General features: G+C 34.5%; 3 protein-coding genes across 3 annotated transcripts; 1 reads left to right on the top strand and 2 right to left on the bottom strand.

The window, feature by feature from the left end:
* The first annotated feature begins 22,838 nt into the window (after positions 1–22,838).
* Positions 22,839–28,946, top strand: LOC117689123 (uncharacterized). The gene is made up of 5 exons (XM_066071811.1): positions 22,839–22,932; positions 23,330–23,546; positions 23,697–23,869; positions 23,981–24,076; positions 27,266–28,946. The coding sequence occupies exons 2-5, from the start codon at positions 23,330–23,332 to the stop codon at positions 28,472–28,474; spliced, it is 1,695 nt and encodes a 564-aa protein (XP_065927883.1). The 5' UTR covers positions 22,839–22,932; the 3' UTR covers positions 28,475–28,946.
* A 15,859-nt stretch (positions 28,947–44,805) lies between these two features.
* On the bottom strand, positions 44,806–52,538 carry LOC117688093 (uncharacterized). Its single transcript, XM_066071186.1, has 2 exons — positions 52,374–52,538; positions 44,806–51,914 (listed from the first exon to the last, which is right to left on the bottom strand). The coding sequence occupies exon 2, from the start codon at positions 50,244–50,246 to the stop codon at positions 45,585–45,587; it is 4,662 nt and encodes a 1,553-aa protein (XP_065927258.1). The 5' UTR covers positions 50,247–51,914; positions 52,374–52,538; the 3' UTR covers positions 44,806–45,584.
* A 5,908-nt stretch (positions 52,539–58,446) lies between these two features.
* LOC109619803 (uncharacterized) lies at positions 58,447–60,968 on the bottom strand. Its single transcript, XM_066086899.1, has 3 exons — positions 60,483–60,968; positions 59,739–59,826; positions 58,447–59,459 (listed from the first exon to the last, which is right to left on the bottom strand). Exons 1-3 carry the CDS (start codon positions 60,966–60,968, stop codon positions 58,447–58,449), a joined length of 1,587 nt encoding a protein of 528 aa, XP_065942971.1.
* Between the last annotated feature and the right edge of the window lie 11,121 nt (positions 60,969–72,089).

Raw genomic sequence — 72,089 nt, 5'->3', positions numbered from 1 at the left:
AAATGTGGGTCACACACCGCTTCGGCGATTTAGTTCCTACAGTAAACATTCCAGCTGTATGAATATGTATTTGTTTTAATCCAAACTGTTGATTCTTTGGTAATGGTGATAATCCAACACCAATTACTTTACTAACATTGTACCGTAATAGACACTAAGTAACGGCTTGTTGCGATGCCCCTTTTCCGACGTTTAAATATGGCTATTTTTTTTTATACCCCCCGCAAACAAAGTTTGAGGGGGTATTATAGGAATCACCTTGTCCGTCCTTCCGTCTGTCTGTTCAATTCGTGTCCGGTCCATATCTTTCTTATGGAGAAACATTGGAAGTTCTTACTTCACACAAAGATTGCTTATGACCTAAGGGTGTGTCATGACCTTAACCCAAGGTCATTCAGGCAAGGTCAAGGACAGAAAAAGTGAAAAATTCGTGTCCAGTCAATATCTTTTTTACGGAGTAACATCGGATGTTCTTACTTCACACAAAGTTTGCTTATGACCTCAGAGTGTGTCATAACCTTGATCCAAAGTCATTTGGACAAGTTCAAGGACACTGGTGGAAAAAGTGCAAAATTCGTGTACAGTCCATATCTTTTTAATGGAGAAACATTGGAAGTTCTTACTTCACACAAAGTTTGCTTATTACCTAAGGATGTGTTATGACCTTGATCTAAGGTCATTTAGGCAAGGCCAAGGTCACTGGCAGAAAAGTGCAAAATTCATGTCCATTCCAAAATTTTCTAATGACAAATATTGGAAGTTCTTAATTCAAATCAAGATTGCTTAAAACCTGAGGCTGTGTCATGACCTTGACCCAAGGTCAATTGAGGAAGTTCAAGGTCACTGTTTAAAAAAAATTGGGTTCAGTATACCAATAATTCACAATGTTTATATTAAATGTCTGATTGACATGTAGTATTTTGTTTGATTCGAGTCATGTTTGTTAACATAAGGATACACGCGGGCATGTTAAGGCTTCCCGATTGATTTTACAGCGATGTGTAGAAAGTCACTTGTCTGTACTTCATACGATATGACGTCATAATTAACTTTGACGTCACTATCTGCATTCCTGTCGATAGTTCTCGGGGAATGTATTTCAACGTTAAAAGTGAATTACATCAAACCACTATAAAACCGCATGTTTCCTTTACATAAATGCTGCCGTTAATGCTGGACGTACAGAATTCATTCATATTAAAAACCAGTATTAAATAATCGGCAGTTGTTAAGCTTCGTTATACATTGTAAGTAAAAGACTATTGATAAACTAGTGGTTTAGAGACTCTCCCTGCTACGTGTAAACAACTGAATGAAGAAATTTTAATGCATGTTAAACCAGCTTGGCACAGGTTAAAGATCAACACAATTTTAGAATATTTTACGTAAAATTGGTAGAGAATATAAGTACCAATGTGAATCGTGCTAGAGAAACCTACGGATTTACCCCAATTTTTTGTAAATCGCTTTTGATTAGTAAAAATGTGCATTATTTTGATGATTTTCTGGAATGTTTCAACAATATCTTTCATAAACGAAATATCTATTTCTTTTCCGAGCATGAACTTCAAAGTATATGACTTATCAAAGGATTTTTCTTAAAATTATGTATGATTTAATGTCATTAATCACCTGCGCTGATGCGATCTAAAAAGATCATTTGCAATATTAGGATTCGCCCGTCACGTGATTACAAAGAACATATGACGTCACAAAATGCATCAAATATAATGTTTAACATCGGTCTCAATAAATGTAAAATAGATTTTAAGAAATACTCCCGGTCAAAGTATTTTTGCGATGATTCAAAAAATATCGTTTTCCAGTCGTATTTTAGCATCGGGACGCCTTAATATTGCTGCGCAAAAGTCCTCATGCATTAACATTTAACTTGAACTAAAATGGAATTTAAAGAATAGAAATTGGTTTGTGTGCTCATATTAGCATTAACAGTTTTAAAAAATAGAGCTGTTGTTATTTATAGAGAATGGACGGTGAAATAGATTCATCCAATATTTTCTATTATTATAATAATAGAAAAAAATACGTTATGATTTTTTCATAGCGGGGGGTATCAATTGTGAGCTTGCTCACAGTACCTCTAGTTTTAAAACAGAATTGCATACGTGCATATTGTACATCCCTTATACCTGAAAACTCTTGCTCACAGTGTAATTACATCCTATATAATATTTTCATCGATTGAATGTAAATGCCGACACATTAAACATGCATCTGTTAATCTTTTTTGGAAAAATCTTAATATTGCTTGCTCCCATTGTCTGAACTGGTTTTGAGAAGGCAACTTTCAAACCTTACACACATGTATGCCTGACATCATGATGTCAGTTATTAAAAAAATATATATATTAAACGTTTTTTTTTTTTTGGCCAATTTACACTTCCATGTCAAAGTGGAAATTTCGGAAACCTTATTGCACATAATATAGAACACACAAAAACAAATTCTAAGAGATGATTTTACAGTGTTAAAAATTACATAGGTAATCACAGATTACAAAGCTCACCGAGACAAGACATCACCTTTATGAGACCACCTTTATCATATTATATGAAAACCATACTTTATGATCTTGGATAATCATGGATTCTGTTTTGACACATTATCATATATCATCTGTAAAAAAAATTGTATGATAATCATATGTTTATATGTTAATCAATACAATGATATAAAATGAGATATTCCATCCTATCATATTTACATAATATATCAAATAATACAATAAAATACCGTATTAGACAGTGATGAGATATGATATTGTAACGTATGATATGACATTGTATTGTGATATACATTATTGTATTTGACCACATAATACAATATTATAATATATAAAACAATATAGTCTTATATTACAATATCATATTACATAATACATCATAACATTAAAACATATAATATAATATTGTATAATACAATATATTACAATATTGTATCATATGACACAATATAATTTGATACAACATTTTATCATATCAAATATACAATATTATGTGATAAAGTAAAATATTATATAATACAATATTATATTATACATGTTGTATCATATAATACAATAATATATATTACATTACCATATAATACAATTTCATGTGATATGATAATATATCCTATTTATATACCGATATCATATTATACAATATCGTATGATACGATATTACATAATATTACAATATCATACAATACAATTTCATGTGATATAATTCTATACAACAGAAACCAATATCATATTATACAATATCGTATGATACAATATTATAGAATATATTATATTGTATCATAGGATACAATATTATATTTTGCAATATTTTATGAAATAGTATCATGTGATAAAATAACAAATTAATAATACAATATAATATTATTACTTATTAGGTTAGTTACTGACTCACTACGGAAATATATTGGGTTGATCAATCTCATAGATGGCGAGGCGAAGCCGAGCCTTCTAGGAAATTGATCAACCCAATATATTTCCGTAGTGAGTCAGTAACTAACCTAATAAGTGTTTTGTTTTCTCGAGGACTATCAAGCGACATATTTATTCGCAAATAGCGATGATCTACGCAAAGCCATGTACAAGATGCCTACCATCTCGTCGAATTTAACTCATTTAAACTCTTCAAAATTTTCAATCTCGCCTTCCAAATACTCTTTCAAAATCTTTGCTTCACCCATGTTTACTTACAATGATTTGTTGCTATTCATTATTTAAATGTTTTCTCCCTTTCCTCTGCAGAGATTTGAGCAAATATCGACGCTGCCATTTTGTTCTGCTCCAGACAAAACAATGTGACGTCAATATTCTAAGGGCAACTACTCTAAGTTTAAAGAATTACAAAGGGCAACTACTCCAAATACTTTAAGAACTTACGGCATGCAGTTTATGTATAAAATACTATAAATGTATAATGAGTAAAAATGAGTAAGCGAAGCGTCGACCAATGACAGCCATATTGCCCAATATTATTTCTCACAGAACAAATATAGAGATATATGAGGCAATCACGTGCTTTGGTTAAACCAATAAAAATGTGACATTTCAGTCCAAGGGAAAACAATATAAAATATTGTATCATAATATACAATACTATACATAACAATATCATGATACAATATCATAAAATATCAAAGAAATTGATACAATATCATATCACATCATATTACTTTTCATAATATAACATATAATATTATATTGTATCATTTTAAACAATAAAGTTTCATATCATACAACACTATATCATAGGAATCATGTTATATCTTTTATCAATAAACACATCTACAGTACCCGCAACGTTATTTTTTACAATCCTATCCTATTGTATCGTGTATCAATCCTATCGTATCGTGCGTGTATACTGTTCTATCGTGCGTTAGTTCTATCCTATCGTGCGTGCATACTGTTCTATCGTGCGTTAATCCTATCCTATCGTGCGTTAATCCTATCAGGTTTATCGTTTAATTTCAACAATTCTTCCGTTTATCCTATCGTGTTAATCGTTTCGTGCCTTTTCATAAGCAAGTAAATTTATTACTAAGTTGAAACTCGTTCGGTTCCCCATATACGAATATTGATCGAACAAGAATTGTAAAATCCTATCCAACAATCCGTCAGGATACTAATTTTTAAAATCGAAATTAACCAATACAAGTAATAGCTTTCCAAAAAGCTTGCCTGACTAAACAAAATTATTCAATGGAAGCATGCATGTATCAATTAGGCTATCTTATCAGAAATGAATTTTAATTTTCGCTGCTGATCATAATTTATAAATCATTTATGGAACATGCAAATTTAAGTCGAAATGTTAGTCTTTTCTTCGATCTAGAACATGTACATATATATCATTTGAAGTTCATTTATTTTATTAATTCAATTTTTTAGGAATGCACACATATCATATAAGCACATGTAAGTTTGAAAGCTGGAGAGTAAATAGTCATTTTTTCAAATTGTATTTGTTATATTAATTGCAAAATCAACTGAAATGCAATTTTTAAACCTTCCAACCTAATGAAATATGTGAGGGTATACAAACACGTATTGTTTTTGAATGTGTGTGGGCAGCTTCATTAAAATCATCTTGACAAGCAATCAAAAAAGGGTGAATTCTCAATTTCCTGAAAAAAAACCCTAACTGTAACTTCAATTCTATTAGAATTCCTTATTTGCAGAACTTTTCATTATTGCATGCTCCTACAAAATTGGAGGGGGGGGGGGGAATCCATGATATTTCCATTTATCCTATAAAGTTAAGAAAGTGCCAGCTGTAAAAAAAGAGGGGAGGGGGAAGCAGCCTCCCTAACCCCAACCCCCGATGCTACGTGCCTGTGATGTAAACACATGGTGTGCTCTGGGGTAATTGCATGATCCCAACAGACTCGTAAACTAATCGACGCACAAAAACTATGAATGGGACATTTTGGCGCGAAATCCTGCTTTACAGTTCACGCAACGAATGAACTCATCCATTGGCAGAGATCCATTGGGGGTGGGGGTGGGGGGGGGGGTGGGGGGTGGGGGGAGGGTTAGATGGATTTTTAGACATTTGTTTTGTAACAGCTACATATATGTATAATATACTTTGGATCGGATGTTTTGGAAGAAATCGAATCGAATTAAAAAACACACTTGATTAGTAATTTTTAAATGTGGCAATGTACATTTAGTAAGACACGCGAGTTATGTTCCCTTTTCAAGATTAACGAAATCGCCCAACTAAACGAAAATGGGGTCAAACCCCGCTTTGGCGATTTAGTTCCTCCAGTAAACATTCCAGCTGTATAAATATATATTTGGTTTAATCCAAACGGATGACTCTCTTGTATAAATAATGGTAATCCAACACCAATTATTTCTTACATTGTACTGTAATAGACAATATCTTACAACTTGTTGCGATGACCCCCTCCCCCTTTTTCACCGTTCAAATATGGTGGAATGCTGATCTATTGTTGAAGCAGGATTACACACGTGCTCTGCATGGTGACCGTCCCTTTAACTTGAAAACTCTTGCTCGCTGTTGTTATTACATGCCATATAACATTTTCATCAATTATGAACGTAAATGCTGACATTTTAAACATGCATCGGTTAATCTTATTTGTGAAATATCCTGATATTGCTTGTCCCATTGTCTGCACTGTTTCGGAGATTGCAACTTTTAAACCTTAGATATGCCTGACGTCATGACGTCAGGCAATTATATGTATATCATATCTGTTAACATTGCAAATGAAAAGTTCTTAGGAACAAGGTAACATATTTTCCTGTGTATCGAATATATTAAATCGTACGCAGAGAGTATACCTGCGTAAACATTAACTTTACTGCAATATAATTTTGGTGCATCATATTTTACAGAAACAAAACTATTTATGATATAATTTATATTCAATTAAAACCTGAGTTGTATTTTGAACCCGTAATTTTCCGTGTGATATTTGATTTCGGGCTGAAATGTTCTCGGCAATCAGCTAGGGTGTGTGGTAATGTAAACAATGTTAACAAATCGTACGCGGAATGTGTATCTGTGTAGTTTAACTTGTGTGTAATAATTCGTTTTTAATGCATCATTTTCTTATACAGAAAGAAAGGTACTTATGATAGATTTTATATTTACTTTATACAAGAGTTGGATTTATATAATTAAATCCGCTATTTTCCGAGTAACTTTATTTGTACGTGTTCTCTTTCAAATTCTGCCATTATCGGTTTGTTCGTAAATATCGTTTAAAGCGATCATACGTTTATCATGAACATCGTTTATCCTTTCCTATCGTGTATCAATCCTATCATATCGTGCGTGTATACTGTTCTATCGTGCGTTAATCCTATCCTTTCATGCGTGTATACTGTTCTATCGTGCGTTAATGCTATCCTATCGTTTATCTTGTGAAAAATACGTTGCGGGTACTGTATCTATCGAGCAGGTTTGAGTGAGGTAGGAGATTTCTTTAACATCTTTGATAATTGAGATCAGGCTCTGAAACTGAAGCAACCTCTGCATTTCATTTATTATATAGTTAAATCAACTATGCAAGCTGTCATCTATAAAACATGTGACCTGTTCTAAAAAACTAAACCTCATCCAGCATCCGAAACCTATGGCTCAGATTCAGCATTCAAGCATGTCAGGTGCATCAGTATCATAAGACCCATCATCCATGCAAGTTTGGTGAAGTACGGACCAGTAATAACAAAGATATCATCATCAGAGGGCACTAGCCATTAAAACCTTATCCTCCTCCAGCATCCACAACATATGGCTCAGATTCAGCATCCATGCCTGTCAGGTGCATCTGTATCATAAGACACACCATCCATTCAAGTTTGGTGAAGTTAGGACCTGTAATAACTAAGATATATTTTTTAAGCATCCTTGATAATGGAGACCAAGCTCTGGATCTGAAGCTACCTCTGCTATTCATTAATATTACAGTTTAATCAACTATGCAAGTTTGAAATAGTACTATTATCTTGTAAACATGTGACCTGTTCTAAAAAACTAAACCTTATCAAGCATCCGAAGCCTATGGCTCAGACTCAGCATTCAAGCCTGTCAGGTGCATCAGTATCATAAGACGTACCATCCATCGAAGTCTGGTGAAGTTAGGTCCAGGAGTAGCTAAGATATTATCATTAGAGGACACCTGCTCAAAAAACTTTAACCAGCTCTAAAAACCTTAACCTCCTCCAGCATCCGAAACCTATGGCTAAGATTCATCATGCAAGCTTGTCATGTGCATCAGTATCATAAGACACACCATCCATACAAGTTTGGTTAAGTTAGGACCAGCAGTAACTTAGATTTTGCTATCAAAGGGCACCTGCAACAAAAACTTTAACCTGCTCCAAAAACCTTAACCTCCTCCAGCATCTGAAACCTATAGCTCAGATTCAGCACTCAAGCCTGTCTGGTGCATCAGTATCATAAGACACGCCATCCATGAAGGTTTGGTGAAGTATGGACCAGCAGTAACTTAGATATTGCTATCAAAGGGCACCTGCAACAAAAACTTTAACCTGGTCCAAAAACCTTAACCTCCTCCAGCATCTGAAATTTAGGACTCAGATTCAGCATCCAAGTCTATCAAGTCCATAAGTAGGTCCAGATGCATCATCTATGCAAGTTTGGTTAAGATAGGACAAGTAATTTCTTAGATACAGGACCTGCAACAAAAACTTTAACCAGGTCCGGACGCCGAGGGTATAGCATAAGCTCCCCTTGACTTCGTCTCGGTGAGCTAAAAATGTAGGAGCAGTTCAAAGATCCAGGTTTTGATGTTGAAAAAATTGTTATTATTCAACACCTAGGATTACTTGTTATGAACCTTTTTAAGAGACAATGTTACACCAAAAACCAAACGACTAGAGTTCAGTGCGCTGATTTATAAGATTTAAGAGCAGTTTGAGAAAGTAAAACGTGACGAACGGACAGTCCAGGAATACATCAACATCCCTGACCTTTCTTTAGGAAGTGGGGGTATAATTAGAAAGCTGATACTTTTGTCACCATGGCCGAGCCTCTGATCAGTAACAACAACAATACAATGTACAATAAAATATTTATATACAAAAATTACAAATATACAATAAAGAGTCGGCAAGATACGACGCGAGACGGTCCTTAGGCTCTAATCCTCCTGTCTCCGCCCATCACCTTGCTACCCTGAATCATCGTCCATTGTATCCACCGTGTCCACCAGTTCACCACCTCACCTGCTCCAGGTAATCAACTACCGGAAACTTTTCCGGTTGTCCACCATAGGCCGTCAGTCACCATCACCTCTCAGGCCAATACACAGAACCTCGTCCATGCATAGAATGTGACTAACCCCGGGACCTTTAATTATAATGCTTACATATGTACAATGTATTAATGACCCTAACCGGTCTCCGTATAATACATTTAAACAGAGTGAACTCTCGCCACTTAGATATATGTTTACACACCGTAGCGAACGGCACAGGTAGTTATACTACACTATATACTACATATCTAAACAAAACATGGCACTAGTAGCCTATAATGCACAAATATTGCGATATATACGTGGCAAACGCGTGGCACTGTTAAACATACGACGTTAAGGTAACATTCACGTGGCAACTCTTGTCCGCTATTTATAGTAATATAAAGTGGCACTTATAAGCTTTAAGAGGTATGAAAAAGAAATGAATAAAAGCAAACTTACCCCGTCTGGAGATTTAGTTACCAGGTAATTACAAAATTATATACACACGTGGTCAGATCCGTGTGGGGAAATCGTGCGCTCTGTCCAGAACTGCAAAATTCAAACCTTATAAAGCCCTAACAATGCGGGTAGAATGACCCAGGTTGAGTCTATTATGCTGACCAATGCCAAACTGAAAAATATGAGGCTCCATACGAGATAAAAAGAAAAAGTCTATCAAATCACTGGGTTCAGTACGGGATAAATCCTCTACACATAAAAACAACTTACACTACTGTTTTACAGCAATTACTAGGATTTGATTGTGACAACTTTATACCTTGACATGTAGATGTATTGTTAAACTTGTAAAACTATTGAGTTTGATGCATTAGTGATTTCTTCTTTTAATTAAGGTCTTCCGTTTCCAACGGAAGACCTTATTGTTTTTCTTAGGTTTCTTTTTCCCTATTATTAAAGTCTTCCGTTTCCAACGGAAGACCTTATTGTTTTTCTTAGGTTTCTTTTTCCCTATTATTATTATTATTTTTTTTTTCTTACCGATTTTGTGCACGCGATTTCTCGGAAACGGCTCAACCGATTTACGTCAAATTTTCAGTTCTGATAGGTATTGATCTGAACCTTGTTGGAAATTTTTTTTGTTGATGACGTCACTTCCTGTCTTGAGATATCGTTGATTTATCAGTTTTTATAGGGGTATTTTGTACCGAGAACTCCTCTTTTACCATTGAAGATATGATGTTGAACTTTTCAGGGCTGATAGACGAAAGACTGAAATAGTGTCTAATGGTCATTAATCATCTTTATCTCAAAGAGCGCCGAAGCTCGCCCGAGCTTGAAAATTAAGATAAAAAAGGCGTCATGATTTTTCTTGGTTTTCTTTGAATATCTCTTTTCTTCAAAGCATTTTGTTAAAACATGTAGAACAAAAAAACTTAATTATATCAAGAGCTTTCATTTGAGATCATGAAAAAGGGGCTGGCCCTTCAAATAAGGGGCTGAGGGGGCTCTAAAGTATTTTAATAATAACTTTTTACCGTGAAATATTTTGTGATGCGTTATAGAAGCAATTATGTTTATTCTTAGGTTATTTACCTATACATGGCAATCATTTACTTCTATGTTACGTAATTAGGGATTTTAAGGGGCCAGAAGTCCAAAACTTTGATGCTCAATATCTCAAAATGAAGAAACATTTGGATAAGCAATATTTAACAAAAGATGCTCAAAATATAAAGCTTAACAACCTGAAACCATAATTTCCTTGTTATGCGGTCCCTAAAAGGAATTACAGGGTCGGCCCCTAAAACGACCCTCTCAAGATATCTCGAGAACGGTACATAATTTGTAAACACTTTTTGAACAAAATGTGTTTGAATTGACAAAAGCTTTCATTTGAAATCAAGAAAAAGGGGCTGGCCCTTCAAATTAGGGGCTGAGGGAGCTCTGAAGTCTTTCAATGATAACCTTTTACCGTGAAATATTTTGTGATGCGTTATAGAAGCAATTATGTTCATTCTAAGGTTATTTACCTATACATGGCAATCGTTTACTCCTATGTTACGTAATTAGTAATTTTTAAGGGGCCACAAGTCCAAAACTTTAATGCATAATATCTCAAAATGAAGAAACATTTGGATAAGCAATATTTAACAAAAGATGCTCAAAATATAGAGCTTAACAATAATCAACTAAAATTTCTTTGTTATGCGGTCCCTAAAAGGAGATACAGGGTTGGCCCCTAACACGACCCTCTCAAGATATCTCGAGAACGGTACAAAATTTGTAATTACTTGTTGAACAAAAAGTGTTAGAATTGACAATAGCTTTCATTTGAAATCATTAAAAAGGTGCTGGCCCTTCTAATAAGGGGCTGAGGGGGCTCTTAAGTCTATTAATGATAACTTTTTACTGTTAAATATTTGGTGATACGTTATAGAAGCAATTATGTTCATTCTAATGTTATGTACCTGTACATAGCAATCATTTACACTTATGTTACGTAATTAGGAATTTTAAGGGACAAGAGGTCTAAAGCTTTGATGTTTAATATCTCGAAATAGAGGAAAACTTCGGAAAGCAATATTTAACAAAAGATGCTCAAAATATTGAGCTTAACAATGTACAAACATATATATTGTTTTTATCTGGACCCTAAAAGGAGTTTTAGGACCAGATATCAAAACGATTTTTCCCAGATATCTCAAAAACGGTAACCAATTTCTAAATACTTATTAGTGGTACACAAAAATACCTTTTGACTAAAATGAATGAAAAGGAGCTGATCCCTCAAATAAGGGACACCAAAGGAATAGATAGTCTTTCACCCATTACTCATAGATCCCGCCTCCTTTTCCGACTACGTTTCGTTGATGAAGGTCAAGAGTAAGGTCATTGCATATTCTAAAAATCGGACGGAAGACCTCCTCGTTGCTCGCAACGAGATCGTGTCTAGTATATATATATTATTTAAAGATGCATAATTTCAAGTGGCTTTGTTCAGTCACAAAGACGGTTTATTGATTAAAATTAATGGAAACCACATTGTCACTGTCGCTTGTTTTCTTATTATTAATGAAATTTTCTTTTTAAAAACATTTCATGCTTATCATTACTACATCTCAAGAAAGTTAAAAATTAAGATTAAGCAAGTCCTTTTTTTAAGTGCGCAATTCAAGTTGTTCACTGTATGAAACACTACTTTAGAAATTTTCGAGGCACAAAACACAACTGAATTTTCATACAACTTTATCCTAAGTCACAATGCAACTGTCTGAAATCTTCCGATGTTCGTGGTATTTATTCAGTTTCTTTGTGTCATGTTATGGCAGCCTTAATCCGGGCTTTTCTCAACTTCAGCATGGACACAGGCTTGACAGGAAACTAATCCAATCCTTCACGGAAGTAAGTTTCCTTGACTGTGTGACGGAATGTATAGTGACACCTCGGTGTAAATCTGTTAATTATTTTAAAGGGGCTAATTTCTGTGAAATCAGTTACGAAAATAAAACGACAGCAGAAACTAAGTACGTGGACAATGCTGGATGGGTGTACAGTGAAAAGGAGCACTGGCCAAAGGTAAACATTTTATGTCCAAATATGTCTGTGCAGCATATTAAGATTATTCGATTTAAGTAATTACAACTGAGTTCAAACGATATGTATTTATTAGTATAGATTTTTCCATTCAAATGTCTCCTCTAGCTTGTAAACACGTCTAAAAAAGTCTTTGGGGATTCTTCAATGACACATACATAAAAGTACCATGCCATATTTTAAATACCCGTGAAAAACGACCTATAATTTGGATAAATTTTTTTTCATTGATTCCTAGTGCACTTTTTTACAGATATGTACATTTTTTTAGATTAAAATTGTGTTGTAAAGATATCTTGGGTGCAAACTGGAGTTTGCTTACACATGCACTGTGTGGTCTTCGCCACTTTTTCAAACTCGTTCACATCTTTTAAACTTAAGTTTTTATTTATCTGACAAGACCCAATATATTAAATTGACCTTTAATATATAATTGATTTAAAAAAATTTGTTTGAATTAATTCTTGATATTTACAAAAATATATTCCGACACACACGCTCGTATATATTTTCCATCCCAATTCAATTACATGTAACCAAATGAGAAAAACTGATTTTCTGCTTCTTTAAAGGGTTTTTTTCAGACGCTGATAAAGATTCAATGAGTGATTAGAAACATGTATGCCATGATTAAAAAAATTGTTACTAAAGTAAGGAAGACTGAAAACGCTTTCAATCAGCAGTTCTAAAGTGTCCGGGTGATTCAAAACAGATGTTTTTAAGTTGTATATGTTGTGAATATTTCGTTAAAGTCGGAGCTTTAATTAAACATTAATAGTACGTGTAGCGATGATAAACAAGAATACATTTTTTAAAATAAATACATGTATTTTGAAATGTCAAAAAAAAAAGATTGATACATAAATGCACAACTTTTTGTTCATTTTCGCCTCGTTTTAAACAAAGGATATTAATAATACTAAAGGAAATTTAGTAAGTAATAAATGGTGCTTTCAAAAAAAAATGAAACTTTATACTCATAAGTATTTACGATTCATGTGGGGGTTGTGTGTGTGGGTTTTTTTTCAAATAATAACAATCGCATTTACCAAATACATATATGATTGTATGAAAGAAAATCAAGATGAATCCAGCAGCAGCTAATATCAGTTAATAAACGTGTAGAATCTAGCAGCCAAAAAAGAAAAATAATATTGTACTGCTAGAAATAAAAAAGGAATAGTTCTTAAAACGCGTGATAACATAACAAAATGCAAGAAAAAGAATAAAAATTGTAATGAATGTCTCTATTATTAGAAATGTTCTCTTTGAACAATGAGATCTCATTCACATTATAATAACGACTGATGAATCTGGAGCTGGGTTAGTTTTATTAAATCTAAACAATTATGCTATTGTTTTATCAGGCATTTATTATATCAAATATACAGACATGTTTCACATTAAGATGATAAAACACTCTTTGACTAAGTAAGCTCTATATCAGATTTAAGTATGTTTTTACCCCTGCGAAGTTTGGGGAGGGGGTATATAGGATTAATCTTTTCCGTCCGTCTGTTTGTGCAAATTTCGTTTATGATCCATATCTTTTTTTTTATGGAGAAACATTGGCAGTTCTTACTTCACACAAAAATTGCTTATGACCTTGGGGTGTGTCATGAACTTGACCCAAATCCATTCGGGCAAGGTCAAGATCACTAGCAGAAAAAGTGTAAATTTGCATTCGGTCCATATCTTTCTTGTGGAGAGGCATTTAAAGTTCTAACTTCACACAAACATTGCTTATGACCCGGGGATGTGTCATGACCTTGACCCAAGGTCATTTGGACAAGGTCAAGGCCACTGGTAGGTAAAGTTCAAAATGGATGTCTGGTTTATATCATACTTATGAAGAAACGTTTTAGAAATTTTTAATTTACTCAAAGATTGCCTACGACCTTAAGTTACGTCATGACCTTGACAGACCCAAGGTCATTTGGGCAAGTTCAAAGTAATTGTATAAACAATGCTTAATTCTTAAATGTATCATATCTTGCCTTGTATGAATGGATAGAATAGAAGGTAATATTTGACAGAAAGCTTGCTTGTGTAAGGCAAAATCAAATAAGAAAACAGCCCGCCCCGATGCATTTTATATATTTTCGAGAAATTTTTTTCGATAAAATCATCAAGCTCGGTTGTAAACATTTAATGGCCGCTTGACATGTTGATTATAGTTTGATTCCAGTTATGTTTCTTATCATTAAGTTAAGTTAAAATAAAATAAAATGAAATTTAAAGAACAGAAGATTGGTTTGTGTACTTCTATTAGCATAGGGAACTGAAAAAAAATCAGATCAGATGTTATTGATAGAAACTTAATGTTTAAATAAATAGCATCGATCATTTTCTAAAACAACAACTTTTAGTTATGATTTTTTTTTCTTAGCAAGTGGTACCATTTGTGAGCCTTCACAGTACCTCTACATTATTTTGTAGGATCTGGCTGGAGCTTGTTTAAACTCAAACTGTAAAGTCAACGAAAAATGTACACACAAGAGATATTCTGAAAATGCATTCTTTAAATGTGTTTTGTCAGGTAAAAGTATATTTTTTTCTGTTTAAGACACAAATGAAAACCTACACGAGTTACATCATATGACAATTTCCTGTGTTTTACTATAGTTTAGTCCTAATTTCTAAAAAGAGCTCTAGAAATACGTTTTAACGGCAAATAATTACTATTTTGTCCAGCATGTTTATTTATCAATTAAAATATGCTGCGTCGTGTGTAACATACATTAATTTATACTAATATACCAATGCCAATCCATGATCAATATGTATTTGAATTATCATTGTAACGTTTTGTTTCGTCTGGGTTATTTTAGCAACCTGGATTCTGATTTACAAATTTTCAACGTTATCACTTATTGTTTACAATATGGCTTTGTTATCAAGATTGTGGAATTCCCGATATCAAAGGAATAGATTTGAGTACAGCAAAACGTGAGGACGCCATTGGTCTACACAGGAGAATACACACCTCTTGTTCTGACGGATACTCCCAGTCTGGTTCAGGACGACTGATCTGCCAGTCAAATGGAGAGTGGAAATACGACATTGTCTGTGAAGAAGGTTAATTATTAATGTTTTATTCTTGTTTTAATTGCATTGTACTTTTTCTTAATATCACAAATGCTGACTCACCTGACGGCGCCAGCAATGTCAACATTGACGCAAAGTGCAATGAATTTTAAATCAAACATCATGTTTGCAATTAGTGACTTAAATCAAAGTACTCAAAGTACAGATATCCGGGCTTATTTGATGTGTAATGAAAACGTTTTCATGATATGACATTACTTCAAACTAAATAGACAGATAGAGTCATTATTAACGAATAAACGGAGTTAATAAGCATGTTTAAAGTAAATCCACCCTCCTGTGACGTCATACATTTTACATAAACCATGAATTCATTAAAATTCTTGCAAGTACATTTGTAATTTCTAAGTTATTATAGGTGCACATCAAAAACTCAAATCATTGTTTACTTGGAGATATTTAATAAGCGTTTTTCATCCTTATATGCGACATAATTTAATAATGACAAAGGGAAATAACTCTTTTCTATTTTTTTCTAAGTGATATATCTAAATGCTATAATTTTTCTAATGTAAACAATTTTTTCTTTTTTTTAAATTAATTTTAGTTTTCTGGCATAGTAAGCAATAAAATTTAAATAGATAAACAAGTATCCATCCACTTTTATTTAATTTTTAAACAAGAAAAAGTGTGATTTTCAGATGATTATTTCAGCCTTTGGTTTTTAATTCCTTACATCTTAAATAGTATGGATACATCTATATTTTATTCATTTTTTGATGAAATTCAAGTCCAATAAGTTAAAAAAAGTTAAGTTTTTTAACTTTGAACCCATAATTTTATAGGTACAGGAGTTACCTTAAATATATTTATTTTGACTTTGTAAATGTAATATTGAGTAAATCGTGGGAGGGTAAGACATTTAACACCCTAATTAAGAATACCTGTGTTATTCTATGTACATAATACATAATAAAACATTTACTTGAAAATTATGTGTTGATATGTAGCACACATAAAATCAATTCCTAATTGCATTTTTTATAAAATCGTTATGCCAAAAGTGTGTAATATTTTCAATGGAAATATGACTTTCTTACGCTTTTGTACAATAATGGTATTTTAAAATACTAATATTAGAATTCAAGTAACCTATGTTACCTGTTAACAAGTCTTTTTTAAAAAATAAAACAGGTCACCAAGTTTTATATCAGAAAAAGACATAAACACATATATTATTGTTTTACATATTGCAAACCGTGATATCAATTATAGCGAGTGTTTTAACAATAACGCCGAAAAAATAAAATTAATGGTTTTTTGGTGTGTGGTAACTGATAATTAAGATAATGGTCAATTACACGTTTAAAAAAATGGATTTTTATCTCTTGGCAGAGTACAAACTATAGAGGGTTTCGATTCAATCAGTGCACATGTCCATATTTTGCAGCATACCTATAATGTACACACACACAGAGAGAGAGAGAGAGAGAGAGAGAGAGAGAGAGAGAGAGTGAAAACAATTATATTTCTTAATATTCTCCACACAGTATTAAACTGTACACATCAAAAGAATTCGGTCTTAAGTTTTTTTAGTTTTTAAGTAATACATGTAGCTTTATAAGACATTACCTTTTCTATTTTTTTTACGGTCAGTGTATTGTATTTTCTCAATGTTATCTCTAAGTATCTACATTGTTGTTATGTTGACAGCTACTTCCAACCTTGCATTGAATAAACCTGCAACACAATCATCAACGTTTACAGGGCCAGAAAATATTCTGAACTTCTCTGCCAATTTGGCAGTTGATGGTAACAACGGTACAGACTTTGCCGTAGACAAGTGTTCATGCACAGAGGGTGGAGACACAAATCCGTGGTGGTCGGTGGATCTGCAGGCTATTTATACCATTAAATCTGTCAGAATATTCAATAGAGGAATGGACAAGTGGGGACTAGGTAAGGGTACACAGTAACATTGTATAACAAACTATCGATATAGTCTACAAATTAGCGACATTGTAAAACGACGCAAAATAGTGGAGTACAGCTTTGATTTCATTCTTGAAAAATAAAACGTGGAAAACCTCTATATCGCCATTTTTTTTATTTTTAGCAAGAGGAAAAAAAAATAAAAAAAAATTAAAACTAGAGCAAAGCTCGTTGCAAAGCAACGAGTGGGTTTTCCTTTAATGTAGAAAGTAACGCTTGAAGTACCTCTAAGAAGCAGAGTTCTTAATCTAGTAACTTAAGTACAAAAAGATAAAAAAAAATCGAATGATTCTTGGTACGACTTAACAAAACCCGAATGGTATTAAGTATGAATTAACAAAAAACCTTAACCATTTCAAGAACGACTTCACAAAAAAAATGTGTTTAAGTACGACTTAGCAATTTGATATAAACTACATTTAAGCTACAAGTTAACTTTACCTAGAACTAATATCTATTTTCTTAATCACGAATGCAAAATTTAAATTTCTGTAAAAGTCAATTTTTAATGCTTATATCCCGCATTCAATCGTCCGAATATGAAATGCATTTCAGTTTTAAATTGAGGTTGATAAGCTCTTTCAGCATTTATGATTAATGACAAAATATTGCTCCGGAAAAAGTTAAGCTTTTGAGCCTTCCTAGCCCCTAACTTGAGGGACCAGTCATATTTTTGATATCAAATAAAAGGTCTTGTAAATATAAACATATTTTGTTCAACAAGTGTTCAAGAATTGTTGACTGTTCAAGTTATATCTGAAACACTGTGTTTTAGGGGCCGAACCTTTAAACTCCTTAACAGGGCCACCAACCAAACATTTTGTTTAAAACATAATTCTGAGCAACTTTTCCTCTTCATTGCTTTTCAAAGGGTTGACCTTTCGTATTGTGTGCTTGTTGCATCATCAATTGTCATAAACTTATTGATGTATATATAGTTTTTCTTTATTATACCTCTGTGAATAATTTCTATGTAAAATTACAATGAACCAGACAACATTGAAATGGTGAACATTTCAAAGGGCCCCGCTGATGTTATTTAAGAGAATTTTGCTTTGACCTTGACCTATAAATTGAAATTTTTCCAGCTGGCAAAGAACTTCTAGATCAATTTCATTCCCCCTAACATACAGGCATTTTTGTGCAATCTGACCAAGATTAAGCATATATTGGAAATAATCTACAGTCTAAAACTAATTTTAAAAAGATCTGTTATGACCTTCACATTGACTTGGTTCAAGGTCATTGTACGCAATTAACCAATAAGCTCTGTTTAGGTAAAATATTAGCCAAATAGGGGCTTAGAGGAGAGTATATGTATGCTCTTAAAATATATGGATTTTTGTGTGATCTGATATGACCTTGACACTTGATCTACAAATATTATTCGAGGTCATTGCAAATCCTTTGATCAGAGGCAACATGTGGGTGAAGTATGAGCCTGATTGGAGCAACGGGAGAGAAGATATACTCTGGACAAGGAATTTTTTTATATAATTCTGCTATGACCTTAACAGTTTACCTTGAAAATAGGTTCAAGGTCACTACACACCCTTTACTCAAAAGCTCTGCTTATGTGAAGTCTTAGCCAAATAGGGGTTAGTGGAAAGTATATAAGCTCTGAAAAAAGGATTTTTGCATGATTCGATATGATCTTCACCATTTACCTAGAAATTTCATTCAAGGTCACTGCACATCATTTAACCATAGAAACACTCTGTGAGTATTAGCCAGATTGGACCAAGGGGAGAGAAGATATACCCCAGACAGGATTTTATATATATAATTCTGCTATGACCTTAACCTTATATACCTAAGAACATGGTTCAAGGTCACTGCACATCCTTTACACAAAGGAACCCTGTGGATGAGGTATGAGCCAGATTGGGCCAAGTGGAGAGAAGCTATGCTCCGGTCAAGCAATCTCGGATGGACAGACGGACATCAACTGATAACTAAAAGGCGCCCACATAAACATGCTTTTTTATCTAATTTGAAATATTATCCATGCTATATGCCCATGGTGAATAGTCATCAAAACAATTCATCAGCAGAATTTGATTTCCCTCCATTTTAAACTAGGAACACCTCTGACCTAATCAGATCGCTGCCATAAATACAAAATTTGATAACTCTAATCTATTTATCATCAAAAAATTCTGCATCGCTGACAAATAAAGTTTTCTTTGGTATAATAAAATACAAATTAACTGACTATTCGGACAATAGCAAGTTTATTGTCCCACTCCACAGCAACTATTTCCCTTGGCTTTGCCTCATGAAATAGTTGCTGTCTTGGGGGACAATAAACTTGCTATTGTCCTCATACCCAGTAAATAGGTATATAATATCCCATCCACCTACATTTCATGTTATATAACCTGTGTTTGTAACCTTCAATTTCACTGTGTAAAGTCAACACAACAGTCATAGCCGCAAGTTTCACAATTTATTTATTTACTTCTTCTCATGTACTTAAAATTAGGGGCCTTGATATTGCTTACCAATTCCAACAAGAGGGCCTTAATATTGCTTACCAATTCCACTTAGAGACATCCCTCTAACTAATGATAATCATTAAAATTCATTTCATGAATCTACGCAACATTGATAAACCTTCAAGTACCGGTACAGTCACTCTCAATTTTACAAAAATATTGATGGTACTTTATCCGAAACCGTTCCTTGTACCTTTAACTTAATACACTAACATTTTATGAAAAGACGGTTTGTCTAAGAATAAGAAAGCTAATGCAAGTCTGAGAAAAAGAATACCACATATTGCCAATTCCATTGAGGTTTAATAATAATATGGCCATTTAAGTGAACCCATCATTTCCAATTTCCTTTAGTAAACACAGATTTATAGGGTTCTCCATAGTAAAACATCTTTACCTGACCTTTTAGAGGTCAATTGTTGTTCAACCACCTTTAAAAAGAAACCTTATTCAATACAACATACATCTACATGATATAATCATGATAAAAAGCTTCACATCACTTGAAATGCCCTTACATGTATACCCCCCCCCCCATCTTTTGATTTTCACAAAAAGTAATGGTTTGAAATGTTTTACCTAATTTTATGAAACTTGTGGCAATTTCCTTGAGTCATTTCTCACACATATTTGAAAACAATCATCAATGATTCTAAAATTTGATCTTTATTTGTTTATTGTATGATTTGTACCATTTTAATTAACAAATAGACAGCTGTCCTGCTTGTGATTTCTTGTTTTAATGAAAAAAGTAAGCTAACAATATTTAGTGAATATCTAATCTATTCTGATTTCTAGTCTCCTTCTAACCATGCTAAAACAGTAAGTTACAACCTACAAGTTAGACATCTGCCTTAAATTAAAATTAAATTCAAACACACCCAGGTAGCTGGAGACAGATCGAGTTGATTTCCATGAAAAATGTTCAAATTTGACATGTTTTCTACTTTTTTTTATGCATATATACCTTAGAAAGGTAGAAATAGGTTGTTTCTTGTTCATTTCAAAAGTAATTATCATAGCAGATGTTATATCAAAGTTAAATGTACATTTACATATCCTACATGTAATCTTAATGCAGACAGTTGGATTGGGGGGGGGGGGGATTTTTCAATTATGTAAACACATCTTAATGAAATAAAAAATAAAGGAAACATAATTGCATACTTTTATTGAAAAACAAATTTTCACAACAATTATGAATTTCTTTAAACAGCCTTAATTTTGTTTTTCATAATTTATTATCAAACACAAACCACAACATGGCATGATGCTTTCTTAAAGTTCCATTATTGTTCTTGCATTATCCGATTTAATTTGAATTACCAGTAAATAGTCTGTAGAACACAAGGAATATGCATGTGGGTAGAGATGACAGGTTAATCTCAAGAGCTGACCCACTATAATCAATAGGTACCGGTAAAAGCCATGTGGTAACAAGAGTCCGTTTTGAGCTGAAATAAAAAAAACAAAACAAGATATCTGTGAGCCAATGCTCACTAGTGATACCCCCGCTCTGATGTGAATATGCAAAATAAGCAAAGTCGACATTTAACAGAAAGCTGGCATCCAATTGGTACAGAAATATATCCCACAATATGGCATGCCTAAACAAATAGTTTGTTAAAATTTCAAGCATCTGCGATAAATAGCTGCTGAGAAATCTTTGAGGAAAATTTGTTTGAAAATTTTAGCTAAAATAAACAAAGTACTCATTTAATAGGAAGATGACGTCCGATTGGTACAAAAATATATCCAACGATATGGCATGCCTTAAAAAACACTGTGTAAAAATTTCAAGCATCTCCGATAAAAAGCTGCTGAGAAATCTTTGACGAAAATTTGTTTGAAAATTTTGGCAAAAAATAAACAAAGTCATTATTTAACAGGAAGTTGACGTTTGATTGATACAAATATATATCCCACAATATGGCATGCCAAAACAAATAGTGTTTTAAAATCTAAAGCATCTGCAATAAATAGCTGCCGAGAAATCTTTGACGAAAATCCGTTTGAAAATTTTGGCTAAAAATAAACAAAGTCGTCATTTAACAGGAAGTTGACGTCCGGTTGGTACAAAAATATATCCTACGATATGGCATGCCTATACAAATATTGTGTGAAAATTTCAAGCATCTGCGATAAATAGTTTTTGAGAATTCTTTGACGGAAATTTGTTTGAAAATTTTGGTTAAAAAATAAGCAAAGTCGTCATTTAACAGGAAGTTGACGTCCGATTGATACAAAAATATATCCCAAAATATATGGCATGCCTAAACAAATAGTGTGTTAAAATTTCAAGCATCTGCGATAAATAGTTTTTGAGAATTCTTTGACGGAAATTTGTTTGAAAATTTTGGCAAAAAATAAACAAAGTCGTCATTTAACAGGAAGTTGACGTCTGATTGGTACAAAAATACATCCCACAATATAGCATGCCTATACAAATATTGTGTAAAAATTTCAAGCATCTCCGATAAACAGTTGCTGAGAATTTTTTGACGGAAATTTGTTTGAAAATTTTTGCTTAAAATAAACAAAGTCGTCATTTAACAGGAAGTTGACATCCGATTGGTACAAAAATATATCCCACGATATGGCATGCCTATACAAATACTGTGTAAAAATTTCAAGCATCTGCGATAAACAGTTGCTGAGAAATCTTTGACGAAAATTTGTTTGAAAATTTTGGTTAAAAAATAAGCAAAGTTGTCATTTAACAGAAAGTTGACATCCGATTGGTACAAAAATATATCCCACGATATTGCATGCCTTAACAAACACTGTGTTAAAATTTCAAGCATCTGCGATAAATAGTTGCTGAGATAAATGCGACAGAAATTTTTGTTACGGACGGACAGACAGACGGACAGACAGACAGACACACAAGGGTAAAACAGTATACCCCCTCTCCTTCGGAGCGGGGGTATAATTAGCTGTGTTTACATACATGTACTAGTAATAGCTGTGTTTACATTAACATATGCATATCACAAGTGAAATCACGTGCTACCGAAGTGACGTCATTCCTTTTCGCTGTTTGATGGTGATAGCAGACAGCAGATCGAGAGGAAGGTAATATTATATTTTACATTATATGCCGTTGGAGGCTTGAGTGAAATTTATGGTCTCAAGATTGTTGGATATCTTTAGAGAATATTTGAGTTAATGTGACTGTTGGATGTCGCAGATTTGAACTGGATTGTATTTGGAATATGGCAGGGGCCATTAAATGATATATGAGACATGCCGTGGAGCGGCGTTTTGTGTGAAATTGGAATATCTAAGCTGGGTTTTCATTTAAATGCATTTTATATATGATTAAAGAAGAATGTGGATATTGACTACAATGTAGGAAGCGTGAAATTTTATTTTATGTCTGTATATTATCTACTTCGTTTATCCGTATTTATCCGGACGGGAAAGTTCGGGTCGAGCATGAATGCTTACGTCATGATTGTTTATATTTTAGATGGTTCAGCCGGTAGTTTTAAAGAAGAGACACAGTCTGAAGGGGCTTACGTTGCTACCTGTAATCAGGAAGGTAAAGGATGGGCAGTTAGAAAATGTTAAGGAGTTGGCGAGAATCAGTGTCGGGAAGCGCACAGAGGCGCTGCAGTTGAGGGATATCGCCAAGGCAGTGATGGAGATAACGGGAGAACCAATGGATGAGTTGTTGGAGTTAGCAGGTAAACTGTGTACTTGAATAGATTAGCATGGGCGATATTTAGTCTTGATCACTTACTCTGGTTTAATTATCGTGATGTAATAGTGGTGTTATCACTATTATGTGTCTAGTTGATATTGTCTGATTGTTACGTGCAAAGTCTGTCTTGTAGGGAAAGATATTCGAGATTGTGACGCAGCAAAGTTACTGTTGCACTATTGTGTACTAGCAGCGAATGAAAGGGGACAGCCCAAAGGGCAGGTGTTGCAGGATGATGAAGCGGGTCCGAGTACATCTGGTGCACCTGCAGAGAGACAGAATCAGACTGAAGACAATACTGTGGAGGTACTGTGTCTATTATATTGTATGTGTGTGTGTGTGTGTGTGTGTGTGGGAAAAAAAAATAAAAAAAAAAATGAGCGAATCCTAAAATTGAGCAAATCCTATTTATTTTAGAATGAGGCCACCCCAGTGAAAAAGAGAAAGACGATTGATGACATGGAAAGGAGACTGCTGATGCTAGAGAAGTTGGAGAAGGAGGATGTTTCGAAGGTGAAGGAGAGGGTTAAAGCTTTAGCTGCTCAGCAGGACCCTAGTGAACCTCTGATATTAATAACTCTTGATGAATTAGCTCGCTTAAGTAGAAAGTTGGGGGATAAAGATATGGAAGTATATGAAGAATTGTATAGGCAGTGTGGTCGTCTGCAAGGGAAAGTGAATATCGCGAATTTATGTCTTACAGTTCTAGGGGGGCAGGGAGCTGATCTGGTGTCAAAAGCAGTTAATAAATGTATTAAAGAAGGACAAAACTTGGGGTCCAAATGTGAGGGTGTGAAGATGAGGGGTGAGATGGAACAAGATCAAGGTTCTAAAGGTTCAAATTCTCCATTAGCTGGATTGTACCCTATGTATTCAACGCCTCTTCTAGGTGCCCCTGGTTTTCAGCCTTATCCATTTCATCCATTTTCAAACTTTGGTACTTATTCAAGGCCGCGGGGTTACAGACCAATGGGAGGTATGGGAAGAAGGAATGCTAGTAGGTTAGCTTGTCATTTTTGTGATTCGACACAACATCTAGTTAAAGATTGTGAGTTGATGAAGGCTGCTAGGAGAAAGTGAATTGAAAATACATATGTATGGAAATTTGTGCATTTAATTGTAAGAATACAATTTTGTAACAAGATTTTGTTCATTTAAGGTTCATTTATGAACTTAATTTTGCTTTGATTGATTTATGCAGCTGGAAGAATTGTAAATGGCTGTAGTGGAAAATACACATATATTTTTGATGAAGATGGTCATTTTAGTTAAAGTGACACATTAAATGTTTTGATGGAACTGGATTGTTTGTTATATATCATACATGCATAAGAATTCCTGATCTTGCAACCCGAGGACACTGATGCCTTAGTGGAACAAGTCCACGTGGGTTGTTAAGTGAAGGAGTTCCACTATGATTGTCACCATATGACTTTTAAATGAATTATGATTTTAATTTGTAGGAGGATAATGGAGCGTCAGTGTTGATTAATGATAATCAGGTTACTGCTGAGTTTGACAAGATGGTAGAATTTAATCCCATGAGAATAGTTCCTCGTCAGAGGGGAGAATGGGTGACAATCAGTGGTGGGACTCCTTCACTTGCAACCCACCGAGTTAGTGCAGAATCTGTAATTGAAGGTTCTGATTTTGATATGAACCAGTTGCTGGTATATAGTCCAGATTCATTTATTGCAGGACAGTTGAATAGAAATGTTTTGGCCTGGGAATATGTGTTAGAGAGGAGTGGAGTGAATGAAGATATGATATTGAGGGTGAGAAAGTGGCTTACAGAGGGAGTGGATGTGACAGAGTTTTTTACTCATTTTAAAGGGAATTTTCGTGGAAAGTCATTTGATTCTGAGTTGCCCCCAAGTGCTGTATTCCCTAACTCTGCTTTATGTAAAAAGTATCATGCTTTTATTTGTGATGTTTTGTATGAAAAGATAAGGTCAGGTGCTATAAGAGTGCTTGGTAAAGTCGTTGAGTGTGAGATGCCCCATATTGTGATGCCATTGACAATTGAACCAAGTAAACCAAGACTATGTCATGATGACAGATTTTTGAACCTCTGGGTGAAGGATCTTCCCTTTCAGCTGGAGACTTTGAGAGATGTTCATAGGCTTGTAGGGTGTAATGCATTTCTGATAACGACAGATGAAAAATCTGGATACGATCATGTTAGGTTGTCCAATGATTCTCAGGGATACTTTGGGCTTATTTTTGGTGGTTATGTTATGGTGTATACGGTAATTCCTTTTGGGTTCAAGGCATCGCCTTTTATATACCAGACAATTGGGATGGTTGTTACGTCGTACCTTCGGAGTCGGTCTATAAGTACTGTACAATATATTGATGATAGGTTGGCTATCGCGAATGTCTCTGGTGCTGTGGACCCATATGTAGAAGGTTGTAAGGTCGCATACATATTAGTAGAAGTGTTGACAAGGTTGGGTTATACTTTGGCTTTAAGGAAATGCACGTTTGTTCCATTGACATGTGTCAAGTTTCTGGGTTTTTTGGTTGATTCCAAACAACAAGCTTATATTTTGCCAGAGTGCAAGAAGTTGAAATTTGCTGATTTGAGAGAAAGTATTCTTGGTTCAAAAGAACTTACTGTGAAAACTCTTCAGCGATTTGCTGGTAAATGTATATCAATGGGCCTTGCAGTTCCTGGTTGTAGGCTGTTTTGTAGGGAGGTTAACTTGGCAATTTCTAGAGCTGTAAAAAGTAGTAAGCATGTGTGTTTGACTGATGAGCTGAGGGAGGAATTAGAACATTGGCGTTTTCTAGATTCTTGGGAAGGTTGTTGTCAGTGGAGAAGTGAGTGTCATCAGCAGGTTATGTTGTCTTCAGATGCATCCTTGTACAAGTACGGGGCAGTGGTAGAGCAGGGTAGGAATAGGTATGAGATTAGTGATTTTTGGGAAGAGAATGATCAAAGACCTATTCATTTAAAGGAGGCAGATGTTGTTTATAAGGTGTTATTGGCTCTTGGAGAGAACATAGCTAATTCTAGAGTACATGTGCTAACAGATAACATGGCTGTACTTAGTGTCTGGCAGAACCAGGGGGGAAAGGACAGGGCGTTGAACTGTATTACAAAATGTATTTTTTCTTTGACTTTGAAGTTGAATTTTGAGTTAAATTTACAGTTTGTTCCTTCGAAGTTAAATGAAGCTGATGCACCTTCGAGACAGATTAGTTATGCTGACTCAATGTTGGATGGGAAGACTTGGGGTATAGTGGAAAAAGTATTTGGTGGTCCCCACACTGTTGATTTAATGGCAAGTGATTCTAATTCAATGAAGGCCAAGGGGGGTGGGGTATTGCGTCATTTTACACCATGTCCAATGCCATTCACTGCAGGGGTTGATGTGTTCGCACAAAATATTCGAAAGGAGTTGAACCCCTATGTATTTCCTCCATTTGGTATGGTTTTTCCAGTTTTATCATTTTTGAAGGAACAAGAAATTTCTGTATGTACATGCATTCTTCCATATAGACAACCAGTGCCTGTATGGCAGCCCCTCGTTGAGGAGTGTAAGATATCTAGTGTGGTGTTAGGCTGGCAGGGGGAAAAGGGGGTTATTCGGGTCCCTACAAAGAAGGGATATGTTCTTGATAATAAGGGGCTGAAATGGGCATTGATTGCTTACAGGTTGACATTTTCAGAGAATAAACCTGTTTAATCTTTTTCAGGTAGGGAGTGTCAATGTTCAAGTCTTGGATGAGAGGTTAAAGGAGTTAGATGCAAGGAGGTCTTCTTCACTGGATTCAAAGAGGCAGGATTGTTTGAAAAGGGAAATTACTGAATTTCTTGTGAGGATGTCTGGTCGAGAATTGACAAGTTGTACACCTGATGACATTAGGCGATTTTTGGTATGGAAGGATCAGTGCGGTAAAAGTCAAGTTCATAAGATAGACTGTCGTTTTTTAGGAAACAAAGGATTATTTGACTGTAATTGTCCAGTACGTCTTGCTTCTGGTACTGTCTCATTAATGATAAATAGATTAGTGAACATTTTTCATGAGATGGGATGTGAAAGATCGTGGAACATGGCTCTTGGATTAGGGAATCCGGCTGCATCAAGTCAAGTGAAAGATTATTTGAAAATTATACAAGAGGAGCAAGCGAGAGCCCATTTGGTACCAAAACAGGCTAAACCCATCTTTTTGACCAAGGTTAAGGCTATTGTTGGCTATATAGGGGGGCGATTAAGCATGATTTCTGTGTCAGTTAGGGAGAGGTATATCTTATTGAGAGACCAGGCTTGGTTCAAATTGCAGTTTTTTGCTGGAGATAGGGCAGGAGATCTTGCAAATTTGGTGGCTCAAGAAGTTAAGTGGCTTAGAGATTATTCAGGTTTTGTGTTTAATCACACTTCTGGAAAGACTCTTCGAGGAGGTAAAAGGAGGAGTAATATGTTTGTTGTAAAGAGGTGTGATGATAAGGTTATTTGTCCTGTAGTAGGGTTACAAGATTTTGTTTCAGGATGTAAAGACTTGGGAGTTGATCTGTCTTGTGGCTATCTCTTTCGAGTTGTTACAGAGGGTGCACGGGTTTTAGATCAGCCTGTTTCCTATTCAGTTGTATATGATAGGTTGCGTGTGTATTTGCGGAAACTTGGTGCTGATGAAGGTGAGACTCCACACAGTTTCCGGGCAGGTTGTGCTGTTACGTTGGCTATGTCAGGCTCAGTGAGTGAGGTGGGTCAGATAATGAGACATGTTGGTTGGTTTGGGGAAGGGAGTGCCGAGTATTATAGTAGACTTCCAGCCTTGTTGGAATCAGATTTTGTAGCTGGAAGATTGGCAACAAGTGTGAAAGATGCGGGAATGATGGAAGAGAAGTATCGAGAGTGCATGCAGTATGATAGTCTTGATTCGGCCTTTGTAGAGAGTGAGTGATGAGATAGAGAGCTAAGTGTACATTATGTACATTTACATGTCTGAATATGATTTATGATTTTAATGATTAAAGTTTTGATAACATATAAAGGGTTTGATGTGTTTTATATGCTAATTTAATGTGTTCAATGTTTATATATTTTATGGTGAGTGTTGGGAAGAGGCACTAGATATTGAGATAAAATTGAGATTTGGATACCTAGATAGAGACTTTTACACCCAATACTTTATAAAGGAACTGAGGTTGAAATGTGATTCCACATGTGATATGGGAATATCACAAGTGAAATCACGTGCTACCGAAGTGACGTCATTCCTTTTCGCTGTTTGATGGGTGGATGTGTATACAGTAGGAGACGGAAGAACAATGCGGTAGGGTTAGGTTGTGAGATTTCCCACCCACCCACCCTTGGGGTTACATTCTCAACTTTGGTTCCTAGATACGAGACTTTTACACCCAATACTTTATAAAGGAACTGAGGTTGAAATGTGATTCCACATGTGATATGGGAATAGTATTTCTGGAAAAAATACACTGACCATGCAGTGTTATAGGTTTATTCCCACTTAACCAACATTCTGAAATTCTCAATTCCCATTTGGCCAACATTTTGATTTTTCACACCTGAGTGATCAGGAGGCTATAGTCTGTTTTCACATGTTAATGTATTTGTTATCAATTGACTGAGAATAAGTTGTTGAAACCAAATATATAAAAAGAAACATTTAATTTTGCCTATAACATGATAATCAGAATAAATATTAAATAAAAATTACCACATTTTTTTTTAAAATATAGATCAGCAATTTTCTGCAAAATCATTGCACTAACATTTTATATGGTGAAACCCAATAAGGGTACTTGCATGATTAAAAGGTTTATGTAAATAATTTTAAACTGTTTAAATTGGTGGTATATAATATATATACATAAATAAGATTGATCAGCCATTTTTAAAGAATAGACTAGAAACATGTATTACTATGTTGTAATATAATTTTAAATTTAATAAGACCACTGACATTACAATTTCATGCAAATAACACAATTTTGTACCTCATGTTCATGTGTATTTTAATGGTTTAAGAAAATAAAATTGAAATTGAGAAGCATTATTATGGCCATCAATTTACAGAACCGAAAGCCTGAAAATCATGAGTTTTTAATTGTTTTACGGACTGCTAGTTGAAAGACATAAATAACCTAAATGCATAATCTTCAGGTGCACATCAACTTTATAGAAAATGACAACGGAGGATTTTATCTTCATAACTAATTATGTATCATACAATGAATCTTATTGTGAAATATACACCATTTAAAATATAAGCAGTTTACTCTAGTGTTTTTGTGTTTTGTTAATTTCATATTCTGTAGATTGGAATTAATCAAAATAATCATAGAAACCAAAGAAAATTGAAAGAAAAAAAAAATGGAAATATGACCCATATGATGTATAGTTAAAATTTCAAACGTGATTCTTAAAATTACATTATTCTTTCAATGCCAAGTTTAAGTTAAGTCAGCTTATATAATTATCTCAATTTATGATGAAAATAGACAAACTATGATATTTGTACCCTAATCAAGGGCATGAATTATAGGGGAATATGTAACAGTTCATTTTAAAAAATTACATTTTCATCTAAATTTATCAAATAAAATTAAGTACTGGGACAGAAGCTCAATTTATATGTATTTTTCTGTAAGCTAACAAATATATATTATTTCTTCTACTTTCATCTGAAAACAGACTATAACTTACCTGTAATTAAATTCTTTTGTTCTCCACCTGCACCCCGTTCCCACTTAGCCAACACAAATCTACCTGTATTTTACCTGTATTTTTCAAAATGTTGGCTAAGTGGGAAGACACCGTGTAATAAGTATGACATATCCCAATACATGACATAACATTTAGGCAATATTAAAAATTTTTCTTAGGTATAGACACTTATCAAATTGAGAGGGAGATTGAGAGAGAAAGAGAGTTTATTACTTGTAGTGCAACAGTCAATATCTCAATTCGTAAGTTACAAAGGAATATTACCCATCCGAACAGCGTCAAAGTACATGTATTAGCTTCTGGTATACCATGTTTTATCAATTCTACTGGTTTTTTTTTTTTTTGGCAAATAAATTGAGCAAGGGTTTTGTTTCTTTTCTTATAAATTACATGTTTTAAAATATACTATGTGTAATAAGCATAAAACATGTATGAGTAAACTTAATAAAGAATTTTTAATAGATTATATTTCACAGAATGTGGTACATTACATGTATGTCAATCTTTATAAAACTAGCGTATATTTCGTGTGCCATATATTGCAAGTTTTTTGTAAATATCATTTAGTTTGCATGGTAGCTCAGCTATATATGGTATAACTCAAATTTTCTTCATAAAGCTACAGCTGTATGTACCACATATATGTTGTGTCACAAGTATGTAAATTAAAAAAAAATACCCGAATTCCAACAGTTGAAAGTAACTCTATGAATTTTTCATTCTCTGATAAGTTCATTGTGTTTTGTCTGTGCATATATTATTAGTCTGCTGCAACAGCAGACAATCAGTGGTAAGCTTAATCCACTAATAAGAAAGTTTGTGGTTTAGGAGCGGGTAAAATTGTTTATGCATAATGTAGCTGACACTGACTTGAATGCGACGCTGTCAAGAAAACCACACCAAATAATATCAAGAAACATAAATATTCACTTAAATGTATTGTGTTGTAAAGTTAATGTTTTTAACACTTATTGCATCTTGCAAAACATGTGATGACTCTTAATCATCTGTTGTACATGTATATCTGATATATATGTACAAGATGGGAGAAATAATGACGGAACATACTGAGATTCGAACCTGGGCCCCCTGAATCTCTAGTCAGGTGCTCTAGCTACCAACTGAGCTATCTGGCACTGGTTTTCAAACCAGTCTGACTGTCACATATGTAAATAATTATTTAAACAATGGTGTTCAATAAAATATAACACTTGCAACCTTCAGGTTTTGTCTGTAATTAATCAATATTGGCGTGCGATCAGTTCTCGCCGAGTACCATTTCTCACCAGTGCATTGTTACGTCATTTTATCAACACATAAAATTATATATGAAAATATGATGTAACAATGCACCAGCAAGAAATGGTCCTCGGCGAGAACTGCTCGCACGTCAGTACTGCCAGTAGTCAGATTAAAAAAAGAGAATATAAAAATTACATTTAAAACATTAACAAGGACAATTTAAGTACACATCATAATTGCTAAACAAGAAAAAATTATGTGAACTGGTACGCATAGTTCTAACTTGTAACCTACATGTACAAGTACATGTACCGGGTACCCGTTGGTCTGCTAAACCTCTCTAATGATACAATGATTATTAAAGTCATGTTTTAACTCTGAAGTATACAATTTATTTACTTGATGTTATGTCTACAGGGTATTCATGTCTACATTTAAAGTCTTCCGCACAAGAACATATCATCTGTTTCTAATTAGACCCTGCTTTGAATTTTGAGTTGAAAATTCACAATTTGTTTTTTTTTTAAATAGATAAATTTGGTCATCCTTTCCAGTCTCCCATGAACCTCGAGCGAGAAATATTTGTAACTTCAAACGTGATGCACATAACATAAGAAAATCTATGTACTAACTATATTTGTATACTGTATGTATGACTTTCGCCACATGTGGATTTTGTCAATGAATTGAATTGTAATTCAAACAAAATTCTGGTAAAAAGTAAGGGAAAAAAACCAAGTAAAAGGTAAACATTTGGGATTCAACTTTGTTAAAAGGATTTATATTGTCTGAACTAACAATATAACATCATCAGTGACAGTGTGCACGTACTTACATGTACACATCTATAGACTAAATGTTAACTAGTTTACATGCTGACATTTTAACCACTAAAGACAAGAAAGTTCAAACTTTAAAATGAGTAAAAAGACTTACCTTCTTCAGTAACATCCACAGAAATCACACTTTTAAATGTCCATCTTTGTTCTGTTATTACTCGTAACTCTTATCAGCTTATCAACAGCTGATCAATGTAAACGTAAACATCTGCCGACAGTAGGCCTACTGTGACTGTCAGAATTTCCTTGTAAACGATTCAAACGGTTCAAACAAGTATGAAGAATATATCCCTCCTTAATATACAATTACGAAGTAGTGTTCCCGGTACATGTTCATGTGCTTCACTGTGGATTGAAAGTGCACGTGAACGTACAACATGTACGGCGAAAAAATACACAACTTCTCTTCTGCGTTTCGGCATCAATGGCTCTGTCTTTCCCATAATGCCGTTCATCGCTGTTTATATTTGGGGTTACAGGCAGGGGCGCCGACAGAGATTTGTTCTGCGCGGACACATAGCACGTTTAAATAAGTAGTTGTGTATGTTCATTGCATTTATAAATGATTTAAATAAACAGAATAAAACCGTGAAATTTAATCAGAACAATAACAAATGCTACGCCCGGAAGCGGCATTGTTCGCTTGTGTGTCTATGTAGACAATTAACTCGTTCATGTACGATTCTCGCATATTTGTTTTATGAAATTACAAATAAATATAGCACAGAGCTTGTTTAATTTCATACCAAATGATAAAATGATAATTTATTAAAAGTAATCTAGTTATTTTTTTTTTCATAAAATGATAATTTTTTTTAGCTATCAGAAAAAAACGTTTATGGACTGCTGACCCCTAATTATAGGAATCAGCCCTTTTTTCTTAATTTTAAATGAAAGCTCTTGTTATTCTTAACAACTTTTGTTCTATGTGTTTTAACAAAATATTTTTAGTTTAAAAGTTATAATACAAAAAGCAACAAAATTTCAGCCCCGAAAAAATCTTAAACTTTGGCGACAAATAGCTCAAAAACTAACAAAGAAATTACCAAAATGTTCATGCCAGCAAAACTATAAAATGTTACCGACAATTTGGCCAAATTTCATGCATCTATCATCTGTAGTTCCCGAGATCAACTTTGGACAAAAGACCCCCCAATTTTCAATTAAAGGGCAATAACTCATAACCAGAAGTGAATTTTAAAAATTTGAAAAAAAAGTCTAGAGATCTTAATATCATCTACATACCCTGAAAGTTTCATAGCAATCTGACAAAAAATGTTCGAGAAATCTCGTGCACAAAATTTGCGGGGAAAAAAATGATAATAAGAAACAGTAGAATAACAGAAGAGTTTTCCGTTGAAAACGGAAAACCCTAAATATATAAGGAAAAAAATGAAATTTATGCAGTTTTCTGAATTATTACTTTACAATTTCACATTAACATATGTTGTTGTTTTTTACTTAGATGTGTCAGACCGGCTGCGGAATGTTACCGTCACTGTAGGGCTGACAGAGTCAGATGTCAACACTCCCTGTGGTTTCTTTGCTGGTCCCGGTACTTTGTCACAGCTGGTCGTCATCGACTGTCCGACATTACCACAGGGGAGATTCGTAAAGATCTCCATGATAACTGAGTATCTCACTCTTTGTGAAGTTGAAGTGTTTGGATACTCTGTCTAATTATAATTGCCGATGTCTTTTATCTAAATGATTCTCTTTCCAACCAATCCATTACTGTGTATTCCTAAATAAACGCAAGCTCTTTTCGCAGATTTTAAATCTCGTTTGCTTTATATGGGAGTTGAGTACTAAAGGATTAGAATAAAAATTCAGTGTCGCGATTTTTTATTCCCGCGATCTGATCCAAAAAGACGGGATCGCGGAATTAAGCACTCGCGTAAAATAAGGAATTTACAGAATGTGTATGTTGATGTGAGGTTTTTAATAGCTTAATGTTCAGTTTTGTGACAAAACTCTATTTATAATTGCTTATAGGGTTTTTATTTTTAAACTGCATGCAGTTGATATAAAAATGTAAAGCGTTTTATAAACTATTATATTTGATAAAACATTTAGTAATTAACTTTTAACAGTATATGTTTAGTTTTATTCCGTTCTGTTCTCTTTGGGTCAATAAAAAGTCATATCAGCTTTTATGTTGTTTTCTTTTTAATTGCATTGTCGGATTTTTTGGCTATAACAATATCAAATTTTTTTCCCACAGAGACCAATTATTTTAGAAAATTATAGACTTTTGCCTATTTACACCTGTAAAATCGGTCTCCTTTCAACTTTAAAAACATTGAAAGTAAATAGAAATAATTTCATATTGCCCCCCCCCCCCAATTTTTGGGTTTATTTTGCCCACAAGTTATGCATCGATTGTAAACAAAACAAACTAAGAAATAATAGTGAGCAATATGTTAATTATCATTTGAAAAAAAACAAAATGCCTGTATTAAAACCATTCTCAAAGTCGTACAATTATCCCCGCTTCGACGTCAGGTGTGAGTTTGTAATTAGGCGAAATAACGCGATATCTTTTTCAAACAGCCAAAACAAACGTTCTATCAGTTGAAACACAGATTATTGATGACGTTTCTATAATAAGTGCCAAAAATTACAACAAGTCCAATATTTATCTAAAGATGTCCGAAAATTAAACAAAATCTTTGGTTGTAAAAAGTAATATAAGTTAGTGATTTTAATCAACTTTCTCTCGTTTCGAATGAACTGTATGGCGATCCAGGCAAACATTGTATCATGTTGTCATGGTTTAATGAGTACTTTCCCCATAAAACTAATTTAAATGTAATTCAAACATTTAAAGAGAAAAAACTTTTGGCCATACAAGTCAGAAATATATTATTTGTAAATGTATTAATTAGGAGAACAAAGTTTATTTTCTGGCTGATCCTTTTCAATATTTGAGTTCTGTTTTCTTGTTTTTTCCCTTTGCCAAAAGAAACAATGTCACTTCACTTCACTTCATGCAAGAAATCATCAAGGCCCAATCCAGCAACTCTATTAAGCATTAATTTTCTTTTTAAATCGGATAACGATGATAATGTTACCAATATTGTATGAAAATATCGTTAACTGCCCTTTACGTACAAAAGCAGAAACAAAATGTTTTAGGAATGACTCGAGAAATATGTTTTTTACGCAAAACAAGCTCCTGCAGAACAATTAGAGCACGATGCGCATTATATTCTTTATTTAAGGGTATTCTGGACATGTAAGTATGGAAGCGTATCTACAAATACAACAATCATTTCCATTCTTGAAGCTGCACATTAAATATCCAAAACATGGTATAAAACAAAAGTTTCAACTATCAAATCATTTTTGCAGGCCGGTTTTCAATACGAAGAATATGTTGTTCAATAAATTGATAGTGAACGCTGCAGCTACGACGATAACATTCAATTAGCACAGATGTGTTCAAAATCTGTATAGACAGGACAGGCAAATTAGATCGGGCGTGGTGTGATGTGAGCATACAGGACACAAACCACAATTATTTTCCCTCTTATTCCTTTATACAACAACAAATCATATCAAAAATTCCACCAGCTCAAATAAGTTCAAATATAGCATACCTATAGAATGACACTAGTCCAACAACATTTTTAAACTACAGGAAAATCAATCTAGAGGGGACTGAGATATGGCTCCTAAAATAACCACTACCATGAAAAATCCACTTTCACTTTGGAATATGTGTGAATATTGGCCTCTTTACACACTTTCTACTGCGCCATTAAAGATAATTTTTCTGAATTTTTTCCTGCCTGTATTTTTTTTCAAACCTTCTTTCCATCCATGCCATAAAAAGAACCAAATTTGCCCATTTACCACCCCTGGGAATTTTTGAAATAATACATACATTTTTAGAATGGAACTACTTGCGTGGTCAATGAGCACGGGGTAAAAATATTGGTATGTGACCTAAAAATTACACAATTTTCTTTTATTTTTATGAAACTTGGTAGGTAGATACTTATACCCATAATACACCTCCCTCTGAAATTTGGCGGGAATTGTGTATTCTGCATCAGAGTTATAGGCCTTTGAAATCTGGTCCAGGAAGGCTGAAATAACGTGCAAAATCTAGCATGTTACACACAATATTCGATTTATTTTTTGTTGTATTGGGAAATTATATATATATATATATATATATATATATATATATATCATTTTACTTTAAAATTTTCATTCCTGCCCGCTCCTCTAAATATCCAGCCATATTCTTAGTTTTTATTTTTGTATTTCAAGTTTGAAGAATATGTTTAGAATTAAAAAGATTTCTGGACCCAGAATAAACAAAACCTTATTGTATCATATTCATTTGCAAAATGTATATCTCCGGGCTTGCGCGGGATAACCTCTAGTATTTACAAAAATAACGTAAGCACGCAGATGTATTGATTCAACTATAAAACCAATTGTGTCTCTAGATCACTTATCACTATGTATTATGTAAATCATTGAAAAGCATTTACTTTTAAGTGCCTTTGTTCAACCACAGAAAATGTATAATGACTAGACTTTAATAGAAACGACACATTTTTCTGTGTATTTATCAAATATTCTTTTTACCTTTTAATGCTTCCTAGCGAAGGGAAGTGAAGCTCAACAAATTAAAAGCATCAGGTTTTGAGCTTCAATTGACAAGGACTGATAATACTAAAATATTAATTGTCTTTAACTTTTTATACTGATGTTATTCGGCTTGCATCAACTCTTGATGTGATCGAAGAATTTGACATATGACAACTGTGGTGCTTTTAAAGCTTTTTTCAACATGTTTAAATTGTGTGTCATGTAAGTATAGTACCAAAAAGTTCGAAAAGAATTAACAGAAATCATGCAGAATTATTTTGACTGACACAAACATTTTGACTTTTTTTTAGTACTGCCAATGAAGTTTTGAAATAAAAACAATAAAAAAATAGATCGAATGTCCTCCGTTTTGCTTTGGGTTTATTTTTGTTTCAGCTTAAACTGTAAAAAATGCAAAATTATATCCATATCATTTTTATTTTGTTAATATTTTGTGCAGAACAGGAAACTACTTCTTTAATATTTGCTGCAAAAATCGGTGTGAGTTTAATCGCATGATATTTCAGTATTAGCTATTTATAATGAAAAGTAGCTAAATTTTCCAGTAATTATAGTCAAATTAGTTGTTATATAAATACCAAAGGCAGCATTTTATAATGAAATTAAATTTTTGAAATTCACTTACAGAAACACAATTTGGCATTGTAGACATTGAATGAAAGTACATCTATAATGAACAGTTATTTCAAGTTATCTTTTTATTGTCATAAACAGTCACTTTTCTATCTTTTAATATTCTGTTGGATCTTTGTCACCGTAATAAGATTTTGCGAATTCTGCGACGTCCCTCCGGCTTTTGAATTTGGCATTTTTGGCAAAATATTGCATATAGGGTACCCTCATTGTACGGATAACTCCCCCTACAGTTTGCAAGATAGGAAGTTGTTCTTTTGCAGATCAATTGTAAATATATTAGAGGTGTGCATATTGTTAGAATTTGGATTTCTGATAATTTATGAAAAAAATACCAGCTTTTAAACTATTTTTTCAAAAAATTGCATATACTGTGGTTCCATTAATATTCGAGGGTATCAATTTTTGTGGAAAATGTGAAAATCACAGTTTCAAGGATACGTAAATTCGTGGCCAATGATCCTATCAATACAAAATGTAAATAGAAACTGCACCTCAATGAACACTTAATTTCGTTAATCAGCTTAATAATGAAATCCATAAACATTGGTATTCAACGAATATTGATGAAACCACATTAGGATACCCTCATTGTACGGATAACTCCTCTTACAGTTTTCAAGATAGGAAAATGGTCTTATGCAGATCAATTGAACTTATATCGGAAGTGTGCATATTGGAAGGATTTTTATTTCTGATAATTCATGAAAAAAATACCAGCTTTTGAACTTAGTCATTTTTTTGGCAATATATTGCATAAAGGGTACTCCATTTCACTGGATACGGTAGACAGTGTTTATCAATTCAGGGTTGACATGGATTTTGGATACAGTTCATATAAAAAAAACCCGGTTTGCTGTCACATTGACAGCTTCTCACTAAAAATGTTAAGAAATTCGGGCCCTTATCTCCTTATTTGGGCTGCTGAACCACAATTTGAATGTTGCATGTTGTTAAGTACACCAATGTAAGACCTTAACAATAGGGGAAAAACTGAAGAATTACAATAAGGTATTCCGTTGGAAACGGAAGACCTTAACAATAAGAAAAGTTAATAAGAAACAATAGAATGGAAGGGTTTTCCGCTGAAGACGGAAGACCCTAAAAATTAAAGACAGTATTTGTCTAAATCTCAATGGAAGAGTATTTTCAACTTGTACTACAGTTCAACAACCCTTTATGTTGAATATTTTAGTTAGAAAATCCAAAAAAGAAAAAGAAAATGAATCGGCTCCGGTGAGATTAGAACACACAGCCCTTGCAGGTGTCATAGCAGTATTTGAGCGAAGGTTCACGTCAAAACATGGCTGACGCGAAATAATTCCCGAATTTCTTTTTGAATTTGGGGCATTTCCGCTCGGGACAGGAGCTAAATTTTTGTATGAGATGAAAAACAACGTGTGAGATGTCTGACTACACAGGTTTGGTAACAGTGCGAGGTCATTTGAAATATTGATGCGTGTTTGTGTCTGGAGGGGGGTGAAAAAACCCGAGCTTGATTTTCGTCGTAAATAAATCGAAAGTAGAATTTTGAGGTGTGGATCTTGGATTCGGTTAACGACATTTAGGGGAAGTAAAGTCCTAAAACAATGACTGATGCATTTTGCACATGTATTTCAGTGTTGTGATTTTCTTTCGTGTCGTTTACTATTGTGTTTGACTGTTTTATTTCAACAGGATTGATAAAAATCTTTATAAATGTAGAAATAACGAAATCAGTAACACGTAAATTTTTTCGGTAACAATTTGATGACAGTAATTTCCACAGTTCTAACATCCATATGTAGTTCACACGCTATCGTATATACAGACTAAACGGAAAACAAGAAATGTACATGCAACAGAAATATTACGCGGCTGCTTACATCCTTAGAATTATGTAAATTTTAAGTCCCCGTACTGGCTATACCCGCCGCTTGGTCTCAGGAATTTCTTTTTAACTGTTCAATCCGCTGCATATTTGGCAGACAGTAAGAATGGGGTCCGAGGTACATTTGCACAAAATTTCATTAGGATTGAGTGAAGGGCTCGGGAGTTAGAAATTTTTTTTCTACAGTACAATACAAATTACCCCTGCAGAAATTGCATCACATAGTTTTGTAAATCATCATTGTCTTCATATTAACGCTCAGAGAGTGATTCTATGATTAGACACAGTTACCGTCGACTGAATAAGAACTGTGAATTGTTGATTTTCAGGTGGAAGTTTAATACGCCTATTTCATATAGTGTGCTGCCAGGTCCAGATATAAACTCATTTTAGAATTATTTTTTTGAAAGACTCAACAAACATTTGAAGAACTGACATTACAGTAATTAATAAATGTTCTCAGAAATAATGTACATTGATACATAATCCATATATTGAGTAATGCAGCTTAGTTTTTGTATAGGTGAATTGACTAACATTATTCAGATGTTTATTCAACAATTTACTGCATGTCAACTTTTTTCTCTAGGGTATCATATATTTTGTTGAGACTCGGAAGAAAAACATACCTGGATGATCAGTGTTTAATTTTGTCAATTTATATTTTGGGTCTTAATAGTATATTAACCAAACTTTCATTTAAATTTAGAATGATTAGTTTATGCACTGTCATTTGATGATGTGATCCTGTAAGGATAATTTAAAATTTGAGTTACACTATTATGAAATATTTAATCATCATCCAAATAGTAGAAAATTTCTGTTAATATGTTAGTATTGTTTTATAGGTTAACATTTATTATGCAAGTCGAAAGAAATCTTCCACAATTGTATTGGAGGAGCACAAAAGTACCTGCAAGGCCTTTGTGGATCACAGTCCTAATACAGACCAGATAATTGTTGAAAATATTGCAAAGCGAGATAAAGTAGTTTTGATAAATGCTGCAAACAAGCTGGTTAAAGAAGAATGCAGGAAAATTTGCAAAAGAGGATCCGGGTCTATTCTGCGAAAAAGGAACATCATGACTTTTTAAGGTTTTCTTGGGAAAATTACTACTATAAATTCAAAGTTCCTGCCCTCTCCTATTACATGTATCAACAGTGTCTGCTATTGTCTGTGAAATACCACCTGCCATTCCAAGCAAGCATTTCATGCATATCATGATAACAGCAGCCATAGGACTCCATAGCAGAAGCCAGGAGTTATCAGTTGTACAGTACTTAATTGAAATGGTTTTAACCCATGGAGGCTGTACGCAAAAAGTATTTCACATACAGCATTATGTGCACCTATTAGGTTCCCCAAGCTGAAGCTTAAATCAGTTCCTTTTGTTGTCTTTCCTGAAAACTTTTTACATTTTCATTGCTTTTTGATAACCTATATAATATTTATTTCTGTTAAATGCCTAATACCTTTATATATAAGATGGTCAAATTTGAGGAAAAAAAAGAAATATATTTTTTTTCTAATTCTTGTGTGTATGGTACATGTGGTAAATTACACCGTATGATACTTTTTAATAATAAAAAAAAGGATATACAGTGCCTATCCACATTGAGTCTTGCTGTACACCTGCAAACCCTGCACAGGAAGCTGGCTACCTGGAAGTCAACTCTTAGTGAAAATCTACTTAAAATCAACGAAGCATGGGCAAATGGAGGTAAAACAAAGTATTAACTTGTAGGAGATACCTGGGATAAAAACATTCTTCCTTCATATAGGTAAATGTCACAGATTCTTCTGTTAAAAGTGCATTACAATGTAATGAAGGAAAGATGTGAAATATTCTTTGTGAATTCAAATGTGCAAATGTAATGATAATTAATAGTACTAGTACTGGTTATCATTAAAAATTAACAATTTAAAATTTATTATAGGACCCAGAAAAAGGAACACTTTCTTTGCACCTTTCCAATGTGTATGCAGTAGTGGATAGAGTTATTCCCACATCTAAGTCTCCTGATGTCGGCGTGCACACTCAAGTTGACCTATCTCTGCTAACTTTTATCCCCTCGACTGATGAACAAGACAATCTTCTTAAAGAGCTTACATTTCAGTTTGCATCCTCTGTAATTGAACATCATCCAAAACTGAAACAAAATTTTCAGCACATATACCCAATACATCTCGAGCACAAATACAGCCAGTTTGTCGGATTAAAACAACTCAGGTATTACTCATCTTTTCTTTTATGCTGTGTATGAATACAATTTAAACTCTCCGCTGAAGCTTGGCTAAAACATTTAAATGCAAGATTTTTTTTATCAGCAACACTGGTACTTAGATGTAATAATGAATATTGAATATCTTTAAAATTGTAGTACTCTCTAGGACTGTTCGATTGCAATGAAAACACAACACAAGAAATTCAACTGATGAAAACATTGTCCGACTTATTTGTTCCAATTAAAGATGGAAATATGGTTGAACCAGTTTTTTGTGGAGGTATTCACCAATATTTTTTTGAGTATGATGTTGATGATGGGGTTTAATGTAGTCTGTTTTTCTTTGTTTTGCTTTTCTTCGCACTGTTCATGATTATTTTTGTTCATTTTTTTAGGTGACAGACTCACAGATGATGGAGTAAATGGTGCCCAGTGTGCAATGAAAATTCACCTACAGAGAGATTAGAAGGCTTCATCTCTAAAATTGAGGATTTCCGCCGCCTTATGAACATTTTAAAGGTATCCAAGGTTTTTGTTACGTTTATGTTGGTCATTATTATGATGTATCATGGTTTGATATACATGTATGATCATCATTACTATATTCTAATTTGCAAATTTGAAGGATACATTACATGGTATTTCAGGCTATCCACAAACTGACCTACGACACAGGAAGTGGGCGTGATCCTTGCACCATGTATTACTATAGAAACCTTCTGAATGCAAGAAATGTGAAGGGACATGTGAAGAATTCTTACAGGCCTTACAACCAGCTCTATTATACAGTCCTTGATGCTTTGTACATTGTACATTTTTTACATCATTTTCATCTTGCTGATCTGGATTCAGAAATTCCATTCCCAGACAATTTTATGCAAATGACCAATGAAGACAAAATAGATTGGTTGAACGAAACCTGCAGAACAATATTGAAAGGTCAATTCTTTGATAATGAAGACGACATTTTCTCCACCTTGAGAAAAATACTGGAAGATCCAAATCATGAAGAAAACTACTGGGTATCTTGCCGCCAGAATCAGAGATTTCATTGTCATTTCTGTGTAAGAAATTATGCTTGTGTAGGATCTCTAAAAGCACATGAAGAGAGAGTTCACAACTATATTGCTAGGGTGCAGAAAAAACACAGAGCAAGGAACAAAGAAAACTAAAGGACTACATCAGTATGCTGTTCAAATTAATTTTATTCACAGAAACCTGGATGAGGCCGTAGACATGGGAGACGAAGAACGTTCTACAAGATCTGCGAAATATGAAATTCCCATTTACCACAAAATGGGGAAAACGAAGTACACAATTGGATCTATACACCTCACTGCACTTGTTTCAGGGCTGCTTTCACCTCAGCAAACTGAGCGTCTTATTGCAAACCGTTTTGTGAATGTGCAAGGAGGTGCCAATAACAATATTGCTCTTGATGAATATTTTGAGATGCTCAGTAGACACAGCAAAATTTCATGCAGGGGCCACCAAACAGAGGAAAGTATCCTCAAGAATCCAATGAATACCCTCTTCTTGTAGAAATGACCAAACATGTGGAAAAAAAAAATCAGCAGTGCAAGTGTACGAAAAGGTTTTCACCATTTGCCATCATACGAAACTGATGTGCAACTTGTCCTGAAGGACCTGATGGAAAGAAATGCTGTTCAGAGTGAAGAGGAAATCAAATGTAAAAACTTAATTGCAGAACGAAACTCATTTGACAGATCTGCAAGTAAACTATCAACAATGATTTAAAGGCATAACCCAACATCCCCATATTGCAGACTTAAAGACCCTCATGTTTAAATGACTAGGTATGTACATAGTAATTCACTTCTTAATTTTTCTGATAGAATGCAGTTGTTTATAATTAAGAATCTCATTACCAAATCTGCAATAGCCTGACTGAATTTCAAATGCAAGTTGACATTTGTTTTCTTCATAAATTAATTACAAAGAACTATTTGAACTTTACAAGTACCTTATATCACTGTTTATTTGCATAATGTGCAGAACATTGATTATACTGTAATTCAAAATACTGCTCAGACTATCAAGTACATGTAGGTACTACATGTTGAAATTTACCATTATGTAAATGCATAAGCATGTGAACTGTATGTTAAAATCATGCCCAGTGCCCACGTAAAGACTCATTAAGTACATGTAAAAATAAAGAAGTAAAACATAAGCTAATTATCTTTATTAACATGAGCAAACGATGTAAAAATAAAAGATTACAAGGATGATTTTTTAGTATTTTAATCTTTTGAGACAATATGATAGGTTTGTTTTTAATGTCATAATTCATCAAAATCACCTGAACTTTCAAAATCTGTCACCTCAGATTCAGAATCTGACACATTTTCATCAGTTTCAATAGAACTACTTTTCAAAAGTCTTTCCAATTGTAACTGTGAACAATCACCACATTTACATTTATCTTCACATATGTCACAACAGGTGTGTTTTTCCATGTCACTATGAATTTCCTGCAGTTCTGAGTCACTTAGAAAAGATTTCATAATGGATAGTCTTCTGCAACTGGGATCACGAATAACACATTTCACATCAGTATCAATGTTGCGCACGTTGTATGAATTGTGCAGCAATACAGCACAGGATGGATTACCATCTCTACCAATACGACCGATACCTTGGATAAGGTCTACTGTTGTTAGTGGAGGTCCATAGAGAACAAGTGAATGACATCCTTGAATATCCACTCCCATGCCAAGAGCACTTGTAGCAATAATTATCCGTAAGTCACTCTGTGGATTTCCCATATCAGAAATTATTTTGTCTTTGGTCTTTTCTGCAGACTCTGAATGAAACATTGCTACACAGCTAATCAAATTTGGACATTCTGATAAAATATATTGATAAATAATGGAAGCATCCTTTATAGAATTGCAATACACTAAAGACTTTGGAAATTCTTCCTTTAGTTTCTCAAGTCCATCAACAAGCCACAGTAATGCCATCTCGACTGAATTGTGCACTTTTTTAACAACAAGTTTAATGTTTGTGTAAAGCCTTGTGGTCTGACACTGCTTTATTTCTTGATATGCATACATATAGTATATATACTAGTAGACTAGTAAGAAACTGAAAAATAAAAATAAACATACATTTAGAAAAGTTACAATGTGTTTCTAATCCTTTTATGACATATTTGACAACTGTTCATTTTATAAGTATGAAACATTTATGAGTCAAATCTAGCATGACGTTGACTATAATATTTGCTGTACAACCTTACTGAAAATGTTGCTATACAAAGGTTGCTTTGAGTATACAGAAATTGACTAGATAATTGTTACATGAGTAAGATGATAATACTGACAACAAGTCGTACATAAAATATTCGATTGACTATTTAAGACGCGGGAAACCAAATGTGAACCCTAACTCTGTAGCTAACATCCGTTACTAAATTTAGACTAAGATACAAATCACTGAAATCACGTTATGCACAATTAAACACATTTTACAAAAAAGCTACACCGTTATGACACTCGGAATATAACACAGATCAAAGAAAAACAGTAATAATGCAAGACTTACTCTATGCGGGACTATAACAGCATAAAATATATGCAAATTGGAGTGGGCGCCATGCCGTGTAGAACATTACAAATACGGAAATGTTACTAAAATGCAAAATGGTAACGGATTCAATCCGGAATTGAAATTTCTGAAAAATAAAGGGGAACAACTCTATGTTGTAACAATACACTCCCCGTCTGATTTTATCACCCTAAAAAAAAACCTTACAATGAAGAAAAAAAATTTTCACAGTAAACACTACTTGTATGTAGCAAACAAATGAATAAACTGAACATTATTTTCACACAAAAAACAAGTTTCTGTTATATAGTTCACACTGTCAGCAATGAAATCACTTCCGTCGCCGGTCTGATGTAAAGGCATGGCTTTCCATCCTTAAGAATACGCACTTCGATTTTACGTACCAGACCATCAGAGTTACTCGGGAATATGCGGTTCACGACACCAACTGGCCAATCAGTACGTGCACTTTCTTTGTCGTGGAGTAAAACAACATCTCCTTCTTTAAGGTTGTCTGTCGAAACTAGCCACTTCTGACGAGGCTGCAGGGTGGAAAGGAACTCACTTTTCCAGCGCTTCCAGAAGGTGTTCGCCATGACCTGGACCATTTTCCATTGACTGCGGTACATGTCTTTCACATCAAGATCTTTAAATTCAGTAGGTACTTCCTGGGTCTTTTGTGTCAGCAGCATCTGCGGTGATAGGATGAATGGTGCTTCAACATCACCGGATACAGGTACTAATGGTCTTGAATTCATTATAGCCATGACCTCTGCCATAAAGGTCGTCAACACCTCATGTGTCAGTTTCCCGTGTTTGGTATCCATAAGCATTGCGTCAAGGATGCGACGCGCAATGCCGATCATCCTTTCCCAACTGCCGCCAAAATGTGATGCATGCGGAGGATTAAACTTCCAGACAATGCGCTTGTCCTCCAGAAATGCCCTCATTCTGCTGTCTTCGACATTCACTACGTTCATGTTTAACTCTGAAGCAGCCCCCACAAAGTTTGTTCCTCTATCTGATCTAAATTCTGAAACTGCACCACGCATTGCAATGAACCGTCTCATGGCGTTAATGAATGAGGAAGAGGTCATTTCCTCAATGACCTCAATGTGGACCGCTCTGCTGTACAGACAAGTGAATAATACAGCCCAGCGTTTTGAATGTGCGCTGCCCCCTCTTGTACGTCTTGTGATGATAGTCCAGGGTCCAAACACATCTACCCCTACAAAGGTGAAGGGTGGTGACTTTGTGAGTCGGTCTTTAGGAAGATCTGCCATCTTCTGATTAAGTGGCTTTCCTCTCATCTTGCGGCACGTAACACAATGATGAATGATAGATGACACTAGGCGTTTCCCTCCAGTAATCCATAGTCCTTCACTCCTTATAGCACCTTCTGTAAGATGACGCCCTTGATGGTAAATTTTCTCATGATGATGGCGAACTAATAGCCGAGCGATATGACTCTGGCCAGGTATCAGGATAGGTGTCTTTTCACAGACAGGTAAGTCACATAAATTGATACGTCCACCAACTCGCAGCAAGCCATCATCTAGGTATGGAGACAAAGCTAGAATTGTGCTGTCTCTTGGCAGTGGTCTACCAGCATGTAATGCATTTATTTCTTTCTGATAAAACTGTTTTTGAGTCTCTTTGATGATCAACAATTCTGAATCTAGACGAGATATTTCATTTCCTTTCTTACTGAGTCTTCTCTTGATAAGTGTTATGGCACGCACTAGACTCGACCAACTCCCAAAGCGGTTAAAGCGAGAAATGCCTAAAGTTGACTTGGATGATATGGTCTTTAGAGTCACTATCTCTGCCCGTATCTCTGTATCTTTATCTGGATCTACCAAAAAGAACTTCTCATTATTGGGATTTCTTAAGTTTCCTCTGAGGAAGTCTGGCCCATTTAACCATAAACTATCACAAAGTTGTTCTGGCAAAAGTCCACGAGTTCCCTGGTCCGCCGGGTTTTCTTCTGTAGCTACATAATTCCACTGATGTGGAGAGGAACTCTTTCGTATCCTGGATACACGGTTGCATACATAAACATAGAACCGTCTGCGTTCATTGGATAGATACCCCAGTACCACTTTGCTGTCAGAGTAATACTTGATGTCCTCTAAAGGAAGGTCGAGCTCCCTAGATAGCATCTCCCCAAGCTCTACAGCTAGGACTGCCGCACAAAGCTCCAATCTTGGAATCGTATGTCCACTTTTTGGTGCAACTTTACATTTCCCAAATACAAAACCTACGGATATCTTCTCTGAAGTCACACCCCGAAGGTAGGCACAGGCACTCACTGCCTTTTCAGAGGCATCGCAAAAGATGTGAAGTGTCTTGTGGACGCACATTTGGTATGATACAGAAAGTAGCCACCGTGGAATATGCACACCATTAAGTCTTTTGAGTTGTTCTAACCAAAGTTTCCATGCACCCATGATAGTTGTAGGTAAGGGATCATCCCAACTTTCAATCCCAGTGAAAGCTTGTCTCATGATGAATCGTCCATTTAGAATAATGGGCGCAATGAAGCCGAGTGGATCAAATAAACCATTTACAGTTGACAGCAATCCTCTCTTGGTGAATGGCTTCAGCTCCTCCGAGGCTTTGTAGATGAAGGTATCTGTAGCAAGGTCCCAACTCAAACCTAAGCTGTGGTGTATAGGCAGATCATCTCGATCTAGATCAAGCTGTTCCATGGATTTTGCTAGATCTGCAGTTGAAAACTGTTGCATGACTTCTTCACTATTCGATGCAATCTTGTGGAGTTTCAAATTTCCACCTTCCAGGAGTGTCTTCTGTGTTTGCTTTAGAACATTAACTGCTTCACTCACACTGGGAAATGATGCCAAACCATCATCAACGTAAAAATTTCTGGTAACAAACTGTTTCACCACTTCACTACAGTCATCTCTTACACAACGTCGAAGGCCGTATGTGGCAACTGCTGGGGAGGGTCTGTTGCCAAACACATGAACGCACATTCGGTACTCTAGAAGTTCTTGCGCTGGGTCTTTGTTTTGATGCCAGAAGAAACGGAGGTAATCTCGGTGAGGTTCTGCCACACGAAAACAGAAAAACATTTGCTGAATGTCTGCAATCACGGCTATGGGCTCCTTCCTGAATCTCATGAGCACTCCATCAAGACGATTCATTAAGTCTGGTCCCAACATCAACACATCATTCAAGGAAATGCCATCGTGTTTGCAGGAAGAGTCGAATACCACTCGTATTTTGTCCTTCTTCTTAGGGTGGTACACCCCAAATATGGGCAAGTACCAGCACTCCTGTCCGGGTTGAACAGGAGGCGCAATCTCGGCATGACCAGAGTCAAAGATGCCCTGCATGAAACTCACAAAGTGTTCTTGTTTTGTTGTGTTCCGACGAAGGCTCCCTTGAAGCATGAGTGCTCGTTTCAATGCCATTGATCTGTTGTTTGGCAAGATTTCTCGGGTTTCCCGGAAAGGTAGCGGAGCAGTCCAATTTCCGGTTGAATTTTTGGTGAAGGCTTTATCCATCAGTTCAATGAATTGGTTATCTTCAATAGATTGTCCTAAATCATTGTCGTTTGCTTGGCGTCTGAAAATGGGATCATCATCTAATTTGAGTGATATATTGTATTCACATTTGTCAAATACACTAACTCTGCCACTTTGATGCACAGTCGTCTTCAAGACGTTCACACTAGCAGGTGGATGGAGGTTTCCAAGACAAACGTTTCCGATGAGAACCCATCCCAGGGCTAGCTTCTGGGCAAAAGGAGTTCCTCGTGGTCCTGTACGTTGATCTTCAATGTGGTGAGCCTCTGGTAGATCTCGACCAATCAACAGTAGAACTTGGGCTTTTTGGTTAAGCGGAGGAATATCTACCCCACTAAGGTGTGAATGAAATTTAACAATATCTGGTGTTGGAATTTCACTTTCCTCCTCTGGAATTTGTTCGCACTCTGTAACCCGTGGCAGCAGTAATCTACAGGAACCATTGTTTGACTCCACCACTAGTCCAGAAGCCTGCCTCCCACTTCGTTGAAAGGTGCCGGCACATGACTTCAACGAGTATGTTGTAACTGAAGACATTGGAATATCTAAAGCATCAAACAATTCAGTTCTGGCAAGTGTATGGGTACTCTGATCGTCTATCAATGCGTATACACTCAGTGATTTTTCAGGCTGATTCACGGGATATACTCTGACTAGAATAGTCTTGGAACAAGACCTCCCTGTAAAGTCTTTGCCACACAGTTCTGTACAACATGAACTCAGGTTAGTCCTGGATTCCTCCCCGTCATAATGTGATCTGGGTGTAGAGTCTGACTTGTTGGATTCCTCCCCGCCATAATGTGACCTACGTGTAACACCTGGTCTCTTGGTGGACATGTCACTGACGTGCAGTGCTGCAGGATGATTTCTGTTTCCACAAATATCACATTTCACAAATGCACTACAACCTGTATAAGTGTGTGTGGTTGAATCACAACATTTAAAACAGAAGTTGTAGTCTTTCAGAAGTTTCTTACGTTCGTTAAGAGTCAGCTTTTGGAATGTCTTACACTGATTGAGCTTATGCCGGGACACGTGTAAAAAACAGTTGTTTGCCATGTTGATATTGGAATCTTCTTGCGATGTGTTTACAGCTGTTTTCTTCACCTGAACATTGTTTTTCTTAAAAGAGTCTCTGTGTCGAAAATCATTCACAAAGTTTGAACGATTTGAACAGTTGGTACTGGTTTCGCATGTTGCTTGATAATTAAAGCTGAGATCATTCCGGATACGGCTCATTTCAGTCACGAATTGTACAAGGTAGGTAAATGGTGGGTATGTCACCCCGTTTTGTAAATTGTAATTGGTTGCACGTGTCGTCCACTTCTCCTGCAAGTTAATTGGAAGTTTTGCAACAATTGGGCGCATGCCAGTGGACGAATCTAGATATGCAAGGGATCGGTTGAGGGTAGGATCCTCCATCCGCAGCTGCACTTCACTTAACAAATCTGCCAATTCAAATAGTTTCTTGCTGTCCTTACCGGTCAATTTTGGGAATTCTGACAATCTTGATTTTATAGATGATTCAAGTAGGACTGGGCTTCCATATCGGTCATCCAAGCGACTCCACAACTTCTCCAGAGCTTTCTGTGGGTTGTTGAGATTAGCAGTTCGTATGCTCACAGCATGTTTTTCTAGAGTCAGGTCCCAGGTAGTGGATCAGTAAATTCAGTTCTTCTCTTGGATTGGCATTCAATTCTTGGGTAAGTACCTCAAAGCTATCCTTCCATGACTGATAAGTTTCAGGACGATCATCAAAGGTGACCAATGACCAACGCAGAAGATCTTTCTTATTCATGTAGTTAGCAAACTCGCTGAGTAATGCAGGTTGTGGTGCTTCCGGCTGTGAAGGTTGTGATGGCTGCGATGATGCTGGTTGTGATGATTTTACTTGTGATAGTTTCGGCTGTGCAGGGCTACTGTGGTTTGTTGGCTGAAAGGTAGGAGCATATGCGTTTAACGAACTTGTGATTGGTGGTCGAGTTGGTTCTGTGGATGGCCTAACTTGATCTTCACGCTTAGTACACGTCTTAGTAGTTGCACCAGTCTTGGTGTAAGTGTGCTGTTGTATACTGAACACAGGAGGAACACTTCCTGTTTGTGTTTCGGTATTGTTAGAACGCTGTTGTACACTGAACACAGGGGGAACACTTCCTGCTTGTGTGTCGGTGTTGTTAGAACGCTGTTGTACACTGAACACAGGAGGAACACTTCCTGTTTGTGTGTCGGTGTTGTCATTCTCCATAAGTTGAGAACAAAAGTATTTGGTGAGAATATCACTGTTGTTGTTATCATCACACACGGAGTCTTCATCCCAGAGATCTAATTCCTCTTTCATTCCAAGGTACTCCGCATCGGCTACAGCAGCTTCTTTTCTGACTGACAGAACGTCCATCTTTGCCTTTAACATAGCTTCTTGTTCTGCAAACATAAGTTTTACTTTGGCTGCTTCTCGCTTAGCTCGTTGTCGTCCGAGGAGAGATGCCACACTTGATGACTTGCTTGAAGATCTTGCAGATTTAAAGCTGTTGGATTTTGTTTTTGGTTCGCGAACTCTGTGAACACTATCCATTTTCTTAACAAATTGTTCTACACGTTGAGCATATGTGGCTTTAATGAGCGTAAGACCTGCCTGTTCGCGTGCACTGTCGTCTGTGTTGTGTCTGATGAGGAAGTTCAGAAAATCAGAACTTAAATTTTCATATGTCTTATAGACTTCAAATAAACGTTTTGATAGTAGTTCAATATCTGTTTCCTCACATATAGTTGTGTTAAGTAAACTGTCAAGATCTTTTCCAACTCTTGTTAGTTTTGCTGATAGATGGTCCACTCGAGACTGATAAAACATCAATCCTTTTTCGGACAAGGTTCTGTGTTCTCTTGTTGTCACCCCTTCACATGTGTCTGTAAGCTCTTGCTCTTGCTCCATGGACTGTGGAGTGGACATGGTAGGTGTTAAGTCATCCTCTGTTGGCTGTGACATTATGCTGAATTGCACCAGATTTCTTACTGTAAAGCCTTGTGGTCTGACACTGCTTTATTTCTTGATATGCATACATATAGTATATATACTAGTAGACTAGTAAGAAACTGAAAAATAAAAATAAACATACATTTAGAAAAGTTACAATGTGTTTCTAATCCTTTTATGACATATTTGACAACTGTTCATTTTATAAGTATGAAACATTTATGAGTCAAATCTAGCATGACGTTGACTATAATATTTGCTGTACAACCTTACTGAAAATGTTGCTATACAAAGGTTGCTTTGAGTATACAGAAATTGACTAGATAATTGTTACATGAGTAAGATGATAATACTGACAACAAGTCGTACATAAAATATTCGATTGACTATTTAAGACGCGGGAAACCAAATGTGAACCCTAACTCTGTAGCTAACATCCGTTACTAAATTTAGACTAAGATACAAATCACTGAAATCACGTTATGCACAATTAAACACATTTTACAAAAAAGCTACACCGTTATGACACTCGGAATATAACACAGATCAAAGAAAAACAGTAATAATGCAAGACTTACTCTATGCGGGACTATAACAGCATAAAATATATGCAAATTGGAGTGGGCGCCATGCCGTGTAGAACATTACAAATACGGAAATGTTACTAAAATGCAAAATGGTAACGGATTCAATCCGGAATTGAAATTTCTGAAAAATAAAGGGGAACAACTCTATGTTGTAACAATACAGTTTGATTTATTTGGTGATAGTGTAATTTCGACGGGATCATTCAGATTCAAAAGATTTAATGTTTTCTTTCTTATTTTTAAAGAGCATGTTGCACTCTTGACTAAGGGCCAAAAGTGGGGCATCTGGATAAAATGTATGTAATTCTCCTAATTGGGCAAACCAGCCTCTAAATGCTTCTTTTCCTTTGTCTGACTGTAGACCCCTGATAAGAAAATAAATATAGTTTTAAATAACTAGGTTATTGGTAAAATATCAGTTTGCTCTGTTTATATTGAAGTGTAACAAGTAAACTGTAGTATTGGGTAGTAAATGATTTGAAACTTCACAAAATCTAACATTATTTTTCAGAATGTTGTTTTTTCACAGCGACATATCAAATACGGGAGCGTGAAGGATCTAATTTTAATTAGATTGTTAAAAACCTTTGCCAATTTAACATTTAAGTCACACAAAATAGTTTCTATTTTTTATTGACATCTACTTTTTCTTCGTCTCCTTTGGTGCTCTATGTTTTGAAGATGCTCATCAACCAACAGTTTATATTATTGTTACAACTCAGTTTCAAAACTTTTTATAAATATGCTTGTGTTGTCACTGCTTACATTCATAAAGCATTACCAATAGTTATTCCTTCTTTGATTTTCTAAAAATTGTGCCAAGAAAAAATAATAAACTATGCAATTGTGCTAAGATACGATGTTGCCATAATCATCATCCCTGTTACTTAACATTTATATGACCTCAGGTATTACAATGCAGAATTTATGAATCCGTACCATTCTTAATAACACGGTCAAAATTATATATAATCAAAATTTTTATCATATAATTAACAACTTTTAAAACATTGGTGCAGCAATATTTTTAATGGAACACATTGCTCAAATTTATGCAACTGTATTTTTTATTTTCAATCTTTTTTTTTTGGCCAAAATAACATTCAATTAGTATTAGTGCTTTTAAATGTCTCAGTTATTTAAAACTTCTACGTGCATTACACTTAAAAATGCCTATATTTGTAGCTTTCCCCATTATATATTTTCACCCTCAAAGATAAACGATTTGCTTATGAACCTGCATGTTCATTCCTCACATGTAAATATTTTTCCATTATATGGAAAGTTGTAGTCCAAAAGTGATTGAATATTAATTAACCATGCAACCAATTTTGTTAAAATGCCTGATATGCAAGTACATATTTACAGGGGTTTTTTGTAGCTTAGCAAGTTTATTTTGTTCGCGGCTATGTTAAGGCTGTCCGAAGCTTAATATATATCGAAAAATGATACTATTTTAATTATCGAAAAATGCTTTAACCGAGTGAGTTTCTTTCAACTTTTGTTACATAAGTTAACAGTGACATCCAACACTATATTTGATGTATTTTTGTGACGTCATATATTTTTCTTAAGCACGTGACGGGTGTATTCTAACACGGTTAATAATCTATAAAAAGCGCATCGGCGCAAGTGAATAATGACATTAAATCAAAAATATTTTTATGAAAAATTCTTCGAGACTGATAGCCCCCACCTGAGAATAGGGCCCCAGGAGATGACTCCGGGGCAAATTTGGGTGACGTATCGCCGTATGGCGGAGATCCGCCAAGTTGAACTCCAGCATTTGGTTGCCCAAGTGAAGACCAATTTCAACCTGCTGTTCGGTCACCAGCTGCGGGGGGCACCATTACCCGGAAGGTGTTGATAACCGTACCTCCGGGGACCATCCAGAGGAAAGCCAGGATCGAGGCCAGAGGGACTCGAAGGAACAATCCTGGACGTTTTTCTTTTGTGTTTTACATGTTTTATGAACTGTGATAATTGATTTGTATCTCGTGTTGGTAAACTGTAAATGTATTGTACTGTGTAAATTGTGTGATGCTTATATTTGTAACTTCCGTGGTTTCTCTGGTCGGAATTGGGACATTCCTCCACAAAATGGGGGGGGGGGGATGTAGTGTATTGGGGGGGTGTATTGGGGGGGGGGTTAACTTCCGTTTATTTTATATCGGACTCGGCGTCCTTTTCGCGGGTTTTCAGCCTCTTTTCCCGGAGATCTCAACAGAGAAGCCACGTGACGGTCTTGTTCCAAGTGTTTATCAATTTAATAGTTGTTATCATAAGAATATAACTGTTTTTCTCTTAAGTGATTTGTTACTTGTTTATTGACCGCGGAAACCACTTCAAATTTTATTTTTCCGAACTTCTAAATTTTTGCATGAAAATAAGAATTTTTTAAAGCCTCTACTGTTTAAGTTTGTGCGATGCATGGTGAACTCACCCTATATTCGTTGCAATACAGATTAATACATTGCATATAAAGACAAGAACAACTTCACAAAAAACATTTTATTATGAAATTTTAAACCGTGTTTTGTAGGATCAAAAGCATCATTGCCACCACTGTGAAAAAGTAATGAGCAATGAACAGGACCTGATGTTTCACGAATTAGCTCATGATTTGGATCAAATGGATTACAGCGGAAGGTCCATTGTCTCCGTTGATCCCCAATTCAACATGTGTACCTATGGAAGAGGACCATATTACAGATCAAGAAATGGCTCCTGAATCCATGGAAACTGATGAAGCATCAACCTCTACTAGAATTGGCAACAACAAGGGTGCATTACAAATAAGAATTGACAATTATGGACCTGTGATAAATCATTGATTATCTTAAAAAATAAAAATATATGCAAATCCATGTTCATACAATTTCAACCAAAAGTTTATGTCTTGTTGCTTTCATTTCAGATTTGTAGCAATAAGCACATTGCACACAAATGGTGTTCCCAGCCTCTCCTCAACCGGGGTCTCCACAGTGTGGATGGTCTTGTTTCAGCTAGTCTGGTTGCCACTGGAAACAACTTTCAAAAGCTTGCATTGTTTGCAAGTTTTTTGAAATTGCCTTTCCTTTCATCATCTTCATTTTGGAAAATTCAGCGAACTTATGTAGTGCCCAGCATTGTTGAAATATGGGAAAGTCATCAAAATGAGGTTTTGAATGAATTTCGAGGAAAGGATCTTGTTCTTTTAGGTGATTAAAATTTTACAGTAGTTTAAATCAGAATTTATAGCTTTAAAGTGACTTAGACACGATTTGACTTTAAATTTTCAAATTTTATTTTTCCATTTTTAATGTTTAAATTGATAAATATAGAAGTTTATAATGCTATGTCAAAATTTCAAAGTCAAATATCAAGTTACAAGCAAGTTACAGAGTTTATAATTCTTTGTTGTGTAAACAAAGCTCGAATATTGTCATTTCAACATATGTGTTGTATTGGTGTAAGTTTTAATCAAATGTTTCTTTCTTTTGTTAATAGTATTTATGAAGATATTGAGTTAGTTTAAATTGTTTTTTACATATCATTTTGTCTAAGAAATGGCAATTCTCTATCTTACATTTTTTGTAAACAACTATAACACTTGAGCTTTGTTTATATAATAATCAGTTCGTACCTCTGTATCGCGATTGTAACTTGACTTTAACATTCAATATTTTTGTCAATCATTTAAAATGCACCAGTAAACAATTTTATACATGAAAAATGAAAATATATAAAATTTTTGATCTCAAATCGTGTCCAAGTCCCTTTAACCTGTAAGTAAATTATATACATGTATTTTAAATAATGTTAAATGTTCATAATATTTATCCTAGGGGATTGGCGTATGGACAGCCCTGGACATTGTGCACAGTACTGCACCTATACTTTTATGAAGCACGATACCCATAAAATACTGTGCATCATAACATTGGACAAACGGATGACTGGAGGAAAAAGCGCAGTGCTGGAGAAGGCATGTTTTCAGAAGGCGCTCCAGTTCCTCCTTCGTCATAACATGAAAATTGTGGAAATTGCCACAGATGCTCATGTGCAAATAGAAGCTCTGATGAGTAAGTTTACATTAGTACTCAATTAAGTGAATACTATTCATATTCCAAAAATTGGGTCTGTTGTTTTAAAGAAACAATGCATTCATTTTCAGGAAAGGACTATCCCCAAATCAAACACTCGTTTGATATATGGCATGGTTCAAAGGATCTTGGGAAAAAAATAATTCAGGTAATTACAGAGTAGGAGCTAGAAGTTATTGCTTGCATGGGCCTCTAATGGAGGAGCGTGACAAGAGCTGGCTAGAGCCAGGATCACCTGCTCATGTTGCGTTAAGAGATATAGTTCGGGACAAAAGACTGGGGAAGAAAATTCCATATAACTTGAATTGCAGGTTTGTACTGGCTTCAAAATATACATGTTTGCATACATGTAATCATTTTGTCTTTGGAAATGAATGTATACATCTTATTCACTTAATCAATATTTATGGTTAACTTCTTTTTCTTTTTAACAGGAGCACAGCTGCCTTAGAAAATTTCCAGAACTTGATCCTGAAATATACATCAAAGCAGAACTCATACACTCCACCTGTATACAATGATAGGAACCTTACTGCTGCTTTAGACCACAACTCAAACTGTGATAGAGATATTTGAAAAAAAAAGGATGGCTCTCAGAGGTAATCCGGTTTCCTTTGTTAAAATGTTTTAATTTCAAATTAATCCAAGAGCAAAATTTTAATTAATCTAAAAAGCAAAAAACTACAAAACATTTTTTCAACTTGTTTAGACATCAACGATACTTTAGCAAAAAGAGTGGGCGGTGGTCAACCTATAGGGTTAAGGAAAAGAAGTATCCGTACTCCGAGAAGCTGATGAAGGCCTACTGTAATATTCAAACGCTACCACGAGACAGCGAAACGTTTCATCTGTGCTACTCCACAAAAGCCTTGTGGTAGATTTATTGGCCTTGACGCCAATGCACTATACCTATACTGTATAGGAAAAGAGTTGCCCTAAGGTGCTTTTGTATGCCGCCACCTAAATGATACTTTTAAACCTAGGAAGCGAGATAAATACACTTTCGCATACGATTGACCCACTGTGGGAAATTTGGCTAATCAGCCATTCTCCAGAAATGGTTCCATATATGGGATAGCTTTACATGAAAAATAAACTTTTGATTTTTGTGTTTTAATTGTAATAATATTGAAGTACAACCATATGAAATTTGACCCCCGAGAATTTCTTCGTTCACCAAATATTTGATTTTGAAGACAGTCTTAAATATTCTGTTACGGAAGTCAGAAGTGAATTAATGCAAGTAAGCATCGGCCTATACAATAACAGTAAACACACTTAGCACTATTGTTTGATATTATACTGAATACCAATTTTATATTTAACAGATTCGTGAAGAGTTTTACTTTAAGGGTTACATAATTTTAAAAATAGTCAAATTTTTAAAAAATCTTCATTTTCAACAATAAAAAACACAAAAATGCATCGACTTTCATTCAAATTTAATTACAAACTAGGAACAATTTCATATGTTCAATGACTTTAAATATCAACAATGAAACAACAGAACATTTATACAGAGAAGTTGAGGGATTCTACATCGCAAATTGATGACAAAGGGATCTTAAAAGATAATGACCAAAAGTTACGGAAGTCAGCAGGTGAACATTTTTATACAGCATATTTCAAATACATTTTACAATCAAATATCAGAAAATAATCAAATGCATGTTATTTGTTGTAGAAACTATGAATTATTTATTACATTTTGAACTTAATATGCACATTTCTTTCTGTTTCTTGCCATTAATTAATTTGTAATCGACATCAATATATATTTTTAAATTCTGACTTATGAAATGCCATTCAAACAGAAAATTACCTCATTGTACTAAATTAAATGTTTTGATTGATACACCCAACACAATTACCATATATTAAAAGACAACAATATATTACATTAGTTCTTTTTTTAAAAAATGAAAGCTTTGAAATGTTTGTTACGGATGTCAGAGAGAATCGGTTCACAAATATTTATCCTATGGCGTTTTACGATAGTCATGAAATTTATTGCTTATAGCTTCCTCAACTTCCTTTTCAATTCGGAAAAATCTGGACGTCTTCCCAACAGGATTTGGGGGGCTTATCTCCATTAAAATATGGGTTGACTGGATCCATATCTCATCCTTTTCTGATGGCCACTTATATGTATCTCCATATTTGCCCGCTTTGGTCATAAAGTTTATTTGAACCTCTTGCTCTTCTTCATCCACCTCTGTAACCTTTCCAATATACCATTCGCGGGCATACACAGCAGCAACAAAAACCCCAATTTCTGGAATTGAGCATACAGGTTCATTTGCTTGAACCGGTTTTGTGGTCTCTGTTTCCTTCGCCTTTGAAGTGTTTTCAGGATGTTCACTATCTTGCTCATTTACCGGCTTGATTAACCTGTTGACCTTCCAACCGTGACAGCCGTTTAGGACATCTTTGATGCATGTTGAGCAATAGCAAGATGTGTCTCTTACTGCAATGCTCACTGAATCAACTGGCACAACAGCATGCAGTTTAAAAGTACCTGAAACAGCTTGACATTTTTGTTTGCTCTCAAGGATGGTTTTTGCTTCATCATAGTCTTGTTGACTGTAATAAGTGAACTTCACCTTGCTTCCACTTTCCTTGGTTGTCCAATTGTAGAAATCCTTACCATCTTGGATTGTGGCTTTTCCTTGTTTGATGGCCATATCAGCAGCTCGTTTAACACTAGCTCCTAACCCATCGCAGGGTCCCTTACCGTGGCCACTTTCCAGATAGTTCCACTGCGCCTGCATTCCAAAATCGGTTTCATGGTCAACAAGAACTTGAAAAATTGTTTTGTTGCGATATCGACTAGTTGGTGAATCTGTTAGGTAGTGTATTTTCTTGGTGACAGGGTAATCTTCCTTGATAATTGGAATTATCTTTTTCAAAATGGCATAAACAGCTGTTGCATTGTGAGAAATTACATCTGACACAGCTACATAGCTTTGCAAGTTTCTTGGGGCTCTGTCTCCTGGAAAGTATGCAACCATAGTGTGAAGACTCACCATGCTTGCGTTCCAATATGCACTTTGAACTTCCTCCATTGAAGCACAAGTGTAATTTTCGGCAAAATCCATCCATAGTAATATTTCTCCCGCTGGAAGATTTTCTCTAAGGCGTCTAATTTCACGATACTGTGATTGTACTCTTTGTACATGACATCTGAATAATTGTAAATCTTTTAGCAGTTGCTCCACAAAGGTGTGTTTTGGCATTCTTTCTTCAACTTCTTTCCAACGATATTTATCACCATCATTAACTTTCTTCCACTGTTTGAAAGCAACTTCATCTCCAAGTTTTTCCTTTAACTCCTCTTTTAGTTTTTCATCTGTTTCATACTGTTTTATGAAAACATCTGGCATCTTAGAACATACTACACCATGTGGTAACAAGCTCTTGATTTTCAGGGCCATGTTTTGATGTGTAGAGCAAAGACATGTTCTGCAGGATGAAAAACAGGCTAACAATACATGAGATGGTCTCATCTTACAAAAGCAACTGCGGCTGATTTTTAATTCTGGATTTTCAATCTTAAATTTCTCGTGCAGATTGTGCAAATAATCTGAAAGTACCACTTTCTGTTTTGATTCTTTTACATCTTTTTTTCCTGGGAGTGTAGTACAGTTATCTTCTCTCTCCAAAAAATTGGTTACAACTTCTTGTAGTCGTTGCTTCATCGTGTTGCACTTTTTTTGCTTCCTACTGATCTAATTTTCTTTCTGCTGACCCCAAGTGACTTGCCCACATATGCAGCGCATCTGTATTTCTTCAAAATATCAAGTCTTATACGACCCAGGCAATTTCTTTTGGTATTCTTTTTCGCTTTAACCAAAGGTTTAATAGCATCAATGAGCGAGTTAGCCATAATAAGTTTCTTTCTTACACCTTTATGTCTCGTTGGCGACAGACCTTCTGCCCTTAGCTATGTTAAAGATTTTGAGCGTGGTGTTAAAGGTAGTGGTGTACGTTCAGATTCGCTGGTCTCGCAACTAACATCTGCAGCGTATGTGTTGTCTTCTGAACGGCCTACAACTGAAGCAAACCTTTCACATCTTTTCTGAAATTTCTTTTTACCCTTTTCAAGTTCTTTATTCTTCTCCTTTAACCTCTCTATGTCTCTATAAGCCTTTCGCAATGCTCTCGAGTACCTCTTTTTAACTGCGGGTAACTTAACGACCAAGGGAGTTGATACTGCTAAAGGTCTGGACTTGCGTGTATGTCTCGCTTCATTGTTAGGATTGTTACTGTTAGAATTCCCTGCTGCCTCTTCCGCTTTCCTTTCCTTGCGTTTGTAATAGGACTTTTGTTCCCGCTCTCTGCCTGCCTTTCTTCTTTTTTTCAATTCCTTTTCACTCAACTCTGAAACACTTATGTAAGCTTTCCGTTTCCTCTCCCGCTCTTCTGCTAAAAATGCTTCCAAATTTTGACTCTTTCTTTTTTCTCTCCATTTCTTCTGCATCTCTGCATTTGTCAATACCATTCTGTAAACGATGCAGTATTTTAATGCATACATAAGTATAGTTATGATATAAGTCAACTACAATGAGTCTGTTTTTCGCAAGGTAAGTAATATATTCCTACTAGTATAAGTTTTGGGTGTCAATACTTAAAAAACCTGACATCCGTAACAAGTAATATTTAGAATAACATTTGCATCAATAGAGTATTTAACACAGATTCTAATTCAGGGATACTACTATTTCGATATATATGCATATCAATACAACATTGAAAAGCCAAATAAATTGTGGTCACCTGATAATTTTTTAAAAAATATGTCTGATACACAAATATCAAATCACATATTTTAAAAAACAACAAGATTGATCCACTAATAAATCATTAGAATAAACTTTCGAAAGTATACAATGTATTAAATATGACCACTTTGAAGAATTTGAAACATAGGAATATATAACCAATAATAGAATATACAAAATAAGCACTGAAAGTAGAGGTGTCAAATCTGATTTTTTTTCCTGACATACGTAACGCTACAGCAAATTTCTAAAAATATTTCTAAATTATTAATCGTCTGAGGTGAAATGGGCTTTGTCTGCAACAGATGTATCTCTTGCAAATAATTATATAATAAAACAGATAATTCCACACGTAGAAATTCATATATTTTCGATAGTTTAGCACACTGTTATCATACTTTCCTCAAAAATACACTTTGTATCAAATATTAATTGCTTCAGTTAAGAATTTCAAAGTTTCGTTACCTTCCAAACTCATGTTCCGCTTCGCTGAATAATCAAAATTATAATTAATGGAAAGCCGAGCCCGATATCATTGACTGAAAATACTGTTACGGATGTCACGCGTTACGCCGGTCAGGGATTTTAGTCATTTTCCTCTCTCTGTACTATGGTATTATCGTCATTTTTCAATATAAGATGATATTTAGCTCTGGAACACTGTGTTCTTCAAAAACATTACGAATATGTTTTTCAAATGTCATTAATCTAGTAGAAAATGGCGTTACGGAAGTCATGCTTTGAAATGCGTGAAACTCAATTTTCAAGTTCATAACCGATTATTTAAAAAAAACACACGTATTTCCCACTGAAAAGGGTATTTATTTTTCTCTTGATATGCCTATTGCATTCAACTACGATAATATTCCTTGATATTGTTTTGAACATCATCGCTTACTTCTAAGTCGAACATGTGTTACGGAAATCAGGGCTGTTTTAGCGACAATAAATAAATCGGGAAGAAAAAGAAAAAGTGTTTTATTATCAACTGGTTTTTACTGACAAAACACGCTCTAAGATGCTGAAAGAAAAAAATAAATTCAAAATGTCAAATTCATCAACGATACGCAATTTAGTAATGTAGTAAAATTGAAATATTCACTGGCGACATGCTGAAATATGCATAAAACGATTTTTTATTGAAATATTTAGACTTAATCTGGCACTTCAAATGCATATTGTTTGGTATCAAAATTTGTAATTTTTACTGTAGATATCTTCTGAGAAAAATATCAGTAACATACATGAACAAGTAAATAAAACTTTAATGATGAATGCTAGCGACAACAATATTTTATAATTGGAACCATTTCTGGAGAATGGCTGTAATAAGGAAAGTCTGCGTAGATTTGTGCAAAAATCTTATGCCACCTGGGGCTATATTTCTTGGACTTAAACACAACTCAATATATAAATGTTCACGACAAACCTCATTCGTCGAACTTGTGCAACTGTTAAGAAAACTACTATATGAGTGTAGAAAGAATGAAAAAGTACCTTAAAAATGTTAATCCATGTGGAGGGACAAAGTTGCCTCAAAAATGTGTGTAAATGTAGGTAAAGATACCGATTTTAAAAAAATAGGGGCATAACTATTCAATGTTTTATCTGGTATATCATTAACTTGACACATATTTTTTTTAATGTAACAATTGTTTTTGCAGTAGTGAGTATTGAAAAATTCCTTTAAGACACACCTCCACTGTGCGTCTCTAAGCTACTACTTATAGGCGGGAATAGACGAGTTTTTTTTCAGGCGTGGAAAATCAGGAACATTCTTAGACAACCGAAAGGAGATCTGAAACAAACACATCTCATCTCCTGGACTAAAAGTAACGAGAATGTGAAGAATGAATTGTTACATGATGTTATCCGCGGTGATATTTCATTCAGGGGGTTTAAAGATCGATGTTCAATAGAATCATTTCATGCATATCTTTTACAATTTTATGCTATGCTATGGTATGCGATTTTAATGATATGCTAGGAGATTTGTATGCCATGCTAGGAGATTTGTATGCTCTGGTATTTGAAATTGAAGTGAACCTTGTCAGTTTCTTTTCATCACTTTCATCTCAATTGACGTACAACTCATCCACTTATATTCTCTTTTCTGTTTGTTAACTCGTTCTTGTGATTACTGATACCCAAAGACAGAATCTAATTGCTAGCGATCTGGAGCGCTACCAACTACGTTAGTCTTTCTTTTTTTTGACTCCATAGTAGGGGATTCAGGGAATACTGTAGAAAAACTGTACCATTTGAATTCCGTTTTATCATCTTCACGTGAAATTTTGTGTTTTATTGAAAAAGTAGCTTAGGTCTTAAAATGCGAAGTTATTTTAAATACAAATACAAATATTTTATTGGCACAAACACAATTACAATAATTGGCAAAGGCCAAATGAATATATAAGAACATCATTGAATGTTTACAATAGTTGCATGTACAGTATATATATTTTTACTGATCTATATAGATCAGTTTAACATTTCCTTAGACTAATTGGCATCTGTGTTCAAAGCAGTCATTAATGAATTCAACAGTAATATTTAAAATAGTATGTATTTCACTATTTAAACATACATGTAAAATGTATCTTTCTTTGTCCAAGTTATTGGCAATATTTATTTTACTTATCTTATAAAAATTACTAAAATAGCTGTTCCTTAGATGAGAATAGGCTTTACATTGAAAAAGAAAATGAGTTTCATCTTCAATTGCACCAGTTTTACAAGCATTACAATATCTTTCATTCCTAATTGTGGCATTATATCTACCACTTTCTATTGCAAGTTTATGTGCACTTAATCTTATTCTACTAATAGAGGATCTCTCAGATCTTTTCCTGAGTATATCAACATAAGGACTTCTTTTTCTCATATATAATTTTTGAAAAAATGAAAGTTTTTCTGAACTAAAAATTTTTGATGATTGCTCTTGGATACATTGGTCAATGATTCTTTGCTTTATGTTTGGTAAAAAGTGTTGGATTGTGCTTTTATAATTACTAATGTTTGAAAATCCCAAATTGTCTAGGATGCCATAAATTTTCTTAGTCCAGGAATTGGAATTGGAATTTTAAATATTATAAAAATTGCTAATCATTCAAGCTCGGAAAACAACCTCGGATATATTTTCCGAGCTTGACGGAAAGGCCCGAGAAGATACGATTGCTACACAGCAGTACCAATGTTTCTTTAAATATTCACATCGAAATTGAAACATTATGAATAAGGCACAGTTAATGAGCTAGGCCATTGCCGATGTTAAGCCTACTCTAGATTCGAAATTGACACCCCACTTCAGCACAATTCCAGTACACCACTGTGCCTTATTTTTGTTAATTAATCGGTTCAGGAATCCAAACCAATGTTTTATAAATCTGCTTCTGTGTTTTAGGATGGCGCCGGCGCTAGCTCACCAATCTTTTTAAAAGGTAAGCTTGTATAGTTCAAGGTCTGTATTCCTCAACAGTTGTTGTACTAAACTTCCCCCACAAACTTCCGGTCCTATTCCTGTAGCACTACCACTTGATCCCGTATACTAATGAGGTCCCCTCTAGCTTTTCCCCAGCAATAGTGTCTGTTCGCAATCTTCTCTTCTTGGCTTCCTCTTTACGGTGGATGTCTCTGGCTTGTGTCATCGGAGCGAGGGGCATTAACCTGTCTCCTGGTGGTCTGTAATTGGTGTTAGCCACCAGAACCGGTAGAGGTTCCACCGTACCCTTGTGTCTGAAGTTCCCATGACGTGTTACCTGTTCGGCACTGGAATACGGGCAACCTTTAACAGGGCACCCGTATAAAGAGACACATTCTTTGTGGTATTCTCTCCAGTGCATCCTGCAGTCCTTAAAGCTTTGGAGAAACAATCCCTCACACCTTTCTACTTCGCATGACATTCTACCCTCCTTCCAGAGGGGACGTATATCCCGGTCCAGTTCCATCAATTCTTCCTCACTGACATAGAGGTCCAGTACAAATCCTTCCGTTGACATTTCTCTGAATATATTTCAACCAATCACTAATCTTCTGAATATATTTTGCATAAAGGATATTGATATAAAGAATGTATTGTTTAAATTATCTGCAAATTATGCACTGGATGAAAAATCAAGTTTCAGGAAAACTGAAACTATATGGAAACTTGATGTTAAGGTTTCACTTATATTGTTTTAAATTAGTTTCCATATAGTTCCAGTCTGCGGAAACTTAATATTTCATTTCCAAATGGTTTCCATATTGTAAAACCATTCTGGAAATTAATAGAATTCCAATATCATTTTTAATTAATGTCAAACAGAGAGGTAATTATGTTTAAATCAAATTTACTGAGATAATGCTTTCTTTGATAAAATCAAATGTTTTTTCACTACATCTGTTTAGAAAACAAAAGTTTTATCAATATTCTCATGTTCTTTGTTCCGTTTGCTATTGAGTTTATAAATAAAATGGAAAAAAATCAATTATACATTTTAAATATTTAATATGATCCTACTAATTTAACAAAGAAGTCATTGATACATGGACTCATTTCACATCTGTTATTGGTTTTTATAGCATATTGATATACATGTAACAGAATATGATAAGAAATGATGAAAATATAAAATTCATAAAATTTGTGCATTATAAAGTTCTCTTCACATACACATGTATCAGCTTCTGACACACATTAACTAAAATATTTAAAAAAATGTAAATGTGAAGGAATAAAAAAAGTATTGTTCAAATATATCAGAGGATAATGCATTATATATTAAACTGATAAAGATAGATTGAAAAATATGATTGTTGCCCAGCTTTTGCTACGTGGAGACCTCCTTTTTCGAAAGAATAGAATCAAATCACTAAGAATAGGAAAAATTACATAGTTAAAAGCACTATTACCTAAAGGTTATAAGTTACATGTAACTAGATATTAAAAAACTTATTTTGAAGCCATCTAAAAATAACATACAACAATATAGCAGTTAAATTTGTTTAAACTATTAAGACTCAACAAATTTTAAGTTATCACATTTTACAAATACATCATTATCACTCACCACTGTAAAATCTGCACAAAAACGATGCATTGTAAGAAAAAATTAGTGCAACAACTGAGTTGCAGGGAGACTGAAAGTGGATATATTTAGCGATATGCCCTGTGATTTATTATTTATATACCTTAATCCTCATTTCAGTGATACAATGAAATTATTAATATTCTATCTCTGGATTGATTCCTTTTCCAATTTAGAATACTCACAAAAATGAAATTAATTTTAAATTAATCTGAATGATTTTCACTTCACTGTTTTTAAGAAAACACATGGCGTGGTAATGGCGACACAACAATGAACTTTCTAACACAATGATTCTTTAAGGTGCAAGCACACTTTCCCAGTATCCTCTGAATCGGTATTTAGGATGCAGGCCCAACATTCTGCTCTGCCAACTAGTGATAGGATGGAGGTAACCAAGATCTGCATTTGTTTTCCTGAACCAATCTACAACAGCCAAAAGATGAACTTTAATACAACAATTTACTTCGATTGAATGCATCAGATAGTGTAAAACTTTTCCTGGCCTAATATCACCGAAATCGGGATCAAGCTTGGAATAATCTTCTTCCAATTTAGGCATCAGCATCTTGTAGTTTTTGCACCTGGAATTAGAAAAAGAACCATACATTTCATTAATCCAATAGACAGTGCTGTACTTTTTGGCTACCCTTGCTATTGCATCACCTGGAAATGAAGTTTCATATAAACACTCCTTTCCTTTAGGTTATCACGCTCGTTCTGGCTCATGGTAACCAATGTATAGGCCTCCTGCTTCACCTGCAAAAGTGACAAATCAGTCCATACAAGAGGGTCTTGTCTGTGGATTGGTTCCTCTGAAGCCACTTGTAGTTTTGGAGTTGGAATTTTTGGGTTGTCCAGTTCCTCTCTACAAAACTCTTTAAAAAAATATCAGAAAATTCCCCTAACTCTTTGTGTTTCATGTCAGTGGCAAATCCAATCTGCAGAAACTTTCGCTTTATCTTGATTTCCACTGAGCGTTTGTTGCTTGGGAAACCATTAAATTGTTCAAAACTGAGAGCCCAAAACCCATAAATACTGCCATAACACGCAATGTTTCTTTAAGATGACCATGTAGATGCATGTTAATATTATTAATTACATTAATATTAATTTACCCTTAGGATAAGACAGGAATATAAGGTATATATCACATTTGCAGACAAGGCAAGAAGTTAAAAAAAATATAAATATAATCAATAAATCATGATTTTTTTAAGTATACAGTAATATAACTGCAGTGATGTGTGTATGAAAATTTTCATAACGCGTTAACACGTGTTACTCAATTTGTATGCCCACGCCGCTGCAGTTATGAGACTGTATAAGTACTTCAAAATATCATGATTCAATCCTATTATAGCAGTCACCAAAATTCCTTAAAATTTCAACTCTTCACTTTTGATTTGACTTTACATTAGTTTTGCAGATTGTTATTCAAAAGATTACAATTTCATTTAAAACTTATTTGTTGTAAGTTTTCTGCATTTGATTTTCCAAATTCTATAAGGATAAATTGTTTTTGCGTTCTTCTTAGAATTTGAAAATAATGGATTGATAACTAATATGGGAGATTATTAGATTGATTTATGAGCAAATTTTACTGCAAAAGACAAATATTTTGTTGTTTTTAGATTTTTAAAATTTAGACTTTTTTATATTGAAACAAGTAAAAGGCATTGAGATTCACTATGGTATGGGGCGTTCATTGAATAATGTTAACCAATTACAATATATGCATGTCTGCAATTTTGCACACATACCTTGCAACAGATAGGGCATTCATTAGCCATTTGAACATGGTTTTCATCATAATTATCTCTGTTGTTAAACTGAAATATGTGGAATCTGTATTCATTAATGGAATCCCCAACAAGACTCCCGTATTTATCTTTCACATAAACAACATACATAAGGAACACAGGAAGAAACAAGGAGATAATATACATTAATATACAGGATATTTTGATACATGTAAAAATCATTTTTGTCATGGGTTTGTTGTTGGGTAATAAAATTGACCCATATCCAGTGTGATTCATACTCAGTCTGAATAAAAATGTTATTGAACATTGATAAACTGTGATGATATGTCTGAATTGATTTTCATATGCATCATTTGATATTAAAAATGGGGAACATCTCAAGAATACATAAGAAAATCACATATGTCCCAGCTCTATAGAGACACGTGGAGATATCAATTGCTGAAAATATAAACATTAAAATATCCATCGATACAAAGTGGACACAAACCTGCCCTTTTTGTTACCACATGTATGAAGGAAGTCAATATTGTGAAGGACAATTGAATAATATCTATTTCCAAGTTTGTGATGGATAAAAAATAAACATTTCTAAACATGAATATGATCATGTGTCAGAGAACACCAGAATAAATTTTTTTTTAACAATTTAAAATATGTATATACAGGATAATATATCAAAAATAAAGGAAAATTCAGATTACAAAATACAAAAATGTTATTTGATATTCCGGTTCCATGGAGACACGTACACATTAGATGAGTGGAAACAACCCTGTCATAATGGTGTCGCATGAATTAATGAAGTTAATATTGTCATCCGAATGACAAGTAAAATGTGAACTAGCATTGTAGTAAACCTTTCTTGTGAAATGGAAAAGTGACATCTTTTTAAAACTCAAAATACAGGGTTGAATTTCGACGAGTTACTCGGCAACTCACTAATTGAATACAAAGACATGGGAAGATAAAATAAGAAAATAAAAGTGTCCCAGCTCTGTAGAGACACGTGGACATTATTAATTTAAAAAAAAAAAAAAAACATAGTCATAAAATATCCAATTTTGAAAGTGAGTGACATGTCTGATAAAATAATATGACAATGTATCATTCAGTTAATATATTGCCATACAATGTTTATTTTGTTGGTTATGATGAAGGAAACATGATCCATTTTCATGCTTGATAACAAAAACAAAATCCTAAGGTTATATAATTTGCAAATTGCAATAAAATACATTCAAAACATGAAGATATCTATGTACAACATAATATATCACAAATAAAGAATGAGAAAAACAAAGGAAAGAATACACTGAAAAGAACCATCAATGTACAAAATCTAAATAAAATGTATTCAAATATTGAAGATATACACGTGCAACACCATATATTACCTAAAGAAAACGGGAAGAAACAAGGAAAGAATATACATTAATATACAAGATATTTTGATACATGTAAAAATCATTTTTGTCATGGGTTTGTTGTTGGGTAATAAAATTGACCCATATTTAGGTTGATTCATACTCAGTATGAAAAAAAATGTCATTGAACATTGATAAACTGTGATATGTCTGAATTGATATTCATATGCATCATTTAATATTAAAAATAGGCAAAATATCAAGAATACAAAAGGGAATCAAATATGTCCCAGCTGTATAGAGACACGTGGACATTAATAAAGTGATATAGCTGAACTAACCCTGTCATAATGACTTCCCCATGTATGATGCAAATAAATATTGCCATCCAAATGATAAGCTATATCTGTATTATGTATTTCTTGTGGAGGAAACTTAATCCATTTCCAACCCTGATTACGATTTTGGATGTAGCTGTTCGTAAATATATACAAATCACAGTTGAAAATTGTTGATGCTGCTAAAATTTCTAATTCGGTTGCCCATGTTCTATTTTTTCTCAACAATTCTATATGGTGTTGATATTGATTAGCTCCATTTTCCAGCCATGTTTGGAATGTTTGTTGGTGATTTAGAAGGAAATCGCAAATGATGATTCTAATTAGTCGATGATAATCTTCTGACCCCAATATTTCCTTGCTTATTGCACGAAAAAAACAATTTCCATCTGGCTCTGTTGCATCAATGGTAACATTTTGAGTTACAGATTGTAAATTTCGGATTATGCCTATATATCAGATCATATAATGCTGGATTTCTTATTTCATCTGATCGAATATCAACACGTAATTTTTGTGCTATTTCTTTCCTTTTTAAAAAAAATGTCGTATTGAGCTGACGCACAGAAAGAGGATTGTAATTTTCATCGATGATGCTAACGTTCTCTTGGATATTGATATGTGGAGAGACATTTTTGTTTGTTTGAGATCTTTTGGTCGTTTTCTTTGTTTTACGTTTTGGATTTACGGTTGATTTATATACTCTTTTTTCATCATGTGATTTTGCGATTACATCATCATCCTTTTCTTCATCATTGATGGAAATGTGCTTCCCATTGATGGAAATGTGTACGCTATTAGATTTTGTTGGAATACAGCAGTAAATTGCATCATGGTCAGAGTAATATGTTGGAATTATCCCCGAGAAATAATGAATGATTTCATTGTTTATATAAATATGGTCCAACAGAGAGCCAGAAACATGGGTAGCACCAGATATAATTTGCCGAAATTGCCTTTCAGAACAGAATTTGCTTACTACAGAGTCTCTCTTTTGTAAGAAATCAATATTAAAATCTCCAATAAGCAAACATAAACCCCCTTTGTTTGACATTTGTTTAATACTAATTGCAAAGTATTTTTCAAAGACGTCATATTGACATGATTTGGTCTATAAAGGGAAACAATTGTGAGCGGTGGAATTTCATCGTTGAAGACTTTAACGACAAGCATTTCAGAAGAGTCCTGATCTGAAGAACCAATTATTTCAGATTGTATGGTATTTTTATCGTACATTGAGACTCCACCTTTCTGGTTACATTTTGTGCATATTTCTTTTGAGCACTTTTGAGATTTTTATAGCTGTCTTTTCTATCTTTCCTATACATGTAAAATCCAGATATTTGTAATGAATTATCCTTGTCTTGTTTTGACAACCATGACTCTGAAATGCAAATTATATGTGAAGATAACAAACATGCATCGTTTTTAAGATCTTGTGAATGACATTTCAATGATCTTATATTAATGTGAGAAATTTTCAGAAATTGAATTTTATCAAAGTCTTGAATTCTCGAGCTTGTAGTAAACGGCATTTGGGTTCTCAGTCGTTTCATTTCTGAATGAACCAGTTGACTTGTTTTTTTTTTAGTTTTATCAAAACTAGTAAGACATAATCCATCTATGTCCTTGCATCGACTCAAGGCTACATAGACTTGACCTGGTCTGAATGGTCCGTCAAATGATACAACTATTTTGTCTGTAGTGATTCCCTGGGTCTTGTGTATTGTACAAGCAAATGCTAGATTTAGAGGAAATTGTGTTTTCGATAACTCCACTGTAGAATGTTTTCCAATATTAAAAGTGTAAAATGTAAAATCTAAACGTCTACGATCAACATAAAATATTCCGGGTCAAAGTTCAGTAATAAGAAAAATAACTGAATTAAATAAGAAATCAATTCTAATCATTATAACTGAGATATATCCAACTTTTAAATAGTTCTGTCCTTAAGTTTTGGTAATAAAAATTAAACTTGTTTTATTAGCGTCTCCGATCAGAGTGACCCACGGAGGGGACGCTATCTAGATCGGAGACCCGCTATTCCCTGCCCAGGTACTGACCATTCAAAATCTTAATTCTTTGTTCAAAACTAATTTCTGAATAGGTAATTCTATTTAATTTGGTGATCACGTGATGTATTTATTTATTCTAAACTGACCGAGGCTCGACTTAGAACCTGACGCTACAGGATAATCCCCTAACAAAAGGTCTAATGGATGGCACTTACTCTCACCACGGAATTAACAAAAGATTGAAGCGAACCTAAAGAACAACTACTAACAGATGAACACCTATTAAATC

Source organism: Magallana gigas, chromosome 1, assembly GCF_963853765.1.
Source record: "Magallana gigas chromosome 1, xbMagGiga1.1, whole genome shotgun sequence".
Classification (NCBI taxonomy): domain Eukaryota; kingdom Metazoa; phylum Mollusca; class Bivalvia; order Ostreida; family Ostreidae; genus Magallana; species Magallana gigas.
The sequence above is the reverse complement of the archived record's forward strand: the minus strand, read 5'-3'. Positions and strand labels throughout refer to the sequence as shown.

What these genes read in the sequence shown, in the direction of transcription:
- LOC109619803 (XM_066086899.1), bottom strand. Translation starts at nt 60,968, where the DNA reads ATGGTATTGACAAATGCAGAGATGCAGAAGAAATGGAGAGAAAAAAGA. An exon ending in ACAACACATACGCTGCAGAT is followed by an intron (nt 59,827 to 60,482) that starts GTTAGTTGCGAG and finishes TTCATAAAACAG; the next exon opens with TATGAAACAGATGAAAAACT. An exon ending in GTGGAAGAAAGTTAATGATG is followed by an intron (nt 59,460 to 59,738) that starts GTGATAAATATC and finishes CATACTTTCCAG; the next exon opens with GAGACAGAGCCCCAAGAAAC.
- LOC117688093 (XM_066071186.1), bottom strand. Translation starts at nt 50,246, where the DNA reads ATGGAGGATCCTACCCTCAACCGATCCCTTGCATATCTAGATTCGTCC.
- LOC117689123 (XM_066071811.1), top strand. Translation starts at nt 23,330, where the DNA reads ATGGTTCAGCCGGTAGTTTTAAAGAAGAGACACAGTCTGAAGGGGCTT. An exon ending in TGAGTTGTTGGAGTTAGCAG is followed by an intron (nt 23,547 to 23,696) that starts GTAAACTGTGTA and finishes TCTGTCTTGTAG; the next exon opens with GGAAAGATATTCGAGATTGT. An exon ending in AGAAGGAGGATGTTTCGAAG is followed by an intron (nt 24,077 to 27,265) that starts GTGAAGGAGAGG and finishes AATCTTTTTCAG; the next exon opens with GTAGGGAGTGTCAATGTTCA.